We start from the raw sequence: 60,870 nt of genomic DNA on the forward strand, positions 1-60,870 counted from the left end.
AAGGACAATTCTGGCAAAGCCTAATACCTATTTAAAAGAGTTTTTTTTTACACCACTTGCATAGAAGATCTGTAATCTTGAATCACTTTGCCACAAGTAGCACAAGCAACCTTTTTTCCCCATCCACAAAACACACAAACGGTTGTTGAGAAACCTCCATGCACTCCCTATTGTCCTCACCAGCTGATCCAGAGTTTTACATTCAGAGATACAAGTTCTACCTGTTGATCACAGTCTTCTCTACAGATGGTGCAGCTTTTGCTTTTCTCCCCCAAGCTGAAAAGTGTATAACAGACTAGAATTATGAGGCTGTGAAAGTTAGAGAAAAACATTACAAACTGCAATGCATTAGTATTCGGTGAGTGTTGTCAGGATGGACAGACAACAGCCAGATGTAAAATTAATATACAAGAAGTCCAAGATTTTCTTTTTTTGTTGATTTTAGGGGCAGGGATACAAGTACACGCACTGAATGTGTCTTGCAGCAGACGACTTGAAATCTACTTCATGCGTGGTAAATCATGTCATCTGTTTCTAAGAATTGGATGTGTTTCCATCGTGCTCTTAGCACTCTCCCTGGTGCTTACTTTTCTCTCAAACATTTCCTGGAAAGCTCTGATTGTGTGGTGAAAAATGTGATGAAAAGCGGCTTTAAAAGCACTCACTCATGTAAAGCCTGAATGAAAGAGTGATATATTTAAATGCAAATATTTTTAAATTCCACAAGAAAAAAATTGAATGTTGCTTTTATTTTTATATTTTTTACACTTTTTTTTAATACATTTGTCAATTGTGGGCAGCTTAAGCGGAAAAAGGTCTGGTCTGAAAAACACAGAACCCCAATAGAATCTTTTGTTTTTCTTGTTCTGGAGCAAATCTATCTTCAGATTGCTACCGGCATCTTGTTGTATATGTAAAAAATATAATGAATAACAGCTAGTTTATAAAAATGAGCCACATACAAAATAAACCCAAAATTTTAAAGGTTCATAAATACAAGAATGCCAAACTGTTGTTAAATATATCAGTTATGGTCAAATTTGGTCAATAGAACAACGTTTTCTTTTTCTATTGTTATTAAACATGTCACACCTACACAATACCACAAGACTAAGGATAAAATAAATGTTTTTCCTTTTATTGTTGTTGTTACTACTATGGAGAAAATGACATTTCTCCCTCTGTTTTGTTTGTAATGTGGTTCTTTGCAAAAGTAGAGTTAAAAAAGGAAGTCTCCCACTCTCTGTTAAAAAAGAGAATTTTAATGAAAGGGAACGGCCATAGGATCAAACTGGAATTAGCTTTTGTTTTCCTTGAATCTTCCAAGTTTTTTCTTGTTTGCACAAAACATGAAAAAAATGATAGTTTTATATAATGATCTTGCAGGTAGAAGTTGTCATATTTTGACTTTCAGAAACAAATAAAATGAAACAAATAATAACAAAGTTCATTTTTATTTATGCTGCGCAGAAATCAACTTCGTTTTTATCTGTTCGAACATTGTTTAAAGAATAGAGCTTCCCAACCAATACAAAAAAGGAGATTATTTTTTAGCATAAATTTCCATCCATTCATTTCAGAACCTGCGTAATCCATTCTGAGGTTTGAGGTTGTTGGAGCCAACCTTTTGCTGGGTGAAGGCAGGATGTACCCTGAACAGGTTGCCAGTTTGTTGTGATCACACTTACATACACACCTAAGGGGAATTTAGAGTCACTAATTAACCTATGACACACATTTCTAGACAGTGGGAGAAAACTAGATTGCCTCGAAAAAAATCTACACATGCTGGAGGAGAACATACTAACTCCACACAGAAAGGTTTGAACCAGGACCTTCTTACTGTGCCAAACCCTGCACCACTGTGCAATCCTGTGTCCAAACTTAAAAAAAAAGGAAAGAGAAACCAAATTTAAGGCGCAATTTTAAAAAATATAGATATGTGAGGGGAAAAAAAGAATCAATCAGAATTAATTCTTGCTAATCAGAATCAAGTTTTTCATGAAGTTTGCTGATTGATTAGCACTATTCTTGAAAGGTGTTGATTTTCACCGTGGCAGCTTGTCAAGCTGTTCTTTTCATGCAAAACTTATGTAAGTCTGGTCAAGGGGGTTTTGGAACTGCACAGATTGCTCTTGTATAAAAGAATGCTACTCCTCTTCAATGAGCCTGCCAAAGTGAAAAGGGTTCCAAAGAGCGATCAAGCTGCAGCAGCAGCAGGAACTTCCCAAAAACCACCCAACATGAGGTTGCACCACATGAGAGCAAAAACAGGAGACAGTTTAACTCTGTCATGACGCCAGACCTTGTAAAATATTTGACATTATTTTGCGCTTCCAAAGAATTTGTGAACTTCAGAATGCATACTTCAAAGGACATTATGGTAGATAAATCAAGAAAACAATGCATCTCTGGTGTCTGTCATCTTAAAATTGGTCCCTGCTTCTAGTTAATCCAGCACATTTGTCTTAAAGCTTTGGCAACATATGCAGCACACTCTCAGAGGGATCTCATTTAAATCTTAATGAACAAAGAATCAAACAAAGCAAAAATGCATTATGGGATGAGCTGTCATGAAAAATTAATATTCAACAAGAGCTTTTTTTTGGTAATTCTGTGATGCAATTTCTTTGACAGACGTGTGTGTTTTTTAACCTAAAATGTGGAGCCAATATCAGCAGAGACACGCAGTTCTTATACTCTCTTAAATCTCTGGTTGCCAATCACATCAGGCCTGCACAGACATCCAGCAGCTTTGACATAGAAGCATGCAAAGGTTTGCAGCTGAATGATTTTCAAGGTGTCTTTGAGGCCTCAAAGGCAAAGCCCCTGTTTGTCAGAGGCTGGGCTTGTATCAACACACCATATGATTTTTCCTGCAGACTTATTCTTAAACTCCCTTTTCATAAAGAATGTGCAAATCGAAGTAACCCCGAATTGCTGCGTGTGGCTGTGTGGGTCCCGATGCAGTCCCGTCAACAGAGCAATCATTCATGTAGAGGTGAGTATACACTGGGAGGGTTTAGCTTTAGTAGCAGGTGATGATGGACAAGCCTTTCAGGGATGGGAAAAGGGATGGATGGATGGATGGATGGAGGAGAAGGACTGGAGCGGGAAGGACAGGAAGCAGACTTCACAAAAAAGAGTTGGTAAGTGTCTGCTGCATTGTCATAGGCTAGTTCCACTTCATACAAGTCAAGAGAGGAAGAAACATCCTAATTGCCTCCTCTTTCCTGACTCCTCCATCTCCCTCCCCTGCCAGTCCTTCTCAGCGGGCTGAGAGGACAGGTACCGGAAACACTTATTCATTAACAACCTGGAGCTCGTTAGCGTCGCTGAAGCACTCTTCACAGTGTAAGGGCAGCTTGGATATATGTGTGTGCATGTGTTTGTGATGTGAGTGGGGCTAAAGGCTAAAGTGGGGGCAGAGGGTGGAGGGGGGTGCTAGTGTGGTGACCCAGGGTCCTCCAACAGATGAGGGGAGTGGTGGTGAAACCGATCTTAACAACATTGCAACTCAGTGAACCATGTCACCCCCGACGAGCGCTGGGTGGACAGTTTTCTTTGGCACACCAAGTTTCATCAATGTGGAGGATGACTTTTAATTTTTTGTTTTGTTTTTTTAGGGTGGGTGTGAGAACTTATTTTAAATAGTTTTTTAAATCTTCAAATTACAAAGTTGTTTTTTCAGCTGAATATTTTAAACCATCATGAAACCAAGTCCAGTCTAGAAGTTTGGAAGCGGAACCACAGCTCTGAATGAGAAAAACGAAAAAATGCTGTTGGAAAAAGCTTGTAGCAGTGACGTATACATTTAGCAAGCCAAAAGCATCCTGATACATCCACTTGCAGACAAACAAATCCATGTATGTCTTTGTTTTCCTCGTCTGAGCTGGTATCTGGCTAAAAACTGTACAGTTGGGTTGCTCTGATAGTTCTTGCCATTTCTAATAAACTGCCACTCAGAAGAAACTATGTCCTAGAAAAAGACAGTTTAAAAAAATAGATCAAAAGAGTATTTGGTGTGAGTCTTTAAGAAAACATGACTTAGTAAAATGATTTTTTTTTTTTAAGATAAGAATTCTAGGTAAGACAATTTTTTTTTACCCCATTAGCCTTTTTTTTTTCTTATTTAAACAAGGTTTTAAGAATTTTTGACTTATTTCTAAGGGGACTGTTTTAACATTGCAGGTAGTTTGTTAAATGTTAGTGTAGCCTCTTAGCAATGGTCGTACAGAAAGCAGGTGAGCCAAGTACTTTTTATGGCTTTAAAAGATAATTACACGCCTACTGACTCCCTTTTACTGCTGATCGAATTTGAGCGAGTGTGCTGGCCTTTCTAAGGCTCAAGTTGAGACTGTCCCGCTATAAGTTTGGTCGCGATTAAAAAAAACAGGAGGGACTGTTGAAATTTGAATTTTCCTGCAGGGCGACTCCGGCTTTTTTCTCCCCCCTACCGGCCTGGAGTATGAGAGTAAATCGCTGCCACCCATGCAGCTGACAAGGTGCACTCCCTCTTTCACCATCGGTATAGCAAAGCTCAAGGCCACATGCCCTCTTTCATTACTTTGAACAGGCCAGCTGTATTGTAAGTACAACCAATTTCCTTGTACTCTATAAAGCTGTCAATCAAAATCATTCAGAATACAGAGTGGTGGTATGGGGTGCAGGGGCGGAGCTGGGTGGGCTTTAGGGGAGGGCTGCAGGCCTCTGGACCAGATGTGGGATGTTTTACACAGAGGGAGGTGCTGGAAGGAGGGGAGGGGTTACCTGCTACAAACAAAAAAGCAGAAAAAAAGCAGTCTTTTGGAATTTCCATTTATTAAAAGTTATCAACAAAGAGACAAATAAGTTATATTTTTATTTGTTAGAATTCTATCAGTGTTTGAACATTAATAATTAGAGAGCTAGTACAACTTTCTACTTTCATGGATCGCTTCTGACAAACCCATAGAAACAGCTGCGTCTCTCCTCGGATCGGAACGTAATACTGAAGGGGAGGTGTCAATGTTGTCTTTCACAACAGTCAGCAATGAAAGTGTGCACCTTAAGGCTTTTTTCTGTTATGGTATATCATTACATATAAACTCTTTAGAAATATACTTCTGTCAAATACCTTGACAACTACTATGTACACTACAAAAATAAAATTTAATATAAATAAATTATATGGCATACATTTATCTTTGTAACTGAAAACAACATAAATCCACACCAACTGGGACCAGAGTGAAAACCTGGCAAAAACGTTTTTTTTTTTCCTTTTAAAATCCTCTAAGAGCTATGATGAGACCTGTAATGTAACAAGTTATATACTCTGTTTTTTTCCTATTTAACATTAGTAAGCACTTTATACAGATCAAACTCCACTAATGTAAAAAAAACAAAAACATTAACATGTAATAGTGTTTTTTTCAACAAACATAAAAATCCCTGCATTTGTTATCCACTGGCATCACAATAATGGAAAAAATATATATTACAAAAATATAAATATCGCAATCAAACAAACAAAAAAAAAAGTGAATAAAATAGTTGCCAGCTATGATTTTCTCCACTACTGCCAATATGACATCTGGAGAAAACGTACAAAATAACAACCTATTTCATGCAAGCAGCTGATGTAAATGAGTGGAAGAGAACTGCGTCTAGGAAGTTCAGAGGGGAGGTGTGTGTTGGCAGGCCAAAGGGGGCAAAGGGAGTTATAGGTATGCCTGCCGGCACTGACATATGGAGCTAGTGAAGGCAGGGCAGGCAACTAAAGCGGAGTAAACACTGACCTCCCAGGGCTCAGCGCTGTGCAATTTAGCAGCTGAAGGGAGACGTCCAATCAGTTTCATGGCATTCAATTGTGGATTTCTGTGAGCTGAGGTCAGTGGGGACAGCTGTGGCCAAACTAGGACCAGTTGGGATTTTTGCTACAGAGTGAGGATACATACACAAATGATTAACCTCGCACGTAAAAAAAACGAAACAAAAAAAAAACATGTCGGTAAGACATACACTTTTTAGCCCTCAGTGGGCTAGCTTATCGGATGGACAGAAACGGCTACTTCAAGCAAGTTTTTCCTGTAAATGAGATGCAGTCAAGTGCCACTTTGAATCGGGTCGTACAGTATACGGTTTGAGCTTTAGCTTATCCAACAAGACACAGCCTCTTCCAGAACCAGTGACGGTGTCGGTTCCTGTAAAGGTAGCGTGGATTTCTGAGGTGCGTTTACCGCTCTTAGGGTCAGTAAACTGAGCAGAACCTGCGTGGAGTCTGACATGGTCAAAACAACTCATAACCTTTTACAGTAAAGTACAACCAGACAGTGATACAAAGCTGAGTGCAGAAACAGGTTCCAAGGCGTTAAAAACAAAAACAAAAAAGGAAACAAAACAACTTTTTAAATTTCTTCATACCAGCTCATCTTAAATAGCACGCATGGCGTGTCAAGTTAAAACTGTATCATATCTACCACAGGTTTGTGATAAGAAAAATTAATAGTTTTACAAGCGTACCTTTTTACAATAATAAACACTCACACTCTCATCCAATAACTTTGTTTTAAAAAAACAAGATTCCCTCATGATTTCAGAGTATTAATGGTAGTTTGATCTGACGATTTGTCCGACGGGTAAGGCGGAAAATGAGGTTGATTTAACATCATACAGCCCAGCTCTGCTCACACACAAACATATTTAGACACCTCTTTCACGTTAAGAGACATTTGCATAGAGTAATAAATGTTGAAAATGTTTTGAGCAGCAGCAGTGAATGCTGATGGGGTTTTTTTTGTGACGAAGCTTTCAAATGGCACAGATCCACAGACAGATGAAAGTTAATCAGAAATCTCTCTCCTTCAAACACACACATAAGCAGACACACCAGCTATAACATGAGGAATTGTACAGCTCCTAAAATTATATCTACTTTTTTGTTCATATTTACATATGTATACAGCTTTTAAATATAGATAGAAATGTCTAAGACAACGATTTGATGGGATACAGTAACAATGAGCACCATTATGGCAACACTGGCAAGCTTCTGGCTGCGTAGGGCTGGAGCGTGTGAGGTGAAGCAAAGACCGGCTGCCAAGCTGGGTCAGCTGCTCTTTAACACAGAGTAGTCTGTCTTTGGCCATAGTGCTTCTGTCGTCCAGAACTGTAAACGGAGCAGAGATGGCACAGTCAGGTGTTTGCTTTAAAGAGAAAGAGAGGACAACCTGTTGATAGAGAAGCTGAAATCTCACCTCAGCTAGCCTGCCTGCCAATGTTGTTCTCAGCTGCCTCGAACTCCAAATCTTGAAGCTCCACAGCCTCCTCCTGGACTCCTCTGGCTCCTGTGTAGGTGTACAGTGGCACATGTGGGTCCTGGAATGCAGGCTCTGGTTGCTCCGGCCCAGTCGAGCTGTAACTGTCTGTTGCAGCGTGTCCAAGGTGAGGGGAAACAGGGTCCAGGCCGGAGAGGGGACCTTGGTGAACAGCAACGGTAACTGAGGCGGATGCTGTTACTGTGGTAATGGGTTGGCAAAATGGGGTGGGATTGAGGTGGAGTGGTGGGGGGTGGTGATGGGACTGATGGTTGTGGGAAGAGCGGCCTCTGTGGCCTGCTGAGCGTTCTCTATGGCTGTGGGAGCCATGATGGTTCCCGGGCTCAGTAGCAGCTTCAAAAGCATCCATGCGCGGGCAGGATGGGGGCGGGGCTTTCCAGTGCATCTGGCTCCTGGGGTCCCTGCTGCTATTTTGCCACGTACCCCCATGCTGGAGCCCAGAATGGCCACCCTGAGAGGAAACAGACTTTAGGACAACCCAATCAAATACTGTTTTTTTTTCCTGTTTACGCAAAAGTGATACTATGATGGCTATCTTCTTACCGAAGACACAGTATAGGCCGGTGCATCAGACTCTCTGTTTGATCGCCTATGTCCTGATCTCCTTTCCTCCTCTGTCCTGGGTTCTCTGCCCCTGTTGGTCTGGACGTGGTACTGCTGCTCCACGGCCCGGGTCTGTCCTCTTCGGGACGGCAGGTTGTAATTCTGCGTCTCCTGGCTGATTCCAGAGCCTGTGGTATTGGAGCTGTATTCTGAGTCTGATGAGTCTGAAGCTACACCTGAGGAGGTGGTGCCGGCAGTTGCACGATTGGGACGGACTGAGAAGTGGACCATGTGAGGCGGGGCTTCTGGGGAAGGAGTAGGTAACCGACTGCGCCCATCTGCTGGTGATACCTGAGCAGGGAGGGGAGGGAGAGTGTGCTTAAGAACAAGGCTGCAGAATAAAGTCCTGGTTGACCTCAAGATCCACTCAGATGAAAATCTTGTTTTTAACATGCTCTTGTGGGCATTTACTGTATTGAAACAATTAAGTGCAAAATTGTATTTATGAGCATTTCTTAATTCAGATAGTTGTAAATCAGAAGTAGACGAAGAAATGTCCTTTGAAAAAGAGCTTATTTGTGACATAAAATGCTGTGGGCTAAGCTCCCTGCTCCGCAATGAGGAGGGGAATGGCGGGCGGGGTTGCCAGTCGTTTCACCCACAACTTAGAGGTGAATTTCTAAAGAACTACAGCCGCTCTGCAGAAACTATGCCCGAGAAAACGAAAACGTTTTCTTCTTTTTGTCTAAAAAGAGCACATTCAGAATTAAAAGACCACTGGGCGCACTTTTACAACAGATAAAAAGAGGATTGGAGTGGGTCTTTAAAGAGAAACTAGCGGTGATGCTGCGTTAAGAGCACTTGTTACGAAAAAAATCACCGAAATACAACAACGGTATATTTTGTACTTGAAATTTTCTCCACCTTAACTCTACTCGTGTAAAACCAAAAAGCTATTTTGGATTAGACTTTTGCTAATGAAATTTCACAAAAAATGTATCAATAGAAAACATATTTTACACATAATTGTTTGGCAGTTTTAGTCTGAAAGATCTCACCTCCGGATAGGGTCCAAAGTAAGATAATAATACTGGAAGAAGGACCAATCCATTCAGTACTCCCAGAACTGTTAGAATGGCTAACACTGCAAAGAAATACCTGAAAAAGATAAATAAATAGAAACACAAAAAGATTTTAGCAAAGGCGCAGACCGTTCAACATCATATGAAACTCTGAGGGAACAGCTGAGTAACAGTGCACGCGCTGCTTACTCTATGGCAAAACACAAAATATTTATGAAACTAGAAAAAACCCCAACTAAACCTTTGTTGTTTTGGCTAACAAAGACTGACAAGAGGAAACATAAAATACCTGTACACACCATACAACCTACAGACATAAAGACGTATGAGCAAGCATCACACATGCCCGAAATAATAATTGTGCCCCAAACAAACACACCTCAAAGACAGACAGACAGGCACTGGGTTTTTCTTTAGGAGCAGAAAAGAAAGCTACCTTGCGTGTTTCTAAGTCCTGCCAAAGAGGGTTAGTCTTAAAGAAGCCGCAGAGAGAAAAAAAAAGGGGAAGCATAATTAGCCAGAGCTGGTTAATTCAAAGGCACTGGAGAAAAGAAAAGAAGAGAAGAGGGAAAGGAAAAAAAAAAGACCAGAGGACGGGGGGTGACTGTGGGTGAGGGTACTCTCTTGGGTGTGTGGTGTATAAGCAAACATGGGGAAAACAAAGCGCGGAGGAATGTGAAGGGAGGGGGTAAGGGAAGAGGCGTTGGGGGGTATGGAGGGGGGGTTACGAGAGCACAGGGGCCTCACTCGTCTTTGGCTCAAAAAAAAAAAGCGAGAGCTAGAAGCAAACAAATGAAGTGAAGGGTATAGAATTTAAACAATTTAGTCTAGAGAAGGGGACCCTCAGAGTACCACCCTTCCCTGGCCTCACTCCCTGTCTTTTATTTCTTTCTTTATCTTCTCCGCCTCACTTTTCTCTCCCTCCATTCCAGCTAAGCTCCTGTGAAATTCCCGGCCACTCCACAATCCCCTCCATCTAATTAAATCTCCGATGTATAAGGTAAAAGCCCACCAATCTCCACTCTTAATCTTCCCCTCTGCTCTCCTGCTTCCTTCATTAGGCAGGGCCCACCTCCTTGTTGGCCTTACCTGTGAAAGGTTATCAGAGAAACCTCCGTGCACCGACAACCCTTCTGCTTGACCCCACACTGTGATTTCTGCTTGCATGTGTGGGGGTGTAAACAGGGATGAGCTGAGGTGTAGAGCGAGGACTCGGATCTTTATCATAAACTTTAATAATACAAACTCGTGCTGAAGTTCATCTACTTTTTTTCCACCGCTGATGGAAAATGTTGCGTTTACAGAACATGTGATTGAACAAGTTTAAAATCACTGCTATTCATCTCCACTGTGGACATAACACTGAAAATCAAAAATATTTTAAGGCTTTGCAGAACCCCTAGTTTGTCATCCCAGGTCTCCCATGGATTACAAATAAATATGGCCTTTATGCATAGGACCCTATCATGCCTTGGCTAAATTCTAGTAAAGTTCTGCGTTATAACCTACATTGTTGTAATATTTTGCTTCAGAATTCACATCAGTTTGGATATTTTTTGTGATTAGGGTATCAATTGTGTAAAGCAAAACAGCAAAAAATTGTGAATTTATGACTCCATTGCACTCAACTGAATTTACATCTAAGTGGATAAATTCATCTGTCCCACACTACTAGTTCTGAGAATGAGTCATTGCTTTATGATCCTGAATAGAATCAGTTTCATGTCTTCATGGAACACAAAAATGCATAACTTTTTCTGCTTTATGGGCCGATTATGTGCTCCTTAGTAAAATAAAATGTCACGGGACACAATCCAGCATACCCGGGGACTTCGTTTGTAGCTGTGCGAGTGGTACATTTTCCTAATTTTTAATAGTAACTATTTGCAATAAGAAATTCCAAAACCCTTTAGTTCAAAAATGGTTGCAAATAAGTCATTTTAAAGTGAAACTCAATTAAAGGCTTTGCAGCGCACTGGGCTCCAGTACACACATTTTTCTAACGGTTGTTAAAGCCTGCCTGACCCTCATGTGCTTTTAGTAGCCCGTCATTTCTCCTAACCGATTTAGTAAATCAAAGTAAAATTGTGTCATCACCACGCTTAGCCTTTACTTTCACACCAGCATGATTAAATATTGTGTCACCTTTGCGCACACACGAACTGCACTCATGCACGCGTGCAGCCCACAGACTGAGCCGGGTGCCCTGCTGTGCTGTTTACAGTGAAAACATTCACAGGGCCCGTGGAAAAAGTCAGGGAAACATTTCTTTCGGCACAAGCAGAAAAATACGAACTGTTGTTATTGCACCGTCTTGGGGCGCTGCTTTGTTTGTTCAAACAACAGCAGAAATTTTAAATGAAAACCCCGGACTGAACCAGAAACCAGAGCACAGCACAACACTGGAGGTGAGGAGAGAAGGTCTATAGGGCGCCATGCTTGTGTGTTTGAGTGCATGTGTGTGCTCAGTTCCAGGCACGCCACAGTTGACCCCAGTGATTACGGGGTCAGGGAGCAGGTTGATGTGTTTGTCTAAATGCAGGGGACTGTGTGTAACACTCTAAGTGTGCATATGTGAGCACAGGCGTGTGCACATGACACAGGGTGAATATCAGTAGTGCAATACTCCCCATTCTCTTAAAGTCCCACTCCAATCATCTTTTTATCTTTATTTAAATGCGTTCCAAATGATCTGTTAAGTATGATTATGCCCTTTAAGGCAAAATCCTAGAGTGGGTCCTAGAGCCAAGTAGACTAAATTAAACATCCACTACGATGAAAATTGTGTTTTTGTTGTTTTTAAAATTTTCTTGTGACATTTGTCAGATGATAGAGGACATATGTAAAGGAAATTAATTTTAAAATGAATTTCTAAGTATTTCTTTATTAAAATTGCAGTCTAAAAAAAAGCCTATTTGTGACGTAGAAAACACGCTGGGTGGGCCACCAGCTCCCTGCTCTGCAACAGGAAGGGAAGTGCTGCTGCTCTGCAGAGATTATGTCTTAGAAAAGAACAGTTTTTTTTGTTTGGGTTAAAAATTCCATAACAATAACTAAAAACAAACACTGGGAACATTTTTAAAATAGATCCAAAGATGATCGGAGTAGTCTTTAAACACCTAAACTCAAGCAAGTGATGGCACAGATGTGCACACTTTAAGTCATGCTCCGAGCTGTGCTGAACTTTGGAGCTCAAACTGCTTTGAAAAGTTTTAATGTGAATTTTTTTTCCACCCCTCTTTGCATGATCTCTAACTTTGTGTTTGATGCGTACAATCTCCCACCCTAACAAAAATGAAACACAGCTTTCACTGTGTTGGCTCTTATTGCCACTTCTCTTGTCTTTTCCCAAATGTCCTCTCGCCTCCCACTCTGTTACCCCTTCCTTTGCTTATAAATGTCAAGTAAAGGCAGTTAAACTAGTTGAAGGAGTTAACAAAAGCCAGACAACCTTAAGGCTTTCTCCTTCTCTCTTTCCATTAACTTGATCTCTGATCACCCCTGCTATAACCTCTCCTCTTCTCTTTACCTTTTTTGACCTTGAGGTCACCTTCCTTCCTCTTCTTTTCTCTAAAATACCAGGCTAGAGAGACATTAAAGAGGGGAAAGGGACACACAGAGGCAAAGCAAAAGGACGAAAGAAAACTTTTGTAGACACCACCACACACAAACCGACATAAAAACAGGTATGTCAAGCTGGGAAAAGGATGAGGTTTACAGAGCGGGAATGCAATGGTGGTGCGGGTGGAAGATCGAGAAAGGAAACAGAAGAAGAGAGAAGCCTTCATGCATGGTTGCTGCTTTGAGTATGGTAGATTCCTATGACATGCAGGTTGAGGCATGGTCTAAGTTTTGAACAGGACATGGATGCAACATGATAACCTTTCTGAGAGGAATCTCTTAACACTACAGGTTTTTTTTAAGCATCATTTTTTACTCACCTGACAATAAAGTCAAACTCAGAGCCTGCGAGCATTAGGACTCCTAGTAAAGTGGAAAAAGCTCCATCCAGCACTGGAGCAAACATGTGCTCCAAAGCCAGCACTGCCCGCTTGTGACGATCCCCTATGGCTGTCAGGAACGCCTACAACACACACAGAGATCCACAAACGTTAGATAAAACTTCTACTGGTTATGGCACAACCATTTAAAGAAAGTCAATGATTCTAGAAAGTTTTCCCACCAGGGCCACATGAACAGTGAACTCCACTCCAATACCCACGGAGGCAATGAGAATGACAACAGGAACCGCACTCAGCTTGATTCCCATCAAGCCCATGAAGCCAAAGAGCTCCACCGTCATGAGAGAGAGGACCAACACCTGAGGAGAAATCACATCATGGTCAGAAAGGAAGCTGTCTGTATGTAAAGGCTAGATTTTACCTTCCATATTGTGAAAAAGACAAGTTTGGATTTTTAAAACTCCATTTTGTGAGTCCTTTTACACAAACACAAAAAAATTTTTGAAGTAATTTTTTAACCAATACTTGTGTTCTGGCTTTTTTAAAAAGAAGCAACAAAAAGTATAATCCAGCATAAATTTACAGCTGTCTAGAATTTATGTATATAAATCAAACAGGGGTTCAGTAATTTCTGATCCTAAAACGCATGGGTATCTCTCTGATATGGATGTGTTAAACCCACGTGTGGTTGAAAAGCTTTGAGGGTCGGAGCTCTACAGCAGAGCGGGACAGGAGCGTAAATGCCATCATCAGCTGACATGTGTCAAGTTACACAGGGGCCCAAATCCTTTGAAGAGGCCTCATGTGGGCAGGAAGGGTAGCTGGGAGCATGTGTGGATATGGATTTGTGTACAGAACTCTCAAGTGCACCTTAGATAGTCAGAGTTGGAGCTCTAAAAGTTTTTAAGTATCCAGATTATATTAAAAAAAAATCTTGTTTCGCCATTTTAGCACCTTGAGAAATTGTAAGTGTTTCCATTAATATGGACAACAGCTTTTAATCTAGGTTAAATGATTAATACACTTTAACTTTAGCCTGACAGGAAGCGATCAGTACTAAGCAGAAGCAACAAGCTATTGATGTTTGACGCCTCTCCAGAAGTGGCCTTTTGATCTGGCTGGTGCAGCCTGAAGGATGTACACGACTATCCCCTCCTCCCCTTGTTTCAAGGGCTCAGGTATCCCGGCTACTGCCTGTTAGCAAATACAACCTACCAGAGAGAAAAAGCAGACCTCTTTGTGCTGGAGTTTCTTTGTGAATTATGAGCCTGCATGTTTACACGTTCATACAGCATGCGTGCGAGTATAAACACGTCCATGAGCTGCCAAAGTGTGTTTATGCTCCTAACTGTGTGTGTGAATGGGTGTTTGCACGTATCCGTGGAAACCCTTTTGTGAGAAAATGGAAGATGGGGAGGAGAAATATATAAATCTGACATTATAGGTTAACAATTGGAGCTAGTTGCTGTAGCAACTTTGCCTCCTGTCCTCATAGATTTCAATGCTGTTGTGTGGGAGTGTTGGACTAGACTAAACAGACGGCTCAAACAACACAGCACAAAATAAATGCTGCTGACTGGGGCTACAATAACACACCGCAGGCCCTATTTTTTGACTTAAGAGTACAACAGAAGGCTGCTTTCAAGTCCTTAAGGTTGCTTTTTTACCACAAATTTGAGCTTGACACAAAATCTATCATCTCACCAAACAATAAAGATAATAATTAAAACAGTGAGAAAGTTACAGGAATTCTATGTTCGCAGTAAATTCAGTTTAAAATCATAGTAAGGATCAAACATAATAAGTAATTTCTATGCTCAGGAAACCTAACATTTTCTAAATAATTATAAAAGGGTTGGGAGCAGTAGAATTAAGTAAATTGTGTGATTTTAAAAAAAGGGCATAAGAAGCATGCAGTGCACAAATTTACTTCAATCCGCCACACATGTAATGCAAACTCTCCTAACATGCTTCCTTTAAAGAACCACTCCAATAAAAATTGTGTTTTTTTGGCATTTTTTTTTAACGTTTTGCTGCATTTTTCTAATGATGGTGGACAAATGTAAAGAAAATTGATCTAAAAATTGCATTTCTGAGTAATTTTTATTTTTAAATCTTTATTCACATCATTGTGGTGTTTGAAAAAGGGCTTTTTTTATGATGTAGAAAATATGCTGGGCACATCCATTCTGTAGACGACTTGATCTATGTACGTCTTTGTTTTCCTTGTCTGAGCTGACATGTGGCTCAATACAGCTGGATAGCTCCAATATTGCTCACCATTTTTGTTGCACCGGTAACGTTAAGTTGACGTTTGAGGGGCTGTAAGCTAGTGAAAGAGTGCGTAAACAGGTTGCTCTCAGCAATAAGCAGGGGAAGGGGGTAAGCGGGAACAGTCCTGCCCAAAATTCTGAAGTTAATTACCAATGAAGTACTGTTAATCTGCAGAAACTATGTCCTAGAAAATGACAATGGTTTTTGGATTTTGGCTAAATTCAGCATAATCATACTTAAAAGAACAATGGTAATGTTTCTAAAATAGCTCAAAGGATGATCGGAGTGGGACTTTAAAGTAAATTTAATTCTTCACAACCCAATAAAGCTTGGGTGGTTATTTTTTTATTTTTTTTTAACTTGTTCTGTCCAACAACCGAGCAAACAGATTAGAGCTGAAGGCCTTTTGTGTTGGACAGGTTTTACTATCACAAAAAGAGGTTATATAACTTCAAAAAACCAGATCGTACACTTGTATAAACCCCTTTTTGTTACTTTATTCTTGCTTGGGTAGTTATTATATCACCGCCATAATGAGCCCTACTTTTAAAACTACCTTTAAAACAAAAAGAAGGTAATTGGAAGCAGCGGATTTACTGCTTAAAGAAGAAGAGAACAAAAGCTTGAGATAACTAATTTACTCGTTCAGACAGTGACAAACTAAGACCAAATGCATACACAAATAAAAAAGCTTTTGTCCGTTTGACAGCATAATTTCTCATATCCTTTAGATCTTGTTGAGGAATCTGTCAGGACTTGTAGTGCACGGCTTGATGCACAAGTTTATTTTGCATTGCTTGTTTAACTGACACGAAACACACACTAAAGCACCAGATAAGTCAATCAGACGTTACGCTGCAATTTAGTTATCATCGGAATATGGGAAAAGTGTCAAAACAGAGAGCTATTTTGGAGGGAAAAGAGAGGAGATATACTGGTTAAAAAAACATAACTAACTACAAATGTTAAGCCAATGAAAAAGTCTTGAAGAGTTGTTAAAAAGTGAACCATACAAGTGAACCATGAGAAAAACAAATAAAATAGATACAATTCATATGTACAGAAGATTATATAAAATCCATTAAACTGTGCCAGAACACTTACAATAATGCCAGCGGTCCACGGGTTGAGCAGGAAAAGGGCACAGACCAGAAAGGTGCAGGCGAGCACAACACTGATGGACAGGAGAAGCCAGTGACGCAGACTAACATACTGCTCCCAAAACAGGAAAGGGTAGCCGTTGGGGTAGGAGGGCAGGCCTTGTCTGCTGTAGTTGTTGCAGATCGCCCGGACGCTCTCGATGGCCTCCACAAACTGTGGCGTCTCCCTGAGCCCGTTGAGGTAGAAGGGGAACTGTGCGTATTCAATAGGCTCAGCAGCAGGAACTGAAAGGGAAATCAATGACAGTAAGGTGAACTCACTCTATAATCGTTTCACTAACTGATGAGACAGAAATTAACAAGAGGACCTGGGTGTAGACATTAACGTCAAGAACCAGAAATCCCCGACCGGAATTGGAAGTACCCCCAAAAAAAAAAAAACATAACTGGCAACCTTAACAGTTATGTTTTTTTTCCCATTTAAGGCATTAATAAGATATTTTCTACAATTTTGAACACTTTTGGGTTATGGTTAGGAATAAGGTAAGTTGTAAATTTCCTGCCTCTGGCTGATGATGTCAGCCACCATCTTGTCTGCAGCCAGGTCCCTCTTGAAATTAACAGAGCAAACCAGTGGTTTTTAACATTTATCAGTGTTGCACCCCCTGTAGAGATTTTTGGAAACCAAGCGCCTCCTGGCCAGAGATAAACTTTTTTGACACAACGCAATTTATAGAATTTCACAGAAATATGGGTACATCATGGTCATTGAAGAAGCTTTTGGTACGTTTGGCAATGTGAGCGGATGCTCACTGCGGATTCCCACTGGAAAATAAAATCGGCATTTCCATACAGCTTGTCAGCTGACGGCATCGTGAAGACGGCCCCATTGAGTTTGGATTTCTAAAAACATAGGATGATCATCACTGACATCCCACTGGATTTTAAACAAATTAGATTCTGTAGCTCTGGGACCTTGATTTTCAAATGCAATACATCTTTTTCAAAAATTAAATGAATTTAACTCTTTGATTTGACTAGCAAAATAAATTGTTCAAGATGTACCCAAATATGGACTTTGCATTATATCTTCTTTTGTTTTTTTTTTCCAGTTAATTTTTTTAAATCTTGATCATCCTATTTTAGAATTACTCAACCTAACTGCCTGCTCCAAGCGAAGAAATATATCTAAAAGTTAATGTATATGTATAAGAATATGGTGGAAGTGAGGGAGGCAGGAGAAATAGAGCTCCATTGAATTGAACCTAACCAGTCTGTGGTCAAGACTCCCTAATGAGGGCCTATCAGTTCCAGACGCGGCAGCCTGTCAGAACTAACGGTGATTCATGACAATTACAATGTCACAATCACGGTCATTACCAAACCCTAAACCTGCTACTGCACCATAGATGCACAAACACGTATACCTGCCGTCACTCGGCGGTGATGTCATACTTTAAGCCAACAGAGATTTCATTTTGTGCCTGCACATGGCAGCCTTAAAGGATAACTGAGCAAACCAATTGCCATCCAGATCCCTGTCTTTTTTTTCCCCAAGGCTGCTGATCCAATAACTTTTCCCTGTGTCACACATGTCTTGCTTGTTATCCAATTGTTCAGCCCATCCGAATCCACTTTTCTTTTTGTTATCCAATCTCGACCTCTGACTCTCTCAAAATCAAATATTGGACTCAAATAACATTACTTTTTTTGTGAGTTTGTGGTAGAGACATAAGAACAGAGTGCGTGTTGTGTTTAGGGTCAGTGAGTTTTAATAACGTGTGTGTAATGTGTGTGTAATGCGGGGGCCCCATGGCAGCCAAGACTATAGCATTAAACCACAAGCACAACACTTAGTTGTGTCTTGGTTTTCAGCTTCAACCTGATCTCACGTATGCGCAGTCGCACCATAACAACAGCTAAGTATGCCTCACTTTGAGCAAACCACAAGAGATAAACACGTGGCAGCTGCCTTATGGGATCAATGAACTCTGTAAAAGGTACACATATTTTAGAAAAACAGGAACTTCCCACTTCATGATGCCAAATACTGGAATCGAGCTGCAGAAATACCGTTATTACTGTGATTCTTTGAATTGCAACACTTTCTCAATCAGATAATTACAAGTATAGGACTAGGGCTGCACTGTGGGATACTGGTTAGCACTCTCGCCTCACAGTGAAACAGTTCGAATACCAGCTAGGACCTTTTTTGTTTATATATTCTGTCTGTGCATGCATGGATTTTCTCTGGGCATTCCGGTTTCCACAGTCCAAAAACAGACTGGCAACATGTTCAGGGTGTAACCCCGCCTTTGTTCAAAAAGTAGCTGGGTTGGCTCCCGTGACCCCAAAAGGGATTTAGCAGATAGACGGATGGAGTATACAACTTACTGCTGAGGCGTGTCTCGGGCATGGAGTCCGTATGGTCGTGGAGCCACTCAGGAGGGTGTGGACGGATGTTGGCTTGCGAGGCAGCGTATGCTACTGGATCGTTGCTGACCCAGGCAGTAAGGTAGATATAAAAGGCTCCAGGGTTGATAATTCCATCTGCATCAACAAGCCTCTGACTGGTCAGCTAGAAAACCAACAAAAGAGATAAGTTAATGAAGGCCCCATTAACCCTTCAAAGGCAACCCAATTCTGCAGATTGGCATGCATCAGGTCACAATTAACACATGTTATTGGAAACGCAAAGGAATTGTGGAAGTTGGACAACATTTTACTGAAAGAAAACAGCAAAAATTCCTTTTTATGCGCATGCATGAGTGCAAGAAAAGAAAAAAATCGAAAGTTCAAATACTGGCTAGCTTTCTGAAAATTCCCGTACTTCCTAGAATTAACATGCCACATTAAAACACGGAAAATGTCGAATCAGCGTCTCACTTTACAGAGGATACTGAGGGCCAACCTCAGGTCTGATGTCCTGACCACTCTGAACACATTTCTGAAAGAGGTCTTGCAGCACTTTGCAGCTGCTGATGACTATGCAACCAGAACCTCCTATGTCTAAATATACAAGTATAATTCACCTTTGCTTCAGAGGAGGAAAAATAATCACATTTCGGTTATTTTACAGGCTGTCCGGTGAATAAAAAAGGCTGTTTTTGGAACTGAGCTTATTCATACTGACTTATATGTCAACAAATATTGCTATGATTAAATCAAAAGGTTTAAAATCTAAGAAGTTTTAAAACGTTTTGAGCAGAATTCTTTGTTTTGCTTACATCCTTTCTCTTTTCTACAGATTTCTTTGATGTAATCTAAGAAAATGTCCACGTGATGCTAGAGTGACATTTGTTTCTGTACGAAAATGTCCCTGTACGTTTTGCAACTATAAATACAAAGCAGAACATTAAAGGGAAACCACATTTTGTCAAATCCCCATATTTATACTGTGATTTTTGCATTCATGCTGGCTCATGCACTGGACCTAATTGCTTCATCACTGATCATACACTCTACTAAAAAATACAAGCAAACATGATTTTGCCATCACAGAACCCTTTCAAAAGGTGTCAGATAAAAGCTGAGAGTAAAGCTAAGATAATTAATTCCTATTTTGACAGTAGCACAATGAAAAATGGGATTGTTGTCATTCCAGTCGCTAAACAGGCTTTTTATTGTGTATGTGTTCCTTGGCAACCCAGAAACACTATTAAATGTGGCCGAGGAACTACCAGCACATTTTTGGGCAGAAGCATTGTTTGTTAAAATATATCAGTCTTTCTGTTTTTCAAATTTCTATCAACTCATTCAGGCTTATGTTTTTAATGTGTCTGTGGTGTTTTCTAAAAAAAGGATGCAGCGTATGAGAATAAAGAAAGGCATTTCAACGCTTTATGTTTTCTCTCCAAGTAGCTGTTAGCGTGTAAACGCAGCTGAAATCACAGGGAATGTGCTGGACTTTACTGATGTGAATTTGTCAGACGAAAAAAAAAAATCAGTATTCTTTCACAGCAGAACCTGAAGAAACCATGTGAAAAAATAAGGGGAAGCCTTCCAGTCCTACTTCATGAGAGGTAAAACCATTACTGTACTGCTCCGCCACTCTCCCTTCTAGGAACTATAAATCCCTCTTTCACAGAGGCAGGGAGAGCTTTCGGGGGTTAAGCTGGACTCATGGGGTTAGGTACATGAAGAAAGGAGAAGGTTTTCTCTTTTTTTTTTCAAGGTGGGGACGGTGGAAAAAAAATTACTTGAGTTAGCGTAACAATAAAAAATTTGGCTGGAGTCCCTGGGTGCGTCTGTGTGCAGTTAACCTGGTTGTTAACACCGAAGGAAATGCCACCCAGCAAATGGAGTAGAGCTATAAAAATAACACAACATCTGTACAAATGTTGCTAACACTTGGTTCTCCTGACTCCTATGGGTACCCAGAATGCCTGGCGCCACAAAGCCACCCGTCCCTAAAAACAAAAGAAATCTTGATAGCGTTAGCTTGACCTTTATTTGGACTCTTAATTCTCCTCAGCACCTTCTTTACTCTATTTCTTCACACCGTTCTGTCGCCTTGTTTTCAAACCACACAAGGAATGTATGCATCGCCAGGAACAGAGTTATGCGAGCAGGAGACAGAGCTCTAGAGCACAGACTCATAGAACGGCATATCAAAATAAAACATCTAGCTTTCCAATTTGCCAGGGTCAGCCAGGATCTGGTCTTCATTTAAAGACACAGAAAACATCTACTGTAAAAGCAGAACACACACCCAGTGCATACAAATGCCCACACAGAGCTGGCTCAAAGGAAGCACATGATCCAACTCCCCTCAATGAAAGCGGACACAGCAGTTGAGCGCGGAGGGCAGGAGTTAGCCAGGGAGAGACGGAGACGGAGAGCCGGATTCCAGACGATCTGGATTGAATTTAACAGCGGGATATGCAACAACTGTATGTCTTTAAGCTGTCACGGGAAGCCCAGGCAACTCTGCTGGCGGCCCCTACAACTCATGGCAAGCGCACATCCCTCACAGGCAGAGGAAGTGAAATCACAGGGCCGCACACAAGGCCTGACTCTGCTTCCTGTCATTCCCAGAAAGAAATGGGCAGAATAGTCAGCTGTGGAGTATATTAGGTAAGACAAATGTCCAAAATAAACACATGAATGAAAAAATGGAAGAAAAGCTTTCACTCTAATCTGTAGACATGCATGACTTGAGCAAACTCATAGACAAATTATTAACACAAATAAACAAAAGATGCAGCTAAGCGGATTAAATTTGATGAAAATGACCTTAGTGGTGAAAAGCACATGGACTGTTTTGTGTTTGAGGTTTGCGGGAGTCCTGGCCAAGAATGCTGTTTTTATATTTCTTCACTTTCTTATCTTCTGTTTTCCCATTTTCCAGCCAAAGAATGCAGCCATGCATCTCTGTCTGTCTTTTCTTTTTGAAATGCAATGGTACCACACTGGAAAATCATGAGATGGATTGTTTAACCAGGACCTTTTTCCCCTCATTTCCTCCTTTTATCGCCCAAATCTGTCTCATTATCAGCACATTGGTATCTTTCTGCTGACATACTAGAGACTAGATTTGATCTTCTGCAAATTTCCTCTTTTGACCTCCATCTGAGATCTAAGCTGTTCTGACTGGAGTCATTGAATATCAGAATCTTAAATGGTACCAGACTGGAGACATGACTCCCTTCAACAGCCAAACTGGAAACTGTCTGATAATTAAGATATTATCCTTTTGTTGCATACCTTTGATGCATGCTTTTTCTTTTTTGCATTCGGTTTAAGTTGAGGTGAAAATATCAACACCCAACCAACTGCTGTGTCGGCAGAACCTTTCAGCAATGCACCGTGATGGACTTCTTGTGGTTCTGCCAGCTCTCGTGATGAAATGAGAGAAAGGAGACGACTGAACTCAGTCTACTGAACACCAGAATGTTGCCTCCCTATCCAACTGGTGTGCAAAAAGCTTCAAGCCCCAATGAGCCAACTGTACAACACCTGTGCAGGGAACATTACACTGTCAAGACGACTCCAATAGACACACAGACACACAACCAGTTAAAAGTTGGAAATGCTAAGCTGATCTGTTTTTCAGGACAGGAAGAAGCTCCAGTGAGAGCTTTAAATTCCTCGAGTCAGTAAAGTCATAACGATTGGCAGATGAAACCAGGCTGGGAGAGAGAAAAAGTATGAATGGCAGAAACTTTTAAAAGCCAAGTGAAGCAGCCCCAGAGTACAAACACACACTGACACACACATTTAGACCAGGATATTTCAAAAGATGAAGTTTTATTGGTTAAAGAATGCAAAAAGGTTTTATTATTTGCTTAAGTTTCACGGTGCACTTTTGAGAGTGGACCTCACAGAGTAGAACAGGAGCTTGCTTAGGTGTGACAGTGCCAAAGGCCCTAGTCACATGCACCCAAAGGGTTGGTGACCTTCACAGGTGCTGTGGGATTTTGGGTTGTCTGGGCCTATGGAGGGTTGTAACAGCTGCATCTTAAGGGGAGCACATGTGTGTTTTGTAGTTTCCTTGAGGCTCATCTGGCCATCTTAAGGAACATTATAAAAATGGAACGTATGTTTGTTTTGCGTTAGTAAGTGTATTGTGAAAAATGTGTAGCTATAATGTGAGTTGCTCGCACTTATGACATATGGGGGTTGTTGTACGATGCCCTTGTGCCACACTCTAGTTGTTAGCAAGGTGTGCGTACTGGCTTCTTATTGACCGTGTGCAAATTTCGGCATACACTGGGTGTGCATATTATCCTTATGTCCACACAAACTACGCTCTGTCTAATATTCTAATCTTTAACAGTCAGGGCTTGCATTTATAACGTGAAGAGCACTAACGGGCTCCTTATGCAGGATTTGGGGGGGGAGCTTAAAAAAAGAGGAAAATAGGTACGACGTGCCTGTGTCTCACCTACTTACCCTAACCTACCCTTGGGTGTTGTTCAAGTGTTCTGTGTGACTTCTTACTTGCAGCAAGCCCGTAGAAAACTATGCACAAACATTTTCGCGGTATGGGCTCACCTTGTGGTCTACAACCTTGATATTTTGTGCAAGTTTGCCTATTTTTTTGCCCGCAGACAGCCTGTATCCACCACTAAGGACAGTTGTGAATAAGGCATTATGAGCAGCAACCAGAAAGAAAAAAAAACACAAAAAACAAAATAAACTAGAACCGCTGAGTACTCAAAGAGTCCAACAGACCATTGTCTGATTGAGTCACACTCCTTTAAATTATAAATAAAGTTCGATTTTATATGATTTGATTTAAATTCACCTGTAGGTATGTTTCTATTCCTTTACTTACTATTCGGTTTGTTTTCTGCCTTCGGAGTATTGTTACTAAGATTTACTCACAGTCAAACTGAGACTTGTTTCGAGGAAAACTAGGATTTTCTTGTTTGGACTAAGAAATGAAGAGCATTAAAGACACCAAACTGAACCACCAGCTGTGAAAGCACCCCAAGTTTTAACAAACCATCTATATACTTAATCGAAATGTTGACTTACAAACAGACATGAGTTAAAAAAATAAGCATACCTGATTGAAGTTAATGGGTTTGTCTCGGCGTCCCGTTTGCACCAGAAGTTTGTACGCCAGGATCCCATCATCAGAACCGTTCTTGTAGCTACTGTGGGTGATGCGACCGGCCTGCCAGTCCTTATCAAAAGCCTCCTGGAGTCCTGTAAACCACAAGTAGAGAGGTGTGTTGGTGGTTGAAAGGTTCTGGCTCTGTCAACTCTGTTTTTTTTTTCTCTGAGGAACAACTGTAAAGAGAAAACACAGCATGTATGAACTCAGAGCAGCATAAACAGAACACTGCAAACTATCCTCAACCTTTTAATAAGTGCCGTTTATTTCATGTAACTTCATTCATAACCAACAAGCCAGACTTCCATAGCCTAAAACTCAAATCAAGCGTTCAAGCCTCTATCAGTAACATATGCTTCCTTCTCTATGGTGCTCTCCAATCCATATGTGTATTACAGCCCTCCCCTCTCGCCCTCCCACCTCCTACGCCATGCTGTGGTCCGTCTGTGGGAGATGTTGTTTTGGGTCTCGTTCCTTGGCCTGTCTGGCTCCAATTTGTCCCACCATTGCAGAAAGCAATATCAGACACTGTTCTGCCTCCCTCACCCACACGCACGCTCTCTGTGTGGCTTCCAGCCGGCTAACATACTTTTTTTTATATCGCTGAAAAGAGCGAAGCGGTCGCTGTTTCCTTGCTTGAAAGTTAAGCCGTGCAAGGACATGGTTGACATGTGAAAGATGGATTTCTTGATAGGAGGGAAAAAAATAAATAAATGAGCTTTTCATGTCTTTCTGTTTTGTAGAAGAAACAGGTGATTTCAATTAGCCCTTGTCGATGTCCATTAGTCATTCTTAACATCTTGTTTGCTTAATTTCAAAACTGCGGAGACAATCATGATGTCGAAACTCTTTCATGAGACAGTTAATTCATCTAAATTGAATTATTGAAATGTGTCAACCCAAATGCCAAATCTGACTGAAAGGTACACACAGATAAACAATGACATCCGGTTGGAGATATAACAAGACATCAGGTTATATGCTACCTTGCAACCAGTCCCTGAAGAAGTGCAGCCACATGCGCGGCAGCTGGCCGTTGTCCTCTTTCAGCACGTAGCGAATGGTATGAAACCTCTGGTGAAGTTGGTGCAGGAGCTGCTGGTTTTTGGCGTAATCAGCTCGCTGCGTAACCACGTACATGTTGTAGAAGGAGAAGAACTTGAACTGGGCGCCGATGAAGTCATACTCGCTGGTCTCCCTCGGTACGATGTCCGTCAGCTCCAGGCCGTCCCTCACCTGGGTGGTCCCGTACAAACTGACTCCAAGCAGGCAGAGGAACAAAACAATCACAACCACCTACAGTCAGAGGGATGCAGAGGAGGAGAAGCATGAATGATTGGTGCATGATTTAACATGTAATTTAGCAATATTCCAAAAGGCACACAGAAGAAATCAATCATTCATAATCAACTTGAAAAGCTGCACAGAGAAGTAAATCATTTTAATTACCAATTGTAAATAAATTAGGAATTGACTTCTTAAAAGTTTCTGGAGTTTGTTGCGTTTAGTAGAAAAGAGAAGTTTGGATGAAGGCATTGTGAAGGCCACATGAAGTCATTTGGAGGATTGAAATAACATTTGTCAGTTTAGTGAAATTGAGAAAGACTGCAATGTCAAGTACAGTTCACCAGATGATTTCAGCTCTGCAAGTCTGTGAGAGGACTGACCACCCACATGACTGTGTGTGTGTTTGTGTGTGTGTGACTCAGATATGACCACAACTTCTACCTCGGATATTTCCTATTCTACTTTGTTCACTCGGTGACTAATTCCCCCATTCAAACCAAGTCAGCTCACAAATGTACCTACACCACAGACAGAAGCCGCCCCCCACCCCGTTTCCCTGCTTTCTCCTTCTATAAAAACTCTCATTAGCTAAGCTCACCTTGGTGGTGGGCTGTAGAAGGAATGGTGCGTAGTGCTTCTCGGCGAATGAGGCAAGCGTCCAGCGAGAACAGGGCGACTCCCAGCAGTGCAGGCCAAAAGAGGCCTCTCCAGTCTGGGACAGCAGATCCCGCGTGGAACTGTTGCTCTCAGGAATGTGTCCAACTGATGAGGCGGTGTCGCCCTGAGGAGCAGAGCAGGCTGAAGCTGGCATGGCAGCACAAGGCGCCGAAAAGTGTTGGGGGAAGGTGGCGGTGCCTCGAGATCCGCCGTTTCCCCGGCTTCCGCTGCCGTGGTTGCTGCTGCTGCTGCTTGTGTTGTTATTGTTGTTATTGCGGTAATCGCTGTTGACCCTGGTTGGGGGTGGGTTCATGGGCTGCACTGAGATCTGGGACCGGGGCTCCGCTGTGGTGTAGAAGGCTTGGGTGCGTGGATCATACTCTGTCCTGAGCTGCACGGTGGACTGCATGGTGATTTGGGTCTGATGGGCAAAGCTGTGACTGCTGTAGGAGGGAGGGGGGCTACTGTAGCCCGGGGGAGGTGTGTGATACGAGGGAGGAGGGCTGTGATATGACGGCGGAGGGCTATAATGGTTTGCCTCTGGCCCATCTAGGTACGCCTGAGGCTCAATCTGAATCACACGGTTGGCACAAGGGCTGCGGGGATAAATAGCGGGAAAGAAACTTAATAAATGGGGGACTTTTAACATATTCATACAAAATCTGATTTTATGAAATAAAAATATTCTGTAGAAAATGTTTTAAGGCACTCCATCACCGTCTATCTTCTATTTTTTGCCAGCAACATTAAAGCTGAGATCCGAGAATGGCATTTAATGGTGTGGGTACACATATGCAGTATCACTAAGCTAACAACATGCTCAGACTGGCAAGGAGATTGGTGAAGCTTAATGAAGACTGGAAAGATAAAAACATAGCAGCCAGGTGGAAAAATAATTAGGTAATTAGGTAATTAGGTTCCGGCTGAGGGAGGGGATTACTGTAAGGGTACTTCAATGAGGGAAGCAATTTATTTCAACGACAAGATAATCAGAAACACAAGAACTTGCTTTGCACTGGTGCACACACCTGTAGAAGCAGCAGAAAATATCACAGCGCCTGTCTTCTCTGCGGTAGAGGTCCATGCTCAGTATGGCAGGAAAGATGAGCAGCACCATGGCAAAGTTAAACACCACCACCACAGCAGCCTGCAAAATAACCAATATTACCGGCCACCCGAAAGCTGCTGCATGGGGGAAAAAAAAGTCTTTGATACCCACTCTGATCAACTTTTGAGTGATTTTTACGGCGTTCCCAGTGATATTTTTGATTATGATTATGCAGCTTTTAGCCCAAAACAAGAAACCTGCGTTGTTTTTTTAGCATATAGTTTCTGCAGAGCGGCAGCATTTCATTCGATATTTACCTCCCAGTTGTAGGTGAGACTGTACTTGTCACCCATAACTGAGAGATCTCTGTTTACATGCTCCCCCGCTAGCTTACGGACCCTCTCAAACCCTACAATTACCAGTGCAACATAAATGTGCAATATTGGAGATATCCAGTCTTACAGTTTTGAGCCAGATGCCAGCTCAGACGAGGAAAACAAAGACATATATGGATCTAGTCATGTATAAATGGATGCATTGCAATGGAGTAGAGCAGGGCGCTTATGGCCCAGAGTATTTTCAATGTCACAAATGTGTCACAGTCGTAGGTTTAGGGGCTGTCATCTGGACTTAGTTTTTAAAGTTAGAAGACGTTTCACCTCCTATCCAAGAGGCTTTGTCAATTCTGAATTTGCTGGTAAAAGAGCTGGTATATATGCGCTCATGGGGGAGGAGTCAGACCTGAAACTGGATAGTGTTGACTTAGTAGTATAGTGTAGTTAGACTACATGGTTTCGGGTCGTTAAGAGTCCTTTGTCCTCAGCTGGGGGTTGGGGAGACAGTGAATACCTCCCCACACTGGTCATCTCTTTTTTGCATAAGAAACGTCTTTTAACTTTAAAAACTAAGTCCAAATGACAGCCCCTAAACCTACTACTATGATGGAATCAACCTGGATGAATGCGAGTCTTCATAGACATGTCACAAATATGGTCTTTTTCGAAGAGCATTTATTCGCCTGCTCCTGATTCACAACAATTTGAATAAAAAAAATTCTCAGAAATGCTATTTTGGGATCAATTCCCCTTATACATGTCCTCCATCGTGAGAAAAATGCCACAAGAACTCATTAAAAAGACAAGTTTCAGCAAAGTGTGTCTTGAAGAGATGAGAAAATGCGTTTATAGAACCAAAATTCTTTGTTATGATCTATCTGTAAATTCAGGTTTTAAAGAAAAAGAAAGGCTTTTCTAGATCATTTAAACACTAAGATAAGTTGAAATATTAAGGGGAAAAATACTCACACAATTTGAAAAAACTGCTTTCAGCAGAAACGTACTAAATATGCAGTGAAAAGGCGAGGCTTGTGTGTAATAAGAGCTAAAACAGAGTTGTGGTTGAAATTCTGGAGGTGGTGTCGTGGAGGACGGTGGGGGTTGGGGTTAGGTTGGGGCCCAGCCCAGAGTACAATCTGGATATTGCGTAGTTGCCAGACCACTAAAACACACACGCACAATCACATGTGTGCCAGACCACCCAAGGAGCCAGAGGCCCGCGGGCCTGAGGTGATGAGCGAGCGCTTTGGCTCTACAAACGCACACCTCGCACACGATCGCACAAGAATGCACATCCACGCATTTATCTACTGCCAGTTTTAGGAAGACTGCACAGCCTCGTCGTGAAACCACACCCTCACCTCTTCCACACACAAATCCTCTCATTCCTCTGCTCCTCAGATGAGAGAGAAACCATTTTTTAAAGACAGAAATTGCATGTAAGTAAGACAGCTATTTATCCGCTTTCACACACACTGACCGCTGGATAACCCCCACAGAGAGAGCTATCTGTAAATTTGTCCTCTTTGTATGAGTCCCTTATTTGTGTTTTTGTTTGCAGGAGCGCCAAGCTTTTTTTTTTCATAAAAAAATAACAAAATGAAGGACAAACTGGACTAAGTTACATAAGTTGTCTGCAGTAAAAACAAAAAGCAAAACACACAAACGTGAAGATTTGCACTGAGAGGAGCCTGACAGCTGGTTATAGATATCATGTGCTTCTTAATAGAAGATTCCTATCATGTTATGTCCATTAAGTTTGCCTTTTACCAGTTAGAAAACCGCAAGTGTAAGGCATGCATGGCATGTGCATGGTATGCATGTGAGTGCATGTGTATCAATTGTGGCAGGCTGAATAATATACATGGCTTATGTTTGACAGACCTGCTGTACTAAAGCCATCTATCAACACATACTAATATTGCACTCAAAGTGGCAACTGCTTAGATCATTTAGTGAGTAGTAGTTTGGAAGAAGAAGGTTAAATGGGACGGTTAGGTTTCACAAATGCAAAAGCATTTGTAAAGGGAATATAAAATCATTTCACATGCTGATTTACTTCTTCTGTGCTTCTATTGCTGCAGGGATTCAATTATTTGGTATTACTAGATACAATTTGGCTTCTTGAAAAAAAACTAATTGGAACCAGGTCAATTCCCTAAGTACCCACTAGGGGATCGTTGTACAAGTCAATCTGAATTAGTTCCAATGCACTATGGTCCACCTTTACTTTAAAATGTTAAAAACTGAATCTTTGTGCTTTGGTTCTATTTTCTAAATGGGTTTCAGAAATATTTTCAGTCCCACTCCAATCATCTTTTAATCTATTGTAGTTTTTTGCCCAAAAAAGACCCAAACTGTTGTTTTCTAGGACATTGTTTCTGCAGAGCAACAATACTTCATTAGAGCTCGAACTGCATTTTTCCGTCTGCTCCTAATTCACAATGATCTCAATGAAGAAATACTCAGAAATGCTATTTTACGGCTAATTTTCTTCAGATGTGTCCATCATTGTCCATCCTTAGAAAAATGCAACAAGAGCATGTTAAAAACTTTCTTTGGAGTAGGTTTTTAAGCTTTGAACTGCGTACAAGCTTTTTTTTGCTATTTTTGTTGACAAGGGACCTCTTGATAAACCTTTATTTGTTCAGAAATCTGTCTAAAAGTGAATACTTTTTGTGTTGATGTTGATCAGGGCCAAATCTAAAAAGCTTAGATGAACTTCTGCTCTTCAACAATTTTGGATTTTTTGAATCAATCTATTAAACAGATGGTGCGAATTTCCTAACATAATTTTGTAACCATAAACCACTTGATTTAAAAAAGATTTTCATTTCGTCTTAAGGGAAAGTCAAATAGAAACTAATATAAAATTGTCACGCACAAGAACATACAAAATGTGTATGTTGTACAATAATTTTGTAAATACAAAAAGTCAAAGGAGTATCTTTCAAATAATGTCTTCAAAGCTGTTTCTAACACTTTTCTTGCAAAATCTATTCTTTTCCATCTGGAAATAATAGCATCATATTACATTGAATGGCTTTAACCCAAAGCTCACCAGACCATCAGTATAGTTTAATCTGCACATTTAATTTAGCTGCATGTTTAGGTTAAGTTTTGTATTTATATTTCATTTTTCATGCTGCAAAGACTCAGACTTTGTTTAAGAATCATGAAAAGTTTAACCTGACCTTCTCCTCTCATTACAGTATGAATCACCGTGACTGAGAGTGTTTAAATGAATTCACAATTCACTGATTATGGGAGGCATTTTGTCAGACACTGTTCTGGTGACGTCCATAATTAATGACAGATGTTGGAGAAGACTGAGCCCCCCTCCCCCTTCAACCTTTGTGTGCACATGTGCGGACACAACGCTGCTATCATAGCCTCCCACACGGACGCCGCAACTCTCTGCACTCGCAAACACACACACCCAAACACACATAAGTGTGACATCCAAGAAGAGCGCACACATGCAGTTGGATTCTATTACATGGAACTCAGCCACAATCTGGACAGACACTCGACCCAGCGCAAACGATGAAGGTAAAGGGGGGGGGGGGGGGGTCAAAACATCGCACATGACATTCATGCTCAGACATACACAGAGTAATACTCTTACTTTGCTAAATGAAATCAAAAAGTCCACAGTCGTCTGCATAAATGTGGAGCCAATTTCCTTTCAACAAACTTATTTTTATTCAAAGTCCAGCATACCTGTAGAGAAAAGGCTCTGAGTGCCGGGATGGGGATGAGGGCGGCCATAAAGAAAGCGGTGACGTTACTGATGGAGGTTAGAGCCACGCTGGCCCCCGTCCTCTTCAGGCATTCTCCGGTGCGGTCCTAACAGACAAAAGCAAAAAGCAAACGCTCTATTTAGAAGCCTCCGGCATATGTGTAATACTTGAGAGATGATGAACAATTATCATAATGTTGATAGGAGCGACAGTGATTGCTGCATTTTGAAGCCCTCAAGTGCTCGGATAATCCACCTGGGCCTGTCTGCATCCCTCTGAGGCCTGAAGGGGAAAAATTCAGACGCAGGAGGATGCTTTCAGTTCTGCCTCCCGACTAGTATTTCTTATAGTAAATACGCAGCGATAAGTGCGCAAAAATTCATGAAAGGTTTTTCGGTAACTGTGTGTATGTTTGAGGACGTGCAGGACCACACAGGGAGTGCCTGCAGGCCAGTGCACATGTGTGTGTCAGTGTGTGCGAGTGTGTGTTTAGGTGTCAGACAGGAGAGATCAAGTTCAGCTCTGTTTAGTTTTCATCTCAGCCACACAAAGGAAGCTGGGGGATGAGGGAGACGGAAAGATAAGAGCTGGAGGGAGAGGGAGGCAGTGGAAAACAAAAACAAGCAAATACATGCCTGTGCGCCCCCCCTTCCAAACTCTGCTCAAGATGAAATATTACCTCGCTCACACACACATATGAGGCTTGTCAAAGGATTTGGTTTCGTTTCTCGTTTTATCGTTTATTTTTCTTTTGATGAAATCAATTTTCTGCTTGTTTGTTGTTGCAATCTGATTTTTTAATAGTTTAGAACTTGCAAGAAAAACGAAAATCCGCATTTTTCTAAGTCATTTATCATTGAAAAATAAACACATAATAAATAACAGGTAACCAAAAAAAGTAAGCATTTTTTTATATACATCAGTCCCTATGGGCTGACTGTGTGGCACAGCAATTATGGTGCTACATCACAGGCATAGACAGGCTTTTACACATTCCTTTATGAAAAAGATAAGAGATAAAAGACAGAATTCTTGTTCATGTTTTCCTCACCTCGAATGGGATCCTCTTGTTCTGTCCGGTCTCACTGAAGGCATGAGCCAGAAGAAAGACATCATCCACTCCAACTCCCAGAGCCAAAAAGGGGAGAACCTGCAGAACACACAAAAAACAATAACACACATGAGCTAACGGCAAAAGCTTGTGGTTTTGCAGTTTGATGTCAGAGAATAGATACAAATCAAGAACATGTGCAGTCACCTTTAAATTAAAGTGATGCCATATATAAAAATGAACTTTTATGCAGCAAAGTTTTTGTTTTTTTTCTTTTAACTGACAAAATTAAAATACAGACTATCTTTTTACTTTAAAACTGTACAAAAAAAAAGTAAATGTACAATGATAAACAAATAAAATATACAAATCGTGTCATTATTGAGATGTCCCAGCTAAATTGTCAGATACTCCAAAAAAGGGGCAAGACTATCTCCTCATTTTTAACTCTTTGCTTTGGTTTTCACTTTTGCTTTTTTCAAATCATGCAGCTTTTCCCTCCTCTATTCTGGCTGTCTTAAAATTCAAAAGTTGCTTCAAACAATTGTGGTAGCTGGAATAATACAATTACTCAGTTGTTACTTTTTAAAAAAGGTTTTATTTCATCGTATTTGAAAGAAATCGAAAGACAAATTTTGGTCTATTCAGCTATTCAGCTGGTCCTGACCCCCGTTAGAAGGTGAGAGTGTTATCTGCCAAACCAGGAGATTAAAGCTTTCCAGCTATCCCGCTCTGCACCCCAAACTAAAACCATCAAATCCACATTTCCTGCACTTATTTGTCAGGCTTTCAGAATTTTACATAGGGTAGATATTGTGAACAAATGACACTGTGTTTGGAAAAGGTATCACCGTGAAAAGATTAAGAAAAAAAGGGAAGAAAAGATGTGTGAAGCCGCACATGACAGAGATTTGAGGTCTGGACTTAACAGCTGTATCATTTAAAAAGCTGCTGCATGTGTGTTCATTACCTGTGTGGTAGCTGCATTGAAGGAGATGCCAAGAAGGGAGCAGAGGCCCAGACCAGCTGCCACAGACAGCGTCACCAGCAGGACCCCCGCTAGCCCCACGGCACCCTGAGACTTGGCACAGTCCCAGCGTAGCATGGTCAGACACGCATAAGCAAGCTAAGCACAAACAGTGAGCACATAAAGGTGGTCAGTCTTTGATTTTCAAACCTAAAAAATAGTCTTTTTCTTGGCGTGTATGTACCATCAGCAGGTATCCACTGGCCACACGGATAACACTGATTTCAGAAAAAGACTTGAGGATATCTTCCAGAGTGGTGGTGGTGAAAGACAAGACCCTCTGAGACGAGTTTGCTGCCACACTCTGCAGCACTGCCTGAAGAGGGGAACACAGAGACAACTAGATCAACTTCAACCTTAAAAAGTAAAATTTAAAGTTAAGCCCTTCATGTAAGGCCGGATATAGGCATTTGAAAGGGGGGCAATACCCCCCTTAATGCAGTGACAGCCCACTTAAATTTGATGGCCTGCAAAAATCCACAGATAACAAAATAAATACAAATTACATTGAGAAAAAAATAATTTCTTTTGCTTTCGAGTAAATGGTAAATTAAGGTATGGAGCAGAAATGGTTTGATACAAATTTGCATCAGTGGACATCAAGGGGTTAATGGTACATTGCATATTGGCGCCATCCAACGTGAAGAAGCACTAAAGGAGGAAAAAACCCCAAAAAAGAGAAAATGAGACAAATGAGGGAATTATTTTCAGCCTGTGGATATATGATGGTCCTAAGCAAAGAAGAATTATAGAAATTGCTAGATTTTAATTGACACACAGAACCCAGATGTATTTTACTGATTTACTGATTTATTGAAGCTAATTAAAACACCCCAAAAAAACAAAAAAAAAAAAAATCAGTCGGCACGTATACAATAAATTCATTATGTATATTTACAAAACATAGCTGTAGGCAAGTCTGCAGACAGTTCCTTGAGCCACTATCCCTCTTCCTCTCACTATCACCGGGATTTGTCATTACAGAGCAGTGAAAAGTAACGCTAGCTGACAAGTTTTCTGCTGCACACCCACGAGTGAACTTGCACGTGCGTAAGTCGCATATCAACAAGTATTCCTGCAGAATCACTTCAGGACCCAGAAACGTACAACTAAACGTGAAAAGTGTATTATCCTTATGTTGATTTGAGACGTGCACAGCAACATACACATTTCTGCAGACATGCAGGGTCACACCATGTGGAACAGAGGTTGGGGCCCCAAAAACAAAGACCAGATGATGTCACACTTGAGCCACCAATGGAGCCACAGCTGGGAAAGTGATTGTGTGAAGACAGAGAGAGTGTGAGATGGACAAAAAAAAAAAGAGACACGTCCAGAACTCTCCTAATGTCTTCCAGATAGGCTTGCTCCTTTGCTCCATCAATTCTCTCTGTTGAGCAGCGAAAGATAAATGTCTGCCACTCAGCACACGTCAACAAAGCTTCAGCTATCAGCAGTCCCGGCTCTAGATAAGGCCCTGTCTGCATCCGGCTGGTGTCTATCATTGTGCATTTACGTTTTGAACTTAGCTCTTACCTCGGAGTATCTTCTCTGCCAGGCTTCCAGGATAGCAGCAGCCTTTTCTTCGTTCCAGTTGATGTGGGCCACCTCCTCGTAGCCCCGAAAGTGCTCAAACATTTGCTTGGGAGTCATCAGCTGGAACATGGTCTGCAAGGCCTGAGCGCTGGAGGGAAAAATGAGAAGGGGGAGAACATAAGGAGGGAGGTCAAGTGTCTGGTGGGTGATCAGCATGATTCAAATCTTTTTTTGACAGTGTACAAATAAAAGAAACAGTATACTGTCTTTCCAATGCCAAAATAACTTAATAAGAAATGTAAACGGAGTTGGGAAGATGTGAATGGAAAAATTAAGTCCATTGAGGAAGAGGGATTATGTTCATATTTAGTAGAGGTTTATTTGCAATATTTTATATATATATTATATTTTAAGAAACATTTTTAACTTATGCAAGGTAAAAAGAAACATTTCCCTCATTTGTAAAGTAATCTATGACACAACTTTAACATTTCTGATATAGAGACGCAGCCTCATGATAAATTATTGCCTTGACAACTGAGGAGTGCCTAATTGACAACCTGAACTGAAACCCATTATTGAAAAAAAAAGAGACAAAAACAGACAGTTAAAATCAAGATGGCAACATAAAGTAACCACCAAATACATTTAAGCCTAGGATTAATGGGTATCCTATGCAACAGAAAAATTAAAATTACATTTCCACTAGTCTGTACATTATTGTTCCAGTTGGTGCATCATTTTAACTTTCTCATCTCCCTAGCAAAGCATTTATCCCTCAAAGTTCCCCCACAAAAGCTCCAGTCTCATCTTTTTCTGATATTCTGAGACTCCATCAATCAGTTAAACGAACAGAAAGAACAAATCATACTTTATGGTATGGCCTTGATTCCTTTTTTTTAATTAGTAAACTGTCATTGATCTTGCACCAACTTAAAGACGCACTCCAACTAAAATGGTCTTTTTGGTGTTTTCAACATGTTTTTGTGGCATTTTTCTGACGACGGAGGACATATGTAAAGAAAATTAAGCTTAATCTTGCATTTCTGAGTATTTCTTTTTTTACATTGTTGTGCAAACAGTCCCACTCATAAGTCAAAGATGAATTTCTAATGAACTCCTGCCACTCTGCAGAAGGCGTTTCCAAAAGAAAGCGACACAGGTTTTTTGATTTTGGCTAAAAACAGCCCAATCATATTTAAAAGATCGCTGGGAAGGCTTTTTAAAATGATCTAAACATGATCGGAGTGGGACTTTAAATATACAGGTAAACTAATAAAGACAAGAGTAATTCAAGAGTCTAACAGCCACATCACTTTCTCCTGGTCTCCTTCTACAAGACACCTGATCATAAAGGCCATGATATCAAGCACCAGCATCGCACATAACATGAGCAAGGCTATTAATTAATATAAGTGATTGGTCATTAACTAATGAGTCTGGACATCAGTGACATCAGACATCAGTGAGTCTTCACACCATCACAATCTTACAAAGCAAAGTAGTGGACATGCGTCTGTCATGCTGCTTATGAATGTGATCTTTGTAATATGGTGATAATCACTATAATGGTGGCAGTTAGCGAACAAGATGTCGAAGCTAGGTGCCAGCGGCAACAGCCCAGTGAAGAGAGGCTGACACACACACACAACACACACAACTTACGCACGCGGGCGGAAAGGCAAGCGCAGACACTTTAATGACCCAACCTTGCCAGGAAAACACACAACTAAAAACACAAACAACGCACCCCACTGTACTCTGGGACTGCGTGCTTTTGTGTCCATGTGCCAAAAGCACAATTTCACTAATTCAACACTAAAGTGAGACGTGCAGAAGAAAACTTCTTGCAGTTACAAAAGAAAACGTTTAACTTTTATCAAAATGAATGCTTCCAATTGTAACTCTACGGTCCACACATAAAACTGTTTCCATCATACACCTGTGAGTATTTCACAGGTTCTATGAGCTTTGACCTGGTACTTGTGTTAGAATTAGGTCCATGTACCTCAGATCACTGTATATTTGAACAAACTAGTCAGGCAATAGATCACTTGGTGGACATGTGTGTACGTTTGCGTTAGTGTGTATGCGAGCATTGTCCGAGCAGAGCAGCCAAAGCTGAGCAGGAACAGCTGGAGCTCTTAAGATTTCAATGGAATCTGCTAATGACTGCAAGATTTATAGCACACGGCACACATCCATGCGCCGCTTCAGAGAGTGAAGGAGAACAGAAAACACTCGGTGTCTCCAGAATAAGCCCTGTCGTGATCGCTTCAGTGTTTATAAAGGTGTGGGTGTGAGAGATTGGGTGTGTTACCTGAGCAGGGGTCCGCTGCCATTCTTGGTGGTCCCTCCTACAATCAGTTCCTCCTGCCAGTGCATGTACTTTCTGGACAGACCGTGGCAGCCGCCGCTCAGGGCCCGTGCCACATTGAAAGGCTGACATAAGACAATAAGAAGAAAAAAACATCAAAAGCTCAGTTTAAACTCAACACTCCTAGAAAAACACATGAATGGGTGTACAATACAGTTCCTACCTTTGTTGAGTTCCTATTGGGTGCAGTGAGGGGGCAATCGGGATCAGCAGGGTTCAGACAGGGTCTATCCATGTAGCCATGTCCAATGTCTGCCTTTTCCAGCATGCTCTCAAAGCTTTCCACGAGGAAGTTTGACTCCGCAAGAAACTGCTTAGGGTCGAAGTTGGTCCACTGTAAATAGCCCCTACCTCTGTAAAGTTAATTACAAGTATTAGCAGACGTTATATAGAATGTTATTTAAAGGTTTGAAATTAAGCCCTACAAAGAAAATTTGACATAAAAGTTGGATTGATTAAAGATGACTTTGTTTAAAAAAGAAGGAAATTACATTATGTGGGTGTACACATATGCTATTTCAGTTTTGGCTGAGTCCCAAACTAAAGTTTGCCTTAAACTAAAGTCTCAGGAATAATAAAACTGTACGTTATGACGATATAGTCACAAATGACTACCCAGCAATATAAACAACCCCTTCCAAAAACCGGATAGTTTCTCATAAGAAAATGAATTGTTTTATACTAAGCAACAAGTAATGTGGTGAATAGTATGTATTTTTGCAGGAAAAAAATGAAAAAGCACCACTTTTGAGTAATAACTGAATTATAGAAATAGACTCTTAAACAGCAAATAAACACATAATAATAACATAGAAGGAGGTTGTAAGTTTTAGAATTGACTTGCACATCTTCAATCAAAATATACTTTTATTTATAAAAGTTTCAAAGAGTGAACCTGAAGCAGTGATTATCAACTGAATTGATTTATGCTCCTGAGACAAGTTCACATAAAAGTTAAAAAAACAGTTCAAATGAAGGAATCCATCAAGTGCCCACAGTGATCTGCGGGGATACTATCATGATCTGGGGTTTCTTCAGCTAAAGAAGTTGAGGTTCTTCATTAAGATGTGTTTTGAAATATTATTCAGCAGTCCAAGCCTCTCACTGTCAACAAAAATTGTAATGCAACATATTAAGTGTCTTCATTCCACAGATGAACCTCTCAGAGCAGGAACTAACCTCTGCAGGCTAGGTTACTGTTACCTATCATGCAATTGCCAAATTCCTGCTCTATCACAGACCGCAACTCTCTATGCGGTCTATTCCTCGCACATTCCAGTCTCTCTTTCTCTGAATCTTTCTTTCTCTGTGTCATTCCAACCACATTGTATGTGCTTAACCAGGCTTGGGTTATTATTCTTAACCTCCCAACCAGAACATAGTAAAATCTGTTATTTGCCATCTTAAACCAACAGGCGAAACACAGATGCACATGTCCATGGTGGTATGGTGAATGCAACTGAAGCCCACGTGCTTTCACACATCCACAGAACACATGCTAGCATCGCCGGCAAGGGCACACATTTATGCGCATGCACAAACCCGTGCAGAGGTGAAGGTCTGCTGAGTATTACTGTAGCAGCAGGCCATTAGCAGCAGAACGGCCAGACAATGGTGTGAGGCCCAGGGCTGGAGAGAAACTATCGCCAGTGATACGCATGCCAAAAACCACTACAATAGAGCCTTCAGAGGGGACGAGTTCAGGACACACAATCACACCCACTTGCTCCTATGCGGTTTCCATTTGGGCAGACTGAGTGTGATGGAGTTAAATGGGTATAAATTAAAAAAAAGTGTAGACTCATATAGACTGATTCTCGTTTCCTTCTTCAAAACAATCTTAGGACATTGGTATTCATAATGGCCATGGCCAGTACTGCTGATCTCAGCATTCAGCACAGCCCACAAGCATCACTTGAACCGGTTTTTCAACTGGCCTGGCAAACACAACAACCATTATGTGTGCCCAATTAGAATTTTTTAAGCATTTGATCAGCAACCAGAGTGCTTGAAAGAAATTGGTCTAATAACTTACTGCTCTCACATGGAATTACAGTGAATCTTAAAAACTGAGAGTGTGCAATAAGGAGGGAGTCCTTTTGACTTACGGGAGATAGAACATTCCAGACTGGAGCTTAGCTCCTTCCCAGAAACAGTCCAAAGGGGTAATGATGAGGCAGGGATGAAGCTTTTCGATCATCTGATTAAAGGAGGACAAAAAGTGTTTAACGACAAATACTGCGTTGATAGATTTTACATATCATTCAGGTGGAAGAAGTCAACAAACTGGGAGTTCTCACCTGATCCATCATACTCTCTTCTGTGATTAATTCTCCTGATTTGTAGCATAAATGTTCCAAGTTCCATTGTCTGAAAAGAATATAAACATAACTACGTTTTAAGCTGTTCTACGACATCATCGCCTACACTGATCATAGGATGCTAAAAGTATAGCATAGTTAAATTAAGCAAAAGTAGGTTTTTCTACTCCAAAGAAGCATACAATTTGACATTCCAATCCTGATGTTAAAACACCAACATAGGGCAGATGAAAATGGGATTTACCTGTTATAAAGGTAAACATGAACTCTACTGGCTCGCATAGCTGACTCCAGGTGCTGCAGTAGGGCCTCCACGGTCAGAACGTTGGCTCCCTCTTCGCGTGGCGTCTGGATCATCAGCTGGGGGTTAAACATGGCCTCCTCGCCCATCTTTTGCCGTGTGTAATTCAGTTCTTGGTTTACTCGCCCACCAACTGGACAAAAAACAAGAGAAAAAAGAAAAGTGTAACCCTTTTGAGCAAACAAATGGTTATATTCATTTGTAGATTCAGACCACCAAGGAAAATGCCACAAAACATTAAGACTGGGAACAAAAAAGGTTTAAACGTCCCCTAAAATTTTATACTAAAGGTCTGTCAGCAAAGCACATTCTCAAAATGACTGGCATCCCCCATTAATGATTTGACTTCCCGAAGGAAGAACAGTAAAAAAGTGCCAGGCAGTTTTCTAAGTAACCACTCGATGGCTTTATACATAAGCTAGTTTGTCGATATTCCCTCCAATCTGTTTTACAATGAATTAAACATACTTACAGCCTAGATTCCAGCTAAATTGACAATAAATATTAACTTTATTGGGGAACATGGTTCTTATCCTCAAACTGTGTTGGGCAGCTGTAGTGCAGTGGTAGAGCGGTCAACCTTTGATCATAATATTGCCCTATGAGTTGAAGTTACTTTGGTAAGTCACTGAACCCCAAACTGCTCATGGTGGTTACAGGTTGGCGCCAGCATTCGGCAGTGGAGCCGCCATCAGTGTGTGAATGTCCAGATTATGTGCATGGGTGAATGGGACTGTGATTTAAAAGCTCATTGGGTTTTCTAGGAAGGTTGTAAAGTGCTATTTAAGTATATGTCAGTTACCATTTATACAAACAGGCAATGGTCTTTTTGTTACAAGTGACCGAAAATCCTTGGCTGTACTCCGCCCTTTAAAGGCAAGTACAAATAACTTTCAAGTTTGTTGACAGCATGTTTGTCCATTTCTGGAAAAGTCGTCCCAAGATGGCAAGGGTACATTTTTCCAATTACTACTCAAAATCTGACCCCCATTCCTTCTGCAGAGGAAACCCAAAATCCCTTCACCATGCCAGCACATTGTCACTGTTGTGAGTAGATAAAAACCTCTCTCACGGAAATAATGATATATCCTTAATAACCACTCTTACTGTTTACACATAAATTTGCAACAATAGAGCCAAGGCACACTGTCTGCATATGTGAAATTAAGCCCATGTGTATGTTTGATATAGAGGGGCTCTGTAGGCTCTGCTCTGATCTTAACCCCTGTGCATTAGACGGAGCTAACTTGGAGAGCACTGCCTTCAAAGCCATTTATGTGCCGAGGCTCCACCCAACTGCAGCTAGTCTGGCACCTACAAATGCATGCAAATGCAGTCATGACAACTAACCAAAATGTAAAGCTTTCTGAAATTTCAACTTCTTTTTGGGGGTATATTTGGAGCCGGGTGTGTGCGTCCTTCAGTTGGGTGTGTCTGATTTACAAGCAGAGGATTTGAGCCTTTCCATCATCAGAGACTAAGCGCTGAGTGAAAGCTCAAGCAATTTATAGTCATCTTCTTTCACTTGGTCTCTCACATACACACACGAACCAAACATGAAAAATAACCTGTGAGAGAGCTGACTGTGTGAAAAATCTGTAACATTTTATTATGCCTTAATCCAATTTAACAATTTCGCCTCAATTCTTGCAACTGTGGGCACAAACGGAATGTTTTTACTCCATTGTAATGGCATTAAAGTTGAACATAAGCATGGCTGTTCTGCGAGGCCGGACCACCCAGCCAGACCAATGGAACAGGGAGGCAGGGGGGCCATGTCTTGAGGCATTAGGAAAAAACACTTGATTTCTTTTTTTCTGGACCCAAACAGCATTTCCATCTGATCCTGGCTGAAGGCATGTTTGTAATACTCATCATTAATAGCAGCATTTGGCAGATTCAAGCGACATGCTTTCTATTGCTAGGCCAGCTAAACGGCTATGTTACACTAGCAGTACCGTCAAAAGAGCATGCATGTCATTGATTAAGACCTGATGCGCACTGACAGTGCACTAACAAGTCGACCTGTCCGGTCCAACTAACCTGCGACTTGGCTTAAGTACGCCACCAAGAGAAAGAGAAGGAGCACAGAGAAAGAATCGCTTCCATCTTTTTTGTCTACAGTGAGATCTGATTGAAAAAAGATGAGAGCATCATCCTTGCAGAAGAGCTCACCGAGCTGTGGGCTGCCACCCAAAGACGTGGAGTTTGCATCGGGGAACAGGAAAGTTGAAAGAATGCACTCTCCCACTGCAGGAAACGGCACATTACAGCCTCGAGCGCAAAGAATTCCTCACTTCACGAGGTTACAACGTTTGGGGGTCAACACTCACACAGCCTTGGGGTGAAATTAACACCCCAGCTGGACCAAGAAAATGTGCAAGAGTGCGCTCATTTCTGCTTACGTGCAAGCATGTGCATTTGAAGGTATGTACACACAGCTGTGTTTCCTCAGTGACACATATATTCCTCCTAGGAAAACTGGCTGACCCCAGCATGTGTTGATAACTTGAAGTTGTTTTAAGCGCAGCGGCTGTGACCAAAAAAAGTGTCACAAACAGACAGACCTTAAAGTTGTTAATTATAACTAGTTAGTTAGTTATTAGTTGTGACCTTAAGTTATTATTAGTAGTAGTATTTAATATTTATTTATTTATTTATGTATGATGAATCTCATTTTCGATAATAATTTCAATAATAATTGTAATTATAATTTTTAATAATTTAATATTCTTAATAATTTAATATGAATGTCATTTTTTATGTCCTTTTTTGATGTTATATAGATTATTTCTGAATGTCATTTTTTGCTGCCACAGATTTATGAAATTTCCCCATTGTGGGATTAATAAAGTCATCATCATCATCATCATCATCATCATCATCATCATAAAGTACTGTCCAACGCCAATTTGGGAATATCAACTCCACTTTACCACATTTTTAAAACACACTACTTTTTTCCCATTGTTTGCATCCCCATCCTCTGCTGGCAAGGGGAATGCAAAACGTCTTTATTTAACTTGCTTGTCTGCTGAGAACTTTCAATAGAGAATTACATTTACCGGTACACTTTGTATTTTTACTTGTCTAGTCCAGCAGTGGAGCAAACAGACGAAGGCCTCTTGTTTTGGAAAGATATTATTGGTACAATTTGGATCTTTTGGACACATGAGGTGTATATTTGTATAAACCCCTTTTGTATTTGAGGCTAAACTTTATTTATAGCAATTATATTTGTATGCATTTCTTGTGGGACGGGGTAGCTATTTACACTTTTTCTGACATGTCAACACAATGGTCTCCAGAGCTCAAAGTGTAGCTTAAAGCTCAAAACACACATGTTTTTAAACCTCATGCACTCATGCAAAGAGGCAGATCAACAATTAGTGTAGCTTGTCCAATCCTTGTTGAAGTACCATGCTTGTTACCAAAGGAAGCCACAACTCGCAAACCCCATTCATTTCCGGAAGTATATGTAAAATGATAATTCTGAAAATGATCCTGACAAACGTCAATCAGCAGCATTTTTTTTGTAAACATTGCTGGTCCTTTTTTTAAACAAACTAACAGTATTATTCCTCCTGACAGTTTAAACAAATACAGATGTGTACAGTTGTGAGGGACCTCAATACTTTGTGTGAAATCTCTAGAGGGTGTAAAAATTACAACTTCTTGGTTACAGTTTAAATGGAAATGTGCTACAAAATAAGAGACAAAATAGAAGTAGGATCTACTTATTACTGCTGACACACACAGCAACATGTGTAAACATATGTACATATGTATGTAGCAGACAGAGGTCAGCATCCCTTGTTACTTCACATATTGTAATTATTTTTATCTAAAATAAAAAAAATACAGCCTTTAAGAGGATGAAATATATTTAATGCATCCGTATAAAACTGCAAAAGAGAAGGTGGCATTGAACTGAATAAACTGGAACTAAGAAAATAATTTTGAAACTTCTAAATCCAACAACAGTCTGAGGTTGAAAATCTTAAAGTTAAGAGAATAACCAGCATGCCTGCTGAGCGACCCCTACACTACCCCATCCACATGGCAATCAAGAAAAAGAGGGATTGTATAACTTCACCTTTGAACAAGGATTTTAAGTTTAAACTAATATCACCTTAATATATTATTAATAAATTATTTTTCTGAAAAATATTGTTTTGCTAAACAGAAAAGATAGAAAAGTGAAGACCTGTTTGTGTCAATGTAGAAGAGCCCTCAGTGTGGGCATTCAGCATGTTGCATAACATTAACCCCTGATCCTCCCTTTTCTCAAAGTGAGGGAATGGAGAGGTGGGTGGAGGTGGTGGGCAAGAAGGGAGAGAAAGGAACTGACATCAGCCCTGTCCTCCTTTCAGCTTCAAACTCCCCTTCTTTTCATTCTCTCGTTTCTCTTTCTTTGACCTATTCAGCTCTACGCTGCGATTGGCCAGATCATGATGGCAATCAGCCCGGCCCCCTCTGGCAAAGCCAGCCCAGCTCCCTTTCTCTTGGTCTTGCAGCGCACACAAACCGAAGCCCCACCCCAAGGCACATCTGTTGTGTTTGAAAATGGAAACAACTCACACTTTCAAGGAAAAAAAATGCACCGCCGGCGGGAAGCAATCGTTCCTCCTCCTGGGCATGACACACTTGTGGAACCATTCAGCATTCACAAAAAATATGACGGCACTTCATGTTGTGCACAAAGTGATCCCTCTGATTAATAACTGATCTGATGTTGTTTCGACTTTCTCCATCATCTTAGAACCCTGATTTGTATGTGCATAACTGTACTCTATGGACTAATAGCTGTGTAAAAATAGCTTTGTGTGTGCCAAGGTGTTCACAGAATGGATTAGCTGGATTAGGCTCCATTTAAGAAAGGAACCCCCACTGTGAGGAGGAAGCCCCCACTAAATACCACCTCTCTGCCACAAATGCAGCCGCCAATATACTGAACCCCAGCATCACCGGAGCAACGCAAAAATAGTCGACCCCCGAAAGCGAAATGAAAACTTTACATGTACCGTGGGTAGTCAAGTGGATAGTTTTTGCACTATAATCTTAATTTACTTACATTGCAAGTGGTTGGATTCACTAGCAAATTGTACGTGTTTGTTAAGAAACAACACAACATTATCAATTTCTTTTTAGACAGATGCTCGTCTTAGAGGGACAGTGTCCTGCTACTTTTAAATCTATCCTGCCCTTGATGCTTCCCATTGACAGAGCACACCTGATACAAGTATATCAGGAGAAAAATAAACACCTCCTACTACTTCAGAGTATCAGTAGATAACACCAAACGAAGAAAGGCAAGTCAAAAACAAACATTCTACTGTGGATTTTTCCTTTTTTGGGATAAGGTTTCACTTCAATTTATATGGGTATCATTTATATGAGCTAAGTTTGTATTTTTCTAACAATTCGTTACAATTGCAATGTTAACACCCTTTTTAACGTCTGGGATTGCTGACTATTTAACATCCAGACTGCCCCATGTAAGCCTGAAGTCTTGTGCCTCATGGAAGCTGTAGTGCTGCATGGGAGCTCCACAGGAGACTGTTCTAAAGCCCTTCTTGCTCATGGCGTATACAAAAGATTTTAAATACAACTCCAAGGCCTGTCAAATTCAAAGGTTTACAGATAAAACGGCTGTGGTGGCATGTGTGTGGTGCCGCTCAAGAGGAAGTGTATTTGTGGAGCCCTACAGGGACAGTTATGAAGGGGAACCGCCACCTTCTGAACGTCACCAAGATTGTGTCTGAATTCCTTCCCTACTAGTGTACTATAAAAGGTTTTTGCCATTTTGTAAAGCTGTCCGAATCTATAATCCCAAAGTTACAATTTCAAGTCTGTGCGAAAAACCAATGTGCATCAATGTCCACGAGATTGGCAAACAAAGAGCACAATGCGTTGCGTTTAATTAATTTGTAAAACAAACAACTACCGGTACCATCTAAGTTTTCCTCATCTGAACACAGTGGATTCATAACTAGTCTTAATAAAATGTTCATAAATATTCTATTATAATATTGTTTAGTTGATAGAGAATAGGGAGGGAATTCAGACAATGCCTAAGACTAAAACAATATGGGTGGAAGTCAAAAATACCACTGATCCAGGCTTTGTCAATGAAGCTGCAAAAATTGCCACTCCTAATAGCGTCGTAAAGCTATCCTGGGTAAGAAGCTAGAATGGTCTCTTTACCACAGATGCTTTTCAAAAACAGGCAGAGAAGTCTGTTCAGGCAACTGAGGTAGGCACCACAAAGGCTAAATCTTCAAAAATCTTCAAATTGATGGCGTTTAGAGCACAGATAGGGAAGACGTGGTACTGGAAAAGACCAAAAATCCTTGATGTATCTACCTGTGATTACCAAGTTTTCCCATTGTTTTCTAGCCGCAAAAAGAAGGCGATCAGCAAGATGTAAAATATTAATAAGTTGCATAATTTTAGGTCTATTGGGCAATTTTGTGTATTTCTGTGTCCGGAATTTATCTCTGGACCTTAGAAATGTGTGGTTTGCGGTCCCTAACTGAGGTCCCTTAAGTGCCGGCGCATGTTCTATCAGACTGTGGTGATATGTGTCTACAGAGTAAAAACAAAAAAAGGTAGAAAAGTAGAAAGAATGATTGAGATAGAAAGTTTTCTTTATGGGAGGAAGTTTATCACACATGAAGCTGTGGTGAAGGTGAGGCTGACCATCAAGGTATGGATGACACTAATACTCACACACCAAAACATCACACCTAAAATATTGGTAAATCCCATTAACAAGTATGCTTTTTGCTATTTTATTTGTTGGGATGATCGTTAAGACAACTTCCTCAGATAATGTCCACACGACCTTACGTCGGCTCCAAAAGTCCCAAAAATGCCCTGCTGTGTCTTCCTCAGCTGCCGCTATCAATCACCTGCCGGAACTTTGATCAGCAAGAATAAAATCCCACCTGTTGCCTTCGACCATCATTGCTGTCTCCCTTGTACCACCTGCTGTCAATACATGTTTTTTTTTGTAGAAAATATCTTTAGAAAAGTTTTCTACAAAACAATGAGGCTAATGTGAATCAGAAATGAGTTTCGCTGGAGTAAAATGATAATATGACCTCACTGGACAAAAAATCTGCACATATGTGTATAAGTGGGAACTCAGATCTTATTAGATCAAAATGGCCTTTGCATATCAAAGAAAAAAATGGTGTGCATTTATATTGACGCATCCTAGAGTATGATATTGTCACAAAGAGGCATTGCTTCTTTCGTGTCCTTTTAAGTTTACCTGTTGTTTGGCAAATTATTTCTGTTCTGCTTACCTACTTCCTGTTCAGGTCATGATCTGACAAATACTTGTTAACCTGTTTGGCAGCCATTTTGAATAATCAGATGGAACCATTTTTGTTTTTCTCTATCTGGTTGTTTGGTTAATGTAGAAAATAAAAAAAAACCATCCCAACAGCCCCTTTGTGGTGGTTTTTACCAATTGAGGTAAGGCTATAAAGGCAGAGGTTTTTGTACACTGGGCCAAAAAAAGGGATGAAATGAATGGAGTTTATTATTGAGAGCGTGGTAGCTGGTGAACATAAAAGCTTTTCTACTCCACAAAGACTCAGACTAGTAACTTTAGCTTAGCTGCTTTGTGCCACTCTGTTACAAATGGTGTCAGAAATTGATGCAATCTGTGCTAAGTGCACCACTCCTATACAGAAATAAAAACTGAATGACCTCACTACTTCTTAACTACTAACAAACTATATGTTGCGGGAAAACTCAGCGTTCTGGATTTTAAAAGCAATTTGGACACCGTCACTACTTTCTTTTAAATGTTAAAAATGGTGTCACAAATTTCCCCAAAGTAAAAACCTAATTAGTATCAAATTTTTAGAAAGACTAATCATGAATTCACAGTGTTTTGATAATAAAAACCTGAATGATTTAAAATAATTCAATTACATTTTTAAAAAAAAATTGATTTTTTTTTTTAACATAAAAAAATCCCAAAATGCTTTAAGGACACTAGTTTTTCACCGGAGCTTCTGGAAATTTCTATGGCACTAGATTTTGGAGTTGTAAGTTTGGACAGCTCTATGGCAAATGCACTATATAGTGCACTAAGCAGTGAGTAGTGAAGCCAACCTAAATATATATAGTTTTCTTTTGAAAAGACACAAACTGAATAAGCTAAGAACTTTCAATGTAAACGTGCACACTAGTGCTGTCCCACTAAAAAATTTACCGAGCCACTGATTACTTCTACTGCAATTTGCGATCTTTTTCCATCTATTTTTGCAGAAGTGAAAGCAGTGTGAGTAGAAATTGCTGCGGTAGCACCGTTGCAGCAGCATGCACAGGTTTTGGTAATGTGGACTCGGCAGTGCAGGTGTGCACACAGCCACAAATATGTGATGAAAGGCCTTACTGAGAGCCGAGACCCTATCAGGCTCTCTCCCCCACATGGTCTCCCTTTTTCTTTCTTGACAGCTTTCCTAGGGGGGCTGCCACACAGAGGGAGGGAATAGACTTTAAACAGTAGAGTAAAAATTATAAAAGATGACAGGAAAGTAAGGCACAAATATGAAAAAAGGGAGTCTTAAGTGTTTGGACACACATTAGTGGCTAGGAGCATACTCGCAGTACAACAGTAGAGTCCATTTGGCCCCAAAGTACAGCTCTTTTTATTTTTGGGATTCCTCTGGTGACAGGGAACCCACCACCCTTTTAGAAGTGCAGAGGATTGAGGTTTGTTGACAGATATTGAGTTAAACCGGAGGACTAAACATCGCCCCCTGTTGTACCGGAGGAAGCATTAGTAGGGTTTGGGCAATGGCGGTAAAAAGAGTTTATAAGTGGAGTCAGGGATGGTGAGGAATCAACCCTATCCGGCGCTGTTGGCACCACACGGCACAACTGGAGCGCTGTGTTTCCTCCCCAGCTGCCCACCACTGCTCCCCTGAATCCCTACCCATACCGCCAACCTTCACTACCCTTCACAACCTCACCATTAACATATGTATGGCTCCCCTCGCCCCTGATTATGCTAATCACCTGTCCTGCCCCTGCAGCCCCTAAAATGGGTGTATTTAGCAGTCGGCTGGCTCCCAATGCAGCTTCCTTAGAGCCCGAGGTGTACATTCACACAGGAATCAATGGGCAGATTCTTCCACGTTGCTGCCTTCATTCAGATTCCTCTCTCCCCACCACCCCACCCCACCATTCTCCCACCTCTATTATGAAAAAAAAAAATCCTATTCAGTGGCAATGGATTCACAGAACAGAGGAAAGAGTAGTTGAAGACAGAAAAAGTTTGTTTGTAGCATGATCATGCAGGTGCTGATATGTTTTTGCAGCTTAGACAACACTGAGAAAAAGTTACTTCTGTCAATATATTTCATATGAAATAGAATCCCAAAAGGGGAAAAAAACATGTCACTAAGAACCTACATTTTTCTAGGTGAGGTCTACCCCATGTTACTAGATTTACAGCCTTCTTATTGGCCCAGTGCCCAGTCATAACAGACCGTGACATAAGCCTGAGCAGCCAATCTGAGCCAGCCATCTTCCTGTCATTTCCTGTAAAAATGGCCGGTGATTCTAGGTATCCCAAAATCACACAATCCTGCGTGTGAATCAGAAAACACAAAGTCAAAGAGCATACAAGCAGAGAAATTCTTTGCTGTTACCTAGAAATGCGGCAAAGCAGTGCATGTAAAAAAAAAGAAAAAGGTGTGTTTTACTGCTCGGAGCAGCGTAACTGCAACAAGCCTCACCTACAACACCACCTACAAAGTCCCTTGCATAAAGGACAACTGTTTGTATATGATTTTACCAAAATAAAAGGCACAAATTTTAAATACCACACATAACACATGGCAAAGTTAGTGGTTGGGTTAATCACTTTTGGTGTGTAAATTGTCCATTTCAAAAAAAGCGCAAACTTTTCTTTATTTTAATGTTTTTTAGAGAAAACTTAGAAAGTGACTGGTGAGAGAGAGAGTTTCCAAAAGTCAGGAGCTTCTGGACTGGATGCAACTTGCTGAACAAAACAAAACAATGAGTAAAAGTCATGTTCTTTTTTTAATTGTTTGGTTCAAGGTGCAACTTACACTCAGGTGCTACTTATATGTGATTTAAAAAACAACAACATATAGGCTAATGTGTTTGTTATTTTACCACTCATAGCCTCTAGAGGGCACTTTAGGTGTTTATAAGTATTTGCTACTGATAGCAACACAGAAGAAGAAGCAGTGCTTCTGTGGAGTCGTTCCAAAGCAAAACAGATGATGATGAATACAGATTTGAAGCAATATAAGACTTTAGTTCATATGCTAGAATGTTTTAATGCTATAGTTATTAGTCTGAAAAATATGGCATATACAGGGACAGAAAGAGCACAAAAAAAGCAATTGCACAATGCAGATCATTTTATTTTTCGTCTTGATTGTTTGACTTTATCCACTTTAACCCTGTTTCCTATAACAGTCTACTTTCTCAACACAGTTGCTGTTATAGATTCTCCAAATCCTCATTCCAACAAAATAACTAAACTCTGGTTTGTTTAAGAATAAGTATTCCTGTTCCCTTAAAAGTGAACTCTTATACGTTTTGCCTACAGTCTAAATGCAGATGGACTATTAAGTGATTTCAAGATTAAAGGTGAACCAAAAAGAGTAAAATGCAATGTCTACACCATTGGGTCAACATAGAGCAGTAAAAAGGTGCAGACACTAATGCTCTGTTCACACCAGATCTAGAAATGCATGCTCCATTCACACGTAACTTTGCAGGTTTTTAGGTCAACTTTTGGGCTTTGCGCGCAAAACATGCAGCAGCTGAGCGCGCATCAAAAGTTAAACCACAAGTTGAACTTTGACCGACCAGGGACTCAGATTTGACGGAAGTGCCAAGCAGTTGGAAATCAATCATGGAGAAATTAATATTTGGAATTGTGCTAGGTAAGAATTATATAACACCAAGTCTTTCATCTATCAATTAGATCTGTGAAAAAAAGCCTTGAGCAAGATTCACAAGGTTTGCACCGCTTCAACCGTTTTCACCAAGCCTCTTCCAATAGTGACTCCATGCGTTGGTATGGGGGAGTGACAGTCAAGTGTGAATGCTTTATGCTAAAAACAAAAAGATCTTTGGACTAGTGCAGATAGTTCCTTTTTCCTTATCCTTTATTTTTTTCTGGTCAATGGTCATTAAGGCATCATCTCCAAACTTACTGGGTACACCTGTTGTAGACAGGATGCAATCCCTGGATGCTATCCCTGCACATATCACACAAAAGTGTGAAATTCTTCACACTTTTCTTCATAAAAACAAAGTAAACCCATCAAATGACCAATTTTTAGGCACCCAAGGTAATTTGACAAAAGAAAAATTTAAACAATGTCTGATAAACTTTCTCCACTGCATTCTACATTCTATTAACTCCCACAAATTAGTGACAATATCCCCTAATGCTCCAAGCTAAAGCTTCAAACTTTCAATCATGTGCGATACAGACAGTTATCTTCCTGCTTTTTATGCCTTGTGTATGTACATGTGGTACTTGCTGTTACTGCCAGATTCTATGACGATGCGCTGCAGGAATTGCAATGAACTATATAGCTACATATGTGAGCAGTAAACCTGAGGGGATGTGTGTGTATTTATATATATATATATATATATATATATATATATATATATATATATATATATATATATATATATATATATATATATATATATATATATATATATATATATATATATATATATATATATATATATATATATATATATATATATGTGTGTGTGTAGTAGAATAAAAGATTGTTTGCCATAAAGGTTCTCTGAACTGCAGCCTGAGAAGCATCAATCCACATGCCAATTTCTACTAGTGTACGGTAGGTACAGCAGCCAAAACACAAGCACACTATCGCTACTATACTCCGGCTTCTTCACTGCCTCTGTCTCCACTCCAACACACACACAGTCTCCCTTTGCTGTTTTGTGCTTTCTCCACCCTTCTGGCAGCCAGTGTGGTGAAGGAGGGGGGAGAGGAAAGGGGAAGGAGGGGAGGGAGGGCAGGGAAGGAGGGAGGCCAGACCACCCTGCTCTCATGGCAGGGCTGAGTGTTTACATTGCCGTGGCTCGCTCTGTAATACATCTGGCATTCTGAGGCAACTCTCTCCAGCGAGGGGCGGGGGAAAAGAGGTGGTGAGGAGGCGGGAGGAGGCTCAGGGAGAGGGGGTGCTCAGTTAAAAAGAGAGGGAGAGAAACCTTTTAAAAAAGGGGAAAAAAGAGGGATAGAAGAAAGGAAGAGGGAGGTAGAGGGGGAAGGATAAACCTCTCCACAGTCTCCTGTGGTCGGTCATTCGGAGGGCTCTGGTTTTTGAATAAGAGCGCCCGAAAGAATGCAAAATGTAAACAGAGACCTCGGAGGCATCTCAGGAAGTTGTTTTTGAATGGGAGTGCACTCAGCACACACACATACACACACGAACACACTGACACACAACACAGGTAGCCTAAAAACTTTAAAATGACTCATAGTTTTTTCAGGATAAATCTAACAGGGCTACAGTTGGGACCATGGAACAGACTTTCGTTGTTTGTAGGTTAGTCAATTTTAAAGTTTTAAAAAATGAACTGAAACTTTTAATATTTTTAAGAAATGTAATCTTATTTGCAGCAAACTGAATCACACACATACACACACATAAAGTCCTGCTCCAATCATCTTTTGATCTATTTTAAATGCATTCTCAATGGTCTTTTAGTTATTATTATGATATTTCTAGACAAAATAATGTCATTTTCTAGGACATCGTTTCTGCAGGGCAGCAGTTCTTCAAAAATTCACCTCTGAACTGTTGGCGCAACTTAAGCGTTCCCTCCTTTCCCATCATCGTTTTTTTTTTACAGTCTCTCCCGCTAGCTTACAACCCCAACCCAACATTAGTGTTGCAACAAAAATGGAGAACAATTTTGGAGCTATCCAGACAGACAAGAAAAACAAAGACGTGCCTGGATCTAGTCCTCTACAAGTGGATGCATCAGAATAGAGAGAAACAGGGAGCTTGCAGCCCACCAACTCTAGCACCTACATCAATGCTAGAAGCTTTTTTAAACAGCATTTGTTAAACCGGCCTCAGATTCACACAGATTTGAATAAAGAAATACTCAGAAATGCTAATTATATGCCTAATTTCCTTCATATATGTACTCCATTAAGAGAAAAATGCTACAAGAACGTGTTAAAAACACCAAAAAACATGATTTTCACTGGTGTTGATCTTTAAGTGGATCCAAACTATGTCCGTTTAAGTTTCAGCTTCAGTAAATTTAAAAGATTATATTAAAAACAACAAACACACAAAAAGAATTAAAGCTTCATTTTTTAAATCATCTTTGACCACCTTCCACAAACACTTTTCTGCTTTCTTGAGGCAGAAAAACACCAGCTTTCTCGACCCTGTTCTAAATCCCAAGAGGTAAGAGAAAGTAAACAGACAAGAAAGTGAAGAAGTTACTGTGGAAAAAAAAAAACTAAACTATTTTATAATGTCCTGTGTGCACAAAAACATCAGCTGTTACTATCTGAAGTGTTGCAGGAGAGATTCAAGCACGTTAGATAAAAATATCACATACCAAATATCAGAGTTGTTTCTTTTTTGGTAGAATAAAGGTGTTTTAAGATATACAATTCTTTAACATTTATCAGAGATTTGACAGAAAACTGGCCGGAACTTTATAACATTTGTTTAGAAAATAAAATAAAAATTAATTTAAAAAAAATCAGATTTACCGCCCTCTAATGGAGATTTTTTTTTAAGTGTTTTAAGATATAAACAGTTTTAACCTTTATTAGAGATTTGACAGAAAACTAGCAGGAACCATGTAAAATTTTGTTAGAAATAAAATAAAAATTCATTTAAAAAAAATCGGATTTACCACCTTCTACTGGAGAAATACATTTTTGTGTTCTAAGATATAAACATTTTTAACCTCTATTAGAGATTTGACAGAAAACTGGCAGGAACCATGTAAAATTTAGTTAGAAATAAAATAAAAATTAATTTAAAAGAAATCAGATTTACTGCCCTCTACTGGAGAAATATTTTTAAAAGGTTTCAGACAAATGTGAAAATACAGTCCAAAGATAAAATGCTCCCTTCTTTCAGCATCTGGATCCCTAGATGGACTCACAGTGGGAATACAAATGCACATTTACAAACGTACACAGGACACAAACGTACACAGGACACAAACGGCGACTGGTGACAGCTGCGCCTTCTGCTGCATTTCTTCCATTTACGCGCACACACTCACACGCAAATACCCCTCCCCTCTGCTGCAAGTCTTCACTCTACACCCAGGCCACAGGGTGAGTATCAGGTGAGGTTTTAAATAGTGGGGCCTCTGTAGGATGACCTCAGGGTCCCAGGGGTCCCCGCCTGTGGCCCTTGGACCTCTGCACCCCAAGAAAAAGCTACAGGACCCATGGCCTTATATCCCATGGCTTTGGTCCAGATACAACCCATCACAAATCTGGAGACCATGAGCTCATTTGAGGTTGATCCGTTCATAAATAACTCTTTAGACTAGATGTTAAAGACGGTGTACCATAAAATCTTTTATCCTCTATCCTTTGCTACCAAACCACAACTCAGCCCTGATTCATCCAGGCTCATCTGCTAAAGTAAGTTTAAAATCTTGCCTAAAGATTTCAAATTCGTCCTCCCAGTACTCTCTCTTCCCAGGGGTTCAGACATACAATCTTTAGCAAATGAGCAAGGGGCTGTCCTACAGGAAGGCCAGTGTTTATGTGATACTGTTTTAATTAGATGTAGCCTGTGCTCTTATTTTCTTTACAATTTGGCCCGTATTTGCCTTAACCCAGGATGCCAGAGGATGGCTCCATTTATGATTCGAAGCCAGGAGGGACTGTGCAGCCCTCTCATATCTCCCAAACTCTACTCTGGCTCCTTGAATATGTCGGTATTTCCAAGCTGAGGATGTTTGAGCGAAATGCGCAAAAAGACCCAAAGCAGTGTTTTTGTGTGGTGAGATCAAGATCGACCACAAGCACTACTACGTCTTCCTGGTTGAGCTAATCATTTCCTGTGGACATCAAGTAGATATAAACACAAGGGTATTTCTGCAGAGTGAACATGCCATACGCACATTTCCAGCTGAGAAAGTCATATACTTCCCACCATGCCTTGGGGTTACAAGGTCTCACTTCCAATTGGTCTCTGTCACTTCGTCTTATAAACAGAACTTCCTGTGTCTGAGTATCTATAAACAGTGCTAAGCAAGTGAGGTGAGACAATTCCTGCCAAAGCTGTAGCACAGAACGGCATGTCAAATATACACATTAGGTGACTCGAGTATGCAGCTAATGGCGCTCTGCTGTAAGCCTCAATCACTGTGGCCCAACCAGAGAGCAGGCGACGAGTTCACAGTAGAAGGTCCGGTCAAAGGGACTGACAGATGCAGCGCCAAGGGTAGGCGAGTCCAATAGGCCACACAGCTTCCAGGCGGGGTCGCACGCAGGTCGCTGCAGAGCGCCCATCCACATGAAACATACACAGCTGTTCTGTCCTCTCCACTTTCGCTCCTCTTTCTCTTCTAGGACGGTGGGCCAGAGAGCCGGCACAGCCCGGCGCACTGTTCCATGGCCCAGGCAGAACTAATCTATCCCTCAGCTGTGCAGTCTAATCTAAACAAACAGATCACTCCCTGCCAGCATCTGGAACCCCTCACGAACCGGGACCTGAGAAACCATCACAGCACGGCCTCCTTAACAGCGTCTGTGAGTGTGTGAGCGGCTTTGTGTCTATCACTTTAGGCCAGAATAAAATCATTTTGCAGATGTCTCCCATAGGTCACTACACAACAAGTGTCTGTCAGCTTTCAGTCAATGCAACACAACAGTGTAAGAACAATCCCAAAATAAAGCAGACAAAAACAAAACCCCACAAAATTTTAGAGCAAAGCTGCTCATCAGATGACAAGAATCTGAGAAAATAAAACGTAAACACACACATGACTCGTGTAAGGTTTGTGTAAACAGACGCACAAACTTTAGATAAATATAAACAAGCGCTCACTAGAATTCTTATCTACTACATAGAAGAACCATGGTGCATTAAAATCTATGCAAATCATAAAAATTTAACTAATAACTAACTTTAGTTCACACACTGGTTAGGCAAGTATGGCAACAACTCTTCTTCTTTTCATTGGTTAGCAGATGGAAAACTATTCAAAATATTGCACATTGCCACCTACAGTTGGGAGGGTAGAGTAATAGCTTTGGCGTGGTTCAGAGCGACCCTGCTTTATGGAGGTGTGCCTACAGAGTGTATTTTAGCTGACCTAAACCACATTAAATCATCCACAGACAATGATGTGATGTTAAATTTTTAAAATGCGTACAAACAGTTAAGACAGGAAAAAAAATTAAAGGTTTTGCAGAACTTAAATTAGAAATGTTACTATTATGTTTGTCCCATTACAAGTTCATATAATTGTTTTGCATTGGTTCAGAAAGCCAAAAAAGTTATTAATTTGGTAAGTCTTTTTTATTTCAGTATCATCGGTTGATTGTTATAGGCCCCCACAATAAATTGCAAATGTAAGCGTTTTTGCAATATCAGCCTGTGCGAGACGGCCCAAAGTGCAAAAAATGGTTACAGTGAATGTACGTGAATGTACACGTGCTAAAGCAATTTTATGGCAGCTTGAAGTCAATCGGATGGATCCCTTCATGTCCTTGACCAATCAAATGGAGCCATTTATGATAGAAGGCCACCTTCTATGTAGACATGGGTCATTTGGAGTATAATTTAAGTTATTTTGCCTTTTATTTAAATAAACAAAATAGAAATCATGTATTAGCAGTTTTTTGATTTGCTATTTGCTTATGTATCAGAAGTCATATCGTCATCCCAGTACCGATCACTAATATTGCACATCGCAAGTTTTCTTCTAATGTACAGCTCTAGTTTGCACTGTTAATGTTTAGGTAGGTTTTAGTTTAAATTCATCTTGGTTTTTGATATGAACACAGTGGAAAAAGGGGAATCCAGTGTGTTTAATCTAAAAAGTTTCTCTTGAAGGAATCCCTTTTGCCAAACTGACTAAAAGGGTGCAAAAAGATTAGAAGAGGAAGCTGTCTATCACACACTTGCAGGATGGAGAGAACAGCTAACCTGGGGAGGAGATGGGCTGCTAGAAACATTGTAGGAGTAACCCTGCTTTACTTCTGCAGCTACTTTTTAAAAAAAAGTTATGTAAGCAAAAGTCGCATTCAGAAAACAAATCTTTTGATTTGCTTCCCCTTTTTTCTGTTTAATTTCTCAAAATCTGCTCCTCCATTCATGACTCCTATTGCTGACTTCAGCCATAAGCAGAGGAATGCAGATCAAAGGAAAGGAGAAAAGCACAGCCCCCTAGCCCTCAACCCCTTTCCATCAAAGCACAACCCATGCACACAGCTTTTTTCTAAAGTTTAATTGTTTTTGTTTTGTTTGTTTTTTGTCATTAAAAGCAAAAAAAGGGGAATAAATAATAAGTGGGAGATCCAGCCTAAAAACAGCAGCTTCTGTCCAGATTCTGCTTTTTTCTCTGCAACCGGAGACACATCTTTCTGGAAAGTTGAGAGCTGTCCAAAACAGGACCACACACAGCCTCTGAGCCTTGAACTGCTGGGGGCCGACACACACACTCTTACAAAATGGCGGCTTTGACCAAACTTTTTTTTTGTAACCAAAGGATGCTTATGGGCTTAATTACAACCTTCTCCAGAAGGCTGTTACTGCTGCTTCTTGCACAGTTTGAAAAGCTAAAAAATGATTTTCAAAGTCTCCTTGTGGGATCTGACAACAAATAACCCTCTTTATTTATTCCTAGCTTCTAACAGACTTTTCCATCTCAGCATTTAAGCAAGAACTAAACAGGTTACATGCAAACTTATAATGAAGATAACACTTTAGTATCTTACCTTCCACCCAGAGTTTCTCCACATCTGTTTCCAAATTTGCTGCTTTTAAGCCCACAGCAAAGGCTCCAAAAATCATGAGCCCCACAACCAAAAACTTTCCGCAGTTCTTTTGTATGTAACAGCCCAGCCTGAATAAAAGTCTTTGGAACTTCGCTCTGAGCCACAGAGGTGCCTTTCTCCCAGTCGCCTTCCCCTGTAAGACAAGAATCCTGATGTTACTGTCGATCACAGCCCCAAAAACACCACACTTACCTGAACAGGTGAGGCCCAGAAACAAAAACAAGCACATCTGTGAAGTTAACTTCAATCCAGGCAAAACAAGACAAGGAGATCTTGTTGGAACACAGACATACTGTGCTAACCTGAAGATCTGCTGTGGTGGAAACCACTGAGGGCTCCCTGGAGTGAGCACTGCAGATCAGTAACATATAAACCACAACTTTATACTTTAGGACTAATAGTAACATCATCCTCTTCAGATCGCCCACACACAGCCTGGACACCCTTCAAGAAAAAGGGACTAACCAACATTGGTTTCCGTCTGCACCTCAAATATGGATGAAAGGAGATTAAATAATAATAATAATAATAATAATAAAAAAGATGAATCTGTCAGTTGTGCTTCTATTTGGAGTGTCATGAAGATGGCTGGTCAAACTAACCAGCATGCGTAAATGCGCACACATCTCCGTCTGTGTTTTGGAGTAAAAGACTATTCGACCCCTGAGGTGGCTCTTACTCAGCTCATCAACTACAGATATCAAGTATCTTGAATGTGGTCAAACCCACAAATGCCACACACGCGCGCGCACACATGCACGCACACGCGCCTGAGCGCGTCCAGCTGCTCGCGTGTTCCGGCCAACGTGGGGAGCGGAGGAGCCGTCACAGGGGGGTGGGGGGTATCCACGATATTTGTGAACGGAAGAGGGCAGCCACATGGGTTTCTATCCCCCGCCTCTGCCCATCTCCCGACTGTCAAACACCCTCACGTGTGTGGGGGGGCTTTGTTACGAAACAGCGCGGGGATGTGGTGAGCTGCGGGCGGGCGGGAGCTGCGTGTTGAAGCGCACAGGCTTGGTGGTGGTGGTGGGGGGGCAGAGTCCCGCAGGTTAACGCAGAAGCCACGGTGCACCAACACCAGGCAGGAAATTGGCTAAAATTTGAACCAGCACCACCCCTCCCTGCCCAGCCCGTCCCGTTACCTTCCACAGACGGGACGCACAGACTGACCCCTCTGTCTGTTGGTGAAACGCAAAAAGAAACCGGCACAATAAGAAGCTCTCATTTTGGTGAGGGAAAGAGGAGAAAAGAGCACCTCTGAGATCTGCTCCAACGCAAAGCCCGCATCGCAGTAACTCGGTCGCTGTAAATACTCCAAATCCAGCGGTGTGTTGCGGGTATAGTCCCCCCTGTTCCTCCGCGTTATCCTCGGCCGATCAGGGTCTCTGTTTTCCTGTTCGGAGGGTGCATTAGCAGCCGAGGCCATGTTGCGGGGACTGCGCGGTGGTTACCGTTTCCCACTTTATAGTATATCCCCGAAAGCGTGTAGCGATTTCCCAAGGCAACGGAGATTCACTCTCACACCCGTGAAGAAGGACTTCATACTCCAGTTGGAGACGGCGAGTCAAAGTCTGCGCCTTCCATCCCAACATTGCGTGATCCGGAGGTCTCCAGCGCGCTCACCGCATTCACCGATCCTCAGGGAAAAGTTGAAGGTTTCTTTCAGAAAGCGCGGCGTGCAGAAACGGGATTCCCATACACGAGTCTTCGGCTTGGAGGGCTCGATGGTCGCAGCATTCTGATGAGATCTCTGCAGTCTTCCCCTGGGCCGCGCGTCACGGCCAACTCTGAGATTCAATAGAAGGGGAGAAAGAGACCTCTCTCCATTTGGAGGCAGAGAAGGAGGAGGGGAGTCGGGGAAAAATACTCCAGATCCCGCCTCTGGGGCTGTCAGATTGCAGGACTTTCTTGGATCTGATTGGTTCCAGAAGGGCAAAAATTACTCAGCAAACACGACTATTATTAGCTGCTTAGCAACAGCTCACTAAAGTAGAGAGACCACCCAGGCGGGCGGACCTCATGTGTGTGCATCTCCGACTTCAGGGAAGGCTCGACCGGAGCCGAACCACTCGGTACGTTCGGGTCCATAAAACAAGGCATTTCTCAAAGAGGACCCCGGGTCTGAGGCGAAAGTTTGGGTCTGTTCGTCGTCGACGCCCGAAGAATGTCTGAAGTGAAGTTTTAAACCTTTTTCCCCCCCTTCTTTCACGTCTAGTCTGTACCATTATGGAGGTTGCGCATCAAGTTACAGTGGTTCAAGAGGAGGTTCTATAGCATTCTGTGGTGTTTTTAACAGTATGAGAACATTAAGGCTGAAGGACAAACTTTTAAACAGTTTCCACATAAATGAGTGGGTAAAAGTATGGAAAGCAAAAGTGGCACAAAAGTGGCACAACTCCATATTGACTTTCCATACTTGTCCAATAAGATGTACACTCATTGAAAGTGTGTTCTTCAGCCTTACTACGCTGAAAATGATCAAAACATCACATTTAGCATTTTGTGCCACTTTTGCTTTCCATACTTTTACCCACTCATTTATGTGGAAACTGTTTAAAAGTTTGTCCTTCAGCCTTAATGTTCTCATACTGTTAAAAACACCACAGAATGCTATAGAACCTCCTCTTGAACCACTGTAACTTGATGCGCAACCTCCATAATGGTACAGACTAGACGTGAAAGATATGGAGTCCTATACTGTTCATAATTAAATAAATAAATATTTCTTCCACTTTTGGCTTCTCCCATCAGGGGTCGCCACAGCGAACGAGTCGCATGGTAAATTTGGCAATGTTTTACGCCGGATGCCCTTCCTGACGCAACCTTCTCAAACCGGGCTTGGAACCGGCAGAGGTAGAGAAGGGAACAGGGAGCAGCCTGGAGTCGAACCCGGGTTTCACGGACGGAAGGCGCCGCAAACCAGCACGAGCTAAACTGGCTCCCGGTAAATAAATAAATATTTAATTCAATAAATAAATATGACGTCATGCAAATACACAATCAACCAATAAATCTCTCATAAATATATAAAAAGATCATGAAATTGTGAAAAACCTGCACACTGATTTTAAATTAGCCATTGTATTATTCAATATATTTCATTTTGCTTTAAAAACATGTTCATTATTTTTAAACAGCATTTTAAATATATTCATTTTAATCATGTGGAATATATTATAATTTTACGTCTTTTTTCAGAACCTCGGATTTCAAAATCAATATTTTCCAAAGTAGCTTTGTTTTTATTTCATGTTGCTGTTTTTCACAATGGCTGATTTATTT

At 40.9% G+C, this 60,870-nt stretch overlaps 1 protein-coding gene across 3 annotated transcripts; it reads right to left on the bottom strand.

The window, feature by feature from the left end:
• Positions 1-4,804: 4,804 nt before the first annotated feature.
• On the bottom strand, positions 4,805-59,413 carry ptch1 (patched 1). Of its 3 annotated transcripts, none has more exons than XM_023958347.2 (24): positions 58,844-59,413; positions 57,526-57,718; positions 39,471-39,660; positions 39,206-39,275; positions 39,014-39,105; positions 37,069-37,258; positions 36,849-36,970; positions 34,529-34,676; positions 33,177-33,308; positions 32,936-33,091; positions 31,966-32,064; positions 30,895-31,020; positions 26,817-26,935; positions 25,730-26,384; positions 24,831-25,140; positions 23,794-23,936; positions 18,675-18,858; positions 16,285-16,565; positions 13,128-13,265; positions 12,886-13,028; positions 8,921-9,020; positions 7,863-8,213; positions 7,239-7,770; positions 4,805-7,150 (listed from the first exon to the last, which is right to left on the bottom strand). In XM_023958347.2, the coding sequence occupies exons 1-23, from the start codon at positions 59,012-59,014 to the stop codon at positions 7,240-7,242; spliced, it is 4,644 nt and encodes a 1,547-aa protein (XP_023814115.1). In that variant the 5' UTR covers positions 59,015-59,413; the 3' UTR covers positions 4,805-7,150; position 7,239. The 3 variants fall into 3 exon arrangements, 2 of the variants coding, with proteins under 2 accessions (XP_023814115.1, XP_023814114.1); XM_023958346.2 differs by having other exon boundaries at positions 7,239-7,785; XR_013658174.1 differs by lacking the exons at positions 4,805-7,150; positions 7,239-7,770 and adding an exon at positions 9,381-9,416 and having other exon boundaries at positions 8,187-8,213.
• Positions 59,414-60,870: the final 1,457 nt, after the last annotated feature.

The sequence above is a fragment of the Oryzias latipes genome, chromosome 9 (assembly GCF_053564925.1).
Source record: "Oryzias latipes strain Hd-rR chromosome 9, Olatipes_Hd-rR_3.1".
In the NCBI taxonomy this organism is placed as follows: Eukaryota; Metazoa; Chordata; class Actinopteri; order Beloniformes; family Adrianichthyidae; genus Oryzias; species Oryzias latipes.

What these genes read in the sequence shown, in the direction of transcription:
- ptch1 (XM_023958346.2), bottom strand. Translation starts at nt 59,014, where the DNA reads ATGGCCTCGGCTGCTAATGCACCCTCCGAACAGGAAAACAGAGACCCT. An exon ending in AAGAGAGTATGATGGATCAG is followed by an intron (nt 39,106 to 39,205) that starts GTGAGAACTCCC and finishes TCCTTTAATCAG; the next exon opens with ATGATCGAAAAGCTTCATCC. An exon ending in CCAATAGGAACTCAACAAAG is followed by an intron (nt 36,971 to 37,068) that starts GTAGGAACTGTA and finishes GTCTTATGTCAG; the next exon opens with CCTTTCAATGTGGCACGGGC.